The sequence below is a fragment of the Ursus arctos genome, unplaced genomic scaffold (genome assembly GCF_023065955.2).
Source record: "Ursus arctos isolate Adak ecotype North America unplaced genomic scaffold, UrsArc2.0 scaffold_1, whole genome shotgun sequence".
NCBI classification, from domain to species: domain Eukaryota; kingdom Metazoa; phylum Chordata; class Mammalia; order Carnivora; family Ursidae; genus Ursus; species Ursus arctos.
Genome location: NW_026622763.1, coordinates 46,104,508 through 46,176,596, shown reverse-complemented (window position 1 = coordinate 46,176,596; position 72,089 = coordinate 46,104,508). Strand labels below are relative to the sequence as shown.

At 37.2% G+C, this 72,089-nt stretch overlaps 1 protein-coding gene across 1 annotated transcript; it reads left to right on the top strand.

Annotated features, from left to right (window-relative positions):
* Nucleotides 1–17,672: 17,672 nt before the first annotated feature.
* Nucleotides 17,673–63,086, top strand: GALNT3 (polypeptide N-acetylgalactosaminyltransferase 3). Its single transcript, XM_026492639.3, has 11 exons — nt 17,673–17,970; nt 39,246–39,866; nt 43,764–43,936; nt 48,209–48,358; nt 50,225–50,459; nt 50,944–51,061; nt 52,557–52,757; nt 55,412–55,543; nt 55,752–55,853; nt 60,298–60,450; nt 61,333–63,086. The coding sequence occupies exons 2-11, from the start codon at nt 39,355–39,357 to the stop codon at nt 61,453–61,455; spliced, it is 1,899 nt and encodes a 632-aa protein (XP_026348424.1). The 5' UTR covers nt 17,673–17,970; nt 39,246–39,354; the 3' UTR covers nt 61,456–63,086.
* Nucleotides 63,087–72,089: the final 9,003 nt, after the last annotated feature.

The window sequence follows — 72,089 nt, the reverse complement described above, 5'->3', positions numbered from 1 at the left end:
CCTAAGTCCTATATGTAAGGAAAGGACTAGACACAATTCCAGTCTTTAAGAATTTTACATTCTAAATGATTAGGGCATTTAAACAGACCCTTTTTTGCTCCCTACCAAATATCTGTTCCCCCACTTTCTTCACTGAGAATTTATAGTTCTGTTTGAAATGTCAATATACCCATCCCTGGGCAATGTCTCACAATAATCTAAATCATGAAAATCTTGCTTCCTGCTCTCCCAGCCTTCTTTGAAACTTGTGGTGGTCCTAAGATGTCAGAAGTTGCTCAGGGGCTTCTGGGAAAGCTTTTGCCTTTCTTTTTTTTTTTTTTTTTTAAGATTTTATTTATTTATTCGACAGAGATAGAGAGCCAGCGAGAGAGGGAACACAAGCAGGGGGAGTGGGAGAGGAAGAAGCAGGCTCCCAGCAGAGGAGCCTGATGTGGGGCTCGATCCCATAACGCCGGGATCACGCCCTGAGCCGAAGGCAGACGCCCAACCACTATGCCACCCAGGCGCCCCAGCTTTTGCCTTTCTGACAAAAAGCGACAGAAGTAGCTGAGAGCCCCTCCCTCCATAGTATCTTAGCTCGAGCATGCATGTGTTGCTGGCCAGGGGCCCTGAGATGGTAACCAGTGGGAAGGAAAACCAACATGCTAATGACAGTGGGGCAGAAAAATAACTGTTACTGATTATATTACTGAGTAAACCAAAGGCAGCAACCACCTACTTCTAGACTTGTTATGTGAGAAAACAAACCTCTGTTTGTTTTTTCTTCCAAGTCTTTATTTAAATTCTAGTTAGTTAACGTACAGTGTAATATTGGTTTCAAGAGAATTTAGTGATCCAAAACTTGCATATAACACTTAGTGCTCATCATAACAAGTGCCCTCCTAATCCCCATCAGCCATTTAGCCCGGCCCCTCACCCATCTCCCTCCATCAACCCTGTTTGTTCTCTATTGTTAAGAGTTTCTTATGATTTGCTTCCCTCACTCTTTTTCCCTTCCCATATATTCATCTGTTTTATTTCCTAAATTCCACATATAAGCGAAATCATATGGTATTTATCTTTATCTGACTGACTTATTTCACTTAGCCTAATACACTCTAGCTTCATCCACATCATTGCATACAGTAAGATTCCATTATTTTTGATGGCTGAGTAATATATGTATATATACCACACCTTCTTTATCCATTCATCAGTTGATGGACACTTGGGCTCTTTCCATAGTTAGGCTATTGTTGATAATGCTGCTATAAACATCAGGGTGCATGTACCCCCTTGAAACAGGATTTTTGTATCCTTTGGGTAAATACCTAGCACTGCGATTGCTGGGTCATTGGGTAGTTCTATTTCTAACTTTCTAAGGAATCTCCATTCTGTTTTCCAGAGAGGCTGCACCAGTTTTCATTCCCACCAACAACATAAGAGGCTTCCCCTTTCTCTGCATCCTTACCAACATCTGTTGTTTCCTGTGCTATTAGTTTTAGCCATTCTCACAGGTATGAGATGGTATCTCATCACGGTTTTGACTTCTCTCTCTCTGATGATGAGTAATGTTGAGCATCTTTTCATGTGTCTGTGAGCCATCTGGATGTCCTCTTTGCAAAAATGTCTATTCATGTTTTCTGCCCATTTCCTAACTGAGTTATTTGTTTCTTGGGTGTTGAGTTTGGTAGTTCTTTATGGATTTTGGCTACTAGCCCTTTATCAGACATGCCATTTGCAAATACCCTCTCCCGTTCCGTAGGCTGCCTTTTAGTTTTGTTGATTGTTTTCTTCACTGTGTAGCTTTTTATCTTGATGAAGTCCCCATAGTTCACTTTTGCTTTTGTTTCCCTCTCTTCCAGCTATGTGTCTAGTAAGAAATTGCCATAGCCAGGGTCAAAGAGGTTGCTGCCTGTGTTCTCCTCTAGGATTTTGATGGTTTCTCACATTTAGGTCTTTCATCGTTTTGAATTCATTTTTGTGTATGGTGTAAGAAAGTGGTCCAGGTTCATTCTTCTGCATGTTGCTGTCCAGTTTTCCAGAAAATAAACTTCTATTTGTTAAGTCACTGCTAGTCAGATTTTTTTCCCATAAATCGTAGCCAAACACATTCTTAATAGATAAGAGATAAAAACATAATATATAGTAGAATTTCTGTTGCTGTGAAATTTCAGAACAAGTAAACACTGGAGTGAAATATCGCTGGTATGATAACAATGAGGAGCTCTTTCTGTCATAACAATACAATTTATTTGAGCAAATAAAATCTTCATTATTTAGAATATTCTTAAAGTAGATATAGTAGAGAACATAAAACTTTGTTTTAATCCTGAAAGGAGAAAGAAAAATATAATATATATGATTTCAAAGCATTAACAAAGAATGCTAAATGTATATGGATATCTGATAATGACAGAAAATTATTTGGAAGAAATATTTTAGAGTAAATATTAGTTATGTGATGTTGGCAATTAACACACCGTTTTACCAGTTGTATCCACATTTGTCAACATCAGGTATTGAACGGTTTAAAGGAAACTAAACATTAGCGTATTTAAATTCTTTTTTAAAGTTTGGTCACCATCTGGTTTCTTATTTCTAACTAATCCTCGCTCACCACTACCTACCATTTTGTGTCTCCACGTGGATTACATTGTTTTGCAGTGCTTACCTTAAACTGCAATGTTCTATTGAGACGCTGTTATCCTAGAATAAATTCAGTAATCTTCTTTAGTTTTTCATTTTCAAAAACCTCTGAGTTTTATGTTCTTAAGCCTATGAAAACTTTTAATACAAGCAGATCTTACCACAAAATTTTTTTCATAAAGGTGATTGATTATAGTTGGGCAATTAGCTTATATGCCTTTCCTGTGGACCTCTTTTGAAACTGGCTTTCCCATATTTGTGATACTTATCTGGTCACTACAAAATTCTCCAACTCAAACAGAACCTTGTGATTTGCTATATTTAGAGGAAGTAGAGTCAAATTCAGAAGTTCCAAAGACATCCCTTCAACGTGGGTATCTATTTAGTCCTAGGAGCAGTTTGTGTTGTGCCAGGAACCAACCTGTAAAAAGTAACCTTTGTCTTTTTGGGATTTATCCCACAGAGTTCTGACATGGAATAATAGGCCTTAAATGTTCAAATAGCAATTTTAATAGTGATTGAGATGAATTTTGTAAATCACCTGTGCTAGAAACTACTATCAAGAAAATGTTTTGAAGGTCTATAAACATAATCAGTGAAGTTCAAATTCATTATGTACTCTATTTAAATAGGAAAAGGTCATTATTTAATACTATCTTAGAACAAATTTTAATAGAATCTCAAATTATTCTAAAGCAAAATGTTTATTTCTGAAAAAAAATCAGAGAAAATAAACCAAATCATGGAAGTTCTTTTCTACAGAGTTTTTGTGCCTATTCTGTGCACAATCATCACTTTAACACTGGTGATGAAGATTGGCCTCTTTCTCTGCCATCAGCCTGTAAGAGTGATGAGGACAGGGAATGGACTGGCCTTGCTCAGCCCAGCATCTAGCACAGTGCCTGGCACATACTGACACCCCATAAATATTTGATGAATGGTCTCACTCTGTACCTCAAAACCTTCAGTGGCTCCCCTTTGTCTAATAATTTAACACAAATTCTTCATCCCTGGCATCCAGGTCTTCTTTGTACGTAATCTGTCCTATCTCAACCAGGTTGAAATAGAACATAGAGCTTTTGGCTCCAGGGCATGCTTTGTGCAAAATCCTGACTTTCCCTTTTACCCTCCTCAAAAGATTCATATCACCTGCTTTACAAAGAAAGACTCTTCATGTCCCTCTAGCCAAAAGAACTTCTTTCCTTCATGTATCAGCACAGTATGTTTTATATGGCACTTGTCACATTTTGCTTTTGATGACATGTGTTTGTGTTTTATTCTTACCCTCCATCTACACTGTAAACTTCTTGGGGAGAGGGACTGTAAATGAGTCCTTGTATTACTCCCCATAGCACGATGTACACAATAGTCATTTCATTCACACGTAAGTGTATATACCCGGTTTTTGGACCATCAGAATTCTTAGATGTGATAAGGAAGCTACCAATAGAAAACCCATACTATTATTTAGAATTGCATGGTGTGATTAAGGACACAAGCTTCTGTATCAGCCTGCATGGGCTGAATCCTCATTTTGCTGCACAATAGCTTTCTAGTCTGGAGTAATTTACATAATCTTCTAAATCTCACTTTCCTCGTCTATAACGTGGTAATACTGTGACCGACCTCATAGAGCTTTTGTGCAAATTAAATGAAATAAGGTATGTAAAATGCTTAGTACACATAATAAGCATTCATTAACATTCACTCTTTTTTTGAAAAAAAGATTAATGTATTTATTTGAGAGAGGAGAGAGACTATGTGTGTGGGCATGGTGGGGAGAGATAAAGGGAGAGGAAGGGAGAGAGCCAGAGTCCCAAGCAGACTCCTAGCAGAGTGTGGAGCCTGCCTCGGGGCTTCACCTCAGGACCCTGAGGTCACAAGCTGACCTGAAACCAAGAGCCAGATGCTTGACTGACTGGGCCACCTGGGCGCCCCTCGTTAATATTCACTCTTAATATCATTATTATTTGAGCTTAAGATGTTTGAGTTTTTAGTGGCTGATACATTTGCTTTGCAATATTGGATTATAGATTAGAAAGCATCTTTGCACTGAGTAACCCTCTATCAATGAAACAATAACAATGAGCAAATAATTTAGGGACCATATATTTTTTTCTTGGCTATCTTAGAAAATTTCTGCAATTCTCCATTTAACTTTTAGCAGAGACCTGTGATATATTTCTTACCATAGTATTTAATGCCAATAATTCCTCATGAGGTTAATAGCAATGATTTCTTATAATTAACTCAAGTTACTCATTTAGTATTTACAAAACATTATCAGTGAATGCACTACCCTACTGGAATGAACACATCATGAAATATCTAAGCCACTGTGCCACTAATTGCAAGATAAGATTTTATAGCTTTCTGGTCCTAGTGCAAAAGATCATCAGGGTACACACACTAATCAGTTGAACACATGAGCTGGGAGGATACCACTCAAGGAACTTTCAAGATAATATCATCATCTGCTTGGCTCTAATTTAAATAATTTGGAATTCTTACAGCATTAGGAAGCTTTGAAAAGTAGGATGTTTACACAAAGGCAGTTAAAAAAAACCCCTTTTTTGGCATTTTACAAAATGTTTCTTCTGAAGAACAACACATTTTTATAGGCCTACACTGATTAAAGAAATCTTATTAGATATAAATGAGAAGCATGTGCTTCTGGTGGTATTGTACCCAGAGGATTTTAGTTAAGTAAAGTCTAAAGTTTTAGAGTATTTGAAATATACCCAGTTGGGCAGTTAATGAACCCCCTTCAACTTAAAGTGGAGGATTGTTACAAGAGAAAATAAAATTTAAAAAAATACAAAAAAATTATGGAGGAGACGAAAAGACATTGAAATCTTTTCCAGTATTCCCATTCTGATGATTTTTAGGAGTTATAGCTAAAGAAGAGCAGCTTTCCCTTCATCCCTGAAATTGGTTTCTTGCATAACACATTATTCTGAATGTCAGCAATCAGCCCTTGGACTTCTTTAGAAGACCAAAGACCAAGATTGAGAATGGAGCAAATGTCTATTTCGGTCCTAGAAATGAAGACATCAGTAGTGTAATGGGAGGCAAGTGAAAGATAAATACATTTGTTTTTCCATCTGTTAAGACATAACTAAAACATTCTTCCAATTTTTTCGTTAATATTTTGTTTCCTGGCAACAAATAACAAAAATTCCCAATCAACCACATCTTTCACAATTCTTGGTTCTTTGAAAAAGCAGCACTAGTACTATTATTTATATTTCTAGTATATAAAATTATTTTCAGAAAAGAAATATTTCAAAAAGAGTAACATATAATTATATGTCTGTATATATATATATGTATGTCTATATATATACATATATAGATACACATATATGGTATAGTTCAGTAAAGGAGCATGTCATCAAAACCATAAGGATGTGTTATATAACTATAACCACTCTGGAAAATAACTGGGCATTATCTGGTAAATTTGCTATAACCTAGCAATTTCACTCTTAGGTATTTATCCAAGAGAAGCTCTTTCACGTGTAACACAAGGCAAGCATAAGAATGTTCTTAACAGTATTGTTTGTAATCTCTTTCTCTCTCATACATGCACCTGGAAAATTTTCAAATGTTGATCAAGAGCAGAATGGATAAAACCAATACAGTGTGAAATTAAATAGTAACAGCTACATGGGAAAACATGTATAGATCCCATCTAAATAGTGAGCAAAAAAAATCAAGTAGCAGAATTTTATACATACATTCCTATATATATACATTTCTATAATATATAAAATGTAAAAATGTTCCAGGGACACCTGGGTGGCTGAGTTGGTTAAGCATCTGGCTCTGGATTTCAGCTCAGGTCATGATCTCAGGGTCATGGGATCAAGTGCTCAGTGCAGAGTCTGCTTCAGATTCTTTCCCTCTCCCTCTGCCCCTACCCTACTCACCTGAAACTAATGTAACACTGTAGGTTAATCATATTTCAATTAAAAAAGAAAGGAACTGACCTAGGGGGAAAAATGTACACAATTAACCAGTAGTTTGTCTAGGCATACAAATATGTGTGGCAAACTCTAAAGAAAAGCAAAGGAACGATTAATACAAAATTCAAAGTTAGGAAAGGGTAGGATCCAAGGGGGTCCCACAGAAGGTATCAGAATAATATTCTTTCTCTTTAAGTAGGTGGTACGTATACAGTTGTTTGTTGCATTATCATTCTTTGTATATTATACGTATTTAATAAATGTTCTTTTGAAACTGCTAAGTAAGTATTTGGTAAAAACAATAAAAAGCAAAGACTGCTGTACAACCATTACCATTATTATATTTAAGAAAAATATTTTGAAAATATAATTTTCAGTCCTTTATAACTCATCTACTTGTGCGTAGTCTGGGACATTATTTTCTGATTTTTGTGAGATTATGATAGGTTTAATTGCTATTTTAAAAAATGGCAAAACTAGTCGGTCCAGTTCATTATGGCCTGTGATGTTACCAAAGTCAAATTCCATAAAACAAATTGACAGGCTGTCTCAGATCTTTCGTGTTTGACAATCTTGAGAAATGAAGAGTTATTTTAAAAACTCTCTCATTGAGATGTTGTAAGACATACTTAATGCACGATGATTCTTACTTTAGTCTACCTTTTCACTGATAGCTTTATATTATATGCTCTAGAATGATTTCTTTAGTACAGCCCACACACTGCAATTCCATACATCTGCCTATTGTGTTTATATGGGCTCTAATACAATTAAATTACACAACTCACAATTCCATTTTTTATATTAATGAATTTTATTGTATCTTCTCAATTCACATTTTTGCTTCTGTCAAGAGATTGATTTAATTAAGGATTATTGGCTCAAAATTCTTCACAAGTGTTTCACTTTCAACTGAAGTTTGTGTATCACTTAAAAGTAAGAGAGACTTATATTTTTATGTCAAAATATCAATTCAGAATATTTTATTTACATTTTTCTAGTTATAACTAGATGGTCAAAATTACACTGTTAAAGAGTACAAAGCATTACTTCAGAGGATTTTATGTTTTTAAATATAACATTACCAGTTATTAAACAATTATACCAGAATTTTAACCACTTTGAGGGGAATCTTTGTTAAAGTTTTACTTGAAGTGTCCAAATGAACAACTCGTGTATCTGTTGCTGAATTGTGGAAGGAGCTGAGATGCCCTTCAACAGATGACTGGATTAAGAAGATGTGTTTGATATATACAATAGAATATTACTCAGCCATCAAAAAGAATGATTTCATAACATTTGCAGCAACATGGACAGGACTGGAGGAGATACATAACATTTGCAGCAACATGGACAGGACTGGAGGAGATAATGCTAAGTGAAATAAGTCAAGCAGAGAAAGACAATTATCATATGGTTTCACTCATTTATGGAACATAAGAAGTAGGAAGATTGATAGGAGAAGAAAGGGAAGAAGAAAGGGGGGGTAAAGAGAAGGGGGAATGAACCATCAGGGACTATGGACTCTGGGAAACAAACTGAGGGCTTCAGAGGGGAGGGGGGTGGGGGAATGGGATAGGCCAGTGATGGGTATTAAGGAGGGCACGTATTGCTTGGTGCACTGGGTGTTATACGCAAGTAATGAATTATGGAACTTCACATCAAAAACTAGGGATGTACTGTATGGTGACTAACATAATAAAAAATTATTATTAAAAAAATACAAATAAAATGGAAAACTGTATTAAGATAGCTTTGGGCCCTCTTTTATCCTCCTGTGTTACCTAGAGATTCCTGTGATCCTCAGTGTTCTGATTGTAGAAATTGGTGTATTTGTTTTTTGGTATGACATTGTTTCATAGCATCTTATATTTAAAGGAATCTCTATATGAAACAAAATTAACAATGTTGGATTTAACGTATTTGAAGATATTGTAAGATATATATGTGGGAAAAAAAGTATATTACTTAACTCTTCCATATGTTATCATTTACAAATGAAATAGAAACTGTGAAAGTAGAATTTGTCAATGAATGCCTTAAAGAGAAGCTGAAGATACAAAATCATTCACCCTTGGAAACAGGGCAAAATAATCTTATAACTTTATGACATGACGGGCTTCACAGAGCATGGGTTTTGGGTCTGACAGACCTGCTTTCTCAGTCCAACTCAGCCATGCATCTTTGACTTTGAGATCCTCTTGAGGTCTCCTCACCCAAGAGATTATACAGGGGTTTTGTGGAGGCTAAATGAGATAATGTAGGGAGAATTGCTGGGACAAAGTGAGTACCCAGTAAACGTTCTCCCTGCCCCACATCCCAGCTCAAAGCAGGAAGTAAAATTTTCTCAGTACAAGAACATAAAGCCATCTCAACAGATAATAAGCAACTTCCTTTTCATCCAAAGCTCTCACCAGTGTTTTTTTGTGACATAAACCACAGACCTCAGGATGCCTGCCCCACCGTCTCCTTCCACTCATTTCATACATGTTCCCCAACCACCATTCTCCTTTACTTTTGAGGTTTGGAACAAGAGAACGGTTGTCTCAGGGAATTAAAAAAAAAAAAAGACGGGAAAAAAAACAACTTACAATGGAGGGAAGGAATGGAACTAAAAAGGAATGTGCATCACCATCATTAGAGAAAGCTTATACAGGACATGAATTGTGAATACATACTTCCTATACAAAAAGGCAATACCATCATGCAGTTTTGTAAGGTAAGAGACCAAAGGAAATCCTACTGAGGTTGACCATTCAACATAGATTTCTTTTGCATCAATTCTGTGCTTATACCTATGGAAGGCCTTGTAGTGGGTGCTAGTTTCTGAAGACAGAATCAGATATGTAGGTAGTAAGGAGGGCATGTATTGCATGGAGCACTGGGTGTTATATGCAAGTAATGAATCATGGAACACTACATCAAAAACTAAGGATGTACTGTATGGTGACTAACATAACATAAAAAATTATTATTAAAAAAACAACAAAAAAGAATCAGATATATAAGAAACTATATAAGTTTAATTTCTCTTTCAAACCCCTATCACACCCAGCAGTAATGACTGTCAGTAAGTCTGGGGCTTCCCCTGTTTCATGAAGACCACAACGGCATTCTATAGGTTCTTCCTAGGATATTCCAAGGGATGGGATGGGAGTCAGAAAACGTACGTGTGTGAGACAACTGGCATTAGGCCATCACAGGTATTCAGGCTGTCATCTGCTGATACTACATCCTGGTCCCAATGCACCTTTTAGTCATGGTGAGCATTTCGTTTTTGCTATGTGTTATTGCAGAAAATTTAAGTTTTCCCAGCTCTCCGTCCTTCATCTAAAACAAGGATTGGCAATTTTTTTTTCTATCAAAGGCCAGAAATAAGTATCTTGGGCTTTACAGACCACACGGTTTCTGTCACAACCACTCAACTCTGCCTTGATAGCATCAAAGCAGCCACAGAAAATAAGTAAAGGAGTGGGCATGCCTCCCTTCTGATAAAATTTAATTTACAAAAACATCCAGATCTAAATCATTCTCTCCTGCATTGGGAAACACTTTGGGGGCTCTGAATCTTCCTGGGGCACAACAGGCCTTGGGGCTGTCCAATACCCCATTTAGAAATGTTTTCCATTCTTACCATTCTTCAACTTTGGGCAAGAAATAAACCCTGGGGTCTTACTGTGCTCCAGGGTACTTCTTTTTTGTTCTCAGAGTCCCCTCATGGCCTGTTTCTTAGGGTCAAGTGTGCATTCCTGCACATTCTCTTCTATGAATGGTGGCCCAAGTAGTTACGCAATATGGCATTCCTACATGGTGATGTTCCAGAGCTTCTGCTCAGGCATGCTGCGAATGCCCCATATCTCCAATCCCCCCTGACTCTCTTCTCTCTAGCCATTCTGCACAAATTTTATCAAGATTTGGGGTAGAGATAGAAAGCTGATTCAGACTGAGCACATATTCTTTAAAATATATGGTTTATAGCACATATTTTGTGCAGAGTCATTCAAGGCTTAGACTTTCAAAATTCTAAAAAATCCAATCTTTTGCATCTCAAAACCTTTCTCTGGAGAGTACAGAGGGTGCACAAATGTGAAAGGTGCTTATGTTCTTGTTCTTGTTGAGATAAAAAGTTTAAATGAAATAGTTAAGTAAATTTTTAAAAAATTCCTCCTTAACTTAGTGCCTTAAAACAGCAACGAATTAATATTTCTCATGGTTTTGTGGTTGACCAGGTGGTCCTTCTGCTGGTATTTGCCTGGGATCAGTCACAAAGTTGCATTTAGCTGGTGGTTGGCTGGGGTCTAAGCTCAGCTTGAACATCTGGGACAGCTGGGCCTCTGTCTCTACATGGTCTTTCAATCCAGGCTTCTTCATAGCATGGCAACATTCTAAGAGAGGAGAAGCAGAGGGTAAAAAAATCACTTAAAGCGTAGCTTTGGAAGTGATATAACATCACTTCTACTGTATTCTATTGGTCAATGTAAGTGGCACAGACACTCCAGATACAAAGGGTGAGGAAACAGATTTCACCTGATTGGACACCAGGTTGTTATGCTGTGCCCTGCATAAAAGTATCCTGCCAAAGGGCAAGTAGGGTTGACGTGCATCCTGGGTTCCATTCAGCCCACTGGATGCCCTGGAGTAGTTTGCATCTACTTCGAGGAAGGGGTCATCCACTTGCGAGCCATGTACTCATGGACTCTCTCTGCTCATGGATGGCATTTTCTAATTCACACAGAACCCTATTTAGGCTAGTAGAGGTCCTGCTAGATATCATCCTACTGTGAATCAAATACACTATCTCGATGAATGCTAAGATCTTTACACAGAGTTTAGCTAATCATTCCAAAGCTGTACAGAGTTTGCTGGGGGGTGGGGAGGGGAGAAGGAAAGAAACCAGATGTTATTCCTCATTTACCTCCTCTCCCTATTGACTCCCAGGAGGGAACCCACATTACCTGGCCTTGGGAGGTTGTGTCCCCAGAGGTTCTCCTTAAGCCTTGAGAGGATGTCCCACATGGGTGATTCCTCTGCCCTCTACTCTTCTCCTCCTCTGTCATTTCTAAACCATTTAACCTCTTTCTATAATATCTCCATTCCCACTCCCCTTTTCTCTATTATTCACCAACTGCTCCAATTGAAATAAACAAACTTCCTTCCCTAACAGTGATCTTTTTCCCCTAGCAGTGATTTTTTTTGTGTGCAGCCCCAAATGTCAGTTGCATGTCAGGAATCCCTGTACCTGAAGCTTTGCAGAAGTGAGGAATGCACTGTGGTGCATTGTTTTCGGCTCAGGTCGTGATCTAGGGTAGTGGGATCAAGCCCCGAGTCGGGCTCCACAGTCAGCTGGGAGTCTTCTGGAGATTCTCTCCCTTTCCCCTTACTCATGTGCAGTGCACATGCATGCTCTCTCTCTCTCTCAAATTTAAAAAAAAAGGAGTAGAGAAGGAGGTATGATGATGAGATACAATCTTGGGCAGCAAATTACTTTTCTGTTAATAAATCAAAAATCAAAGATTTAACTAAGGGGCACCTGGGTGGCTTAGTCAGTTAAGCTCCTGACTCTTGATTTCAGCTCAGGTCATGATCTCAGGGTCATGAGATCAAGCCCGGCATCAGGCTCCACACTCAGCCAGGAGTCTGCTTGAGATTCTCTTCCCCTCCCTCTGCCTCTCCACCTGCTCTCTCTCTCTCTCTCTCAAATAAATAAATAAATATTTTTAAAAAATCAAAGACACTGAAAAAATATAATTTCTTTTAAAATCCCCTTTTCTAATATGCATGAAAAATCAATATTTCTCTCTTTAGTCACAATGATGCTATTTCTTTTGGTCTAATACCTTAGAGCTATTATGCTAAAAGAACATCCCTATCTTCTATGACTTGAGTAATTTAACAAATTATCATAACTTGTTTGGCAACAAATGATATCATGTCCAGGTAGAGTCTCTCCACAATTCTCCCTTTTTGCTACTGGAGTAAGGAGAGGGGGGCAAGGACCAAGGAAGGAGGGAAGTTTACTTCATGCCACTGCACTGAAATTAAGAAATACCAAGGTGATTTGGGCTGGTCCACAAGGTTCCATAGGAGACTCGGGCCTTCAGTGGGCCTGAAGGGGATTTGGAGAAGTGAAGAGAGACATGCAGATTTTCAGACGTGGGAAGCTGAGTGTGCTATGATCAGGAGAAGGTAAGAGATCTTACTTTTCCATATTAAGGGCACACTCTACTTTCCTATTTCTAAAATGATTTTTTAAAAATATTTATTTACTTAAGTAATCTCTATACCCAATGTGGGGCTGGAACTCATGACCCCAAGATCAAGAGTCTCACGTTCTTCCAACTAAGCCAGCTAGACATCCTTCTGATAAGGTTTTAATTTTAATAAGCATGCTTTACATAAAGTTTTGGTAACTAGGATTAATGTTTTTACAAATAGGAAGTGCTAAATCACTAACGTATTTTCTATGATTTGTTTTTGTGATGTGATTATTCTAAATCATCATTGCTTTAGGATCTTGGGTGGCTGATACAAAGTGGCTTAACAAAGTCAGAAGAAAAGCAGTGTAAATGTGAGAAGATAGTGAGCACTAAAGAATGTGAGCACACGGCACTGTTTGCAATAGCAATATTTGAAAACAACCTTCATTGTCCAATAAGTGACCGATTAAATACATTCATACAAAAAGAAACCATGCAATAATTAAAAACAATGCTGTAAAAAAGTGAATTCATTGACATGGAAAGATATGTTAAGTAGAAAACTCTAGCTGCAAAACAAGATCCCAATATGACCTAGTTTTTATTTTAAAAACATGTCTCTGTCTCCTTCTATATCTTCCATTCCACTCTCCCTAGTTTTTCAAAAGTATCTGGAGAGATAAACAGTAGAAACAGGTCTGGCAGTTAGCACTGATTCATCTACATGGGAGGAATTAGGGTGTTTCCAACGGGTTCCTTCTAGTTTATCTGTATTTTCTGATTTTTCTAAAATAAATATGAATTGACTTATAATTTAAAAAGCCATTTTACAGAAAAAAAGAGATCAATCTAGGAAAGGGTGAGTCAGGGACACCTAGAGTACGTATCTGAGGTCAACATCATGCAGGACTATCACTATCTTTTCCCAGAAGAAATCCTTTGATGCCACCGTCAGAATTTAAAGCTAGCTAGATTGAATATTAGCCTGACTCAGCATGGTATTTCTTTTTGCTCTTATGCTAATGCTTAAAAGCTTGAAACTCTGCACTCCATCCATTTCATCAAATATTTATTGAGCACCTACTATGCGCCAAGCATTAAGGATACAAGATTAACAAGACATAGTTCTGTTGCATTTTAAGTCAATAAGTGTACTCATAGAAAATCTGTACCTCTTTTAAAGTCCCAGATGGTTGTTCTGTTGATATTCTTAAGGAGGGGAAAAAACCCTCATAAGCAATCTTCATACAAGACACTGTCCAAAAAAGTTCATACTAAAAATAATCTATTCATGTTTTTACTGTTTTAACTCTTACAATATTTTAAACACAATGTAGCATTATGCCGAATAGTTTAAAAAAAAATACCCACATATTTGTGGCTCTTCACTATGATACCAACACTATTCTCCTTTTAAATCAATAGCCTTTCAATTCTTTTAGTAGAAATTATTTCAATCTGTTTAGTCTTTGAGCCAAACTCTCAATTTGACTTTGAGATCTGACTGGAGACTCCAGTTTCCATATAAGGCAAAGTTGTTTTTAAAGGCTAAGCCAGGCAGGCAGTATGTCCAAGCTAAAGTTGCTAAGCCCTGGGTAATCAACAATTAAACAATTAACAAACTAAAAACATTTAAATGTGCACTTACTGAATCTGAATATTTTACTAGTTACATTATATATTATAATTAATTTTATAATTAAAATTTCTATCTCAGTTAAGTAATTCTTATTCCTTCATCTTTGTTTTCCATTAATTGCTATTCCTATATCCAGAAGATTTTTTTTGCATGACCATTATCTTACCATGGAATTTACATGAATCAGTGTGTAAAGGAACTTGGTGATCACCATGTACCAGTATTTTATTTTGAGGAAGAGGAAATTTCAGCCCAGAAGTAAAGCAACTTGTAGGAGTATAAGTTGCCTTGCATAGTGCTTTTTGAAACATCAGTACATGATAACTGATAGCTATTGTTATTAGATGCTTGTCCCTCCAATTCTTAGTCCATTACTCTTACTTGCCTTAGATTATTTCTCCATACTATTTGGTTAAACCATTCTTTGGACTTGTATTCTGCATAAGACATTATGCATAATGTTTTTGTCATGGTATTTAATGGATCAATTTATTAATTTAACAAATATTTATTGAGTACCTACTAAGTATTAGATACTGGTCTTGGCATTAATTTAAATGTTAACGAAAATTATTAAACAGTGAGTATTATTTTAAATCTATACAAATAAGCATTTTTATGGCTAGTTCTCTCTCTCTGTCCTTCCCCCCCCCCCGTGTGTAGATAAATATGTTTCTTCTTTCCTGTGTGAAATCCTCTTAATTTTTTATTTTAACTGCCATTACATGCCAAACATACAGTATTGAAATAAGCTTGTTTCTGAGAAGCTTACACTGCCTACACTAAGTCTCCTGGGTTTTATTTTATAAAGAAATACTAATTTCCCAATTATAACACAAATTCTTTATTTCATAATCTTGAATAGGATGATACTTTCAAAAATTCTTTATCTCATTGGATTTAGGGCATTAAAGATTGCAGCATAATACTTTTCTTCTGGGCCTGCAGCATTTTGATTTTATTGTTAAGTAAAAAAGTTTTATTAATTTTAAGACTTTGCTTTCAGAATGAAACAAAATATTGCATATAATGCTGGTAGGTATGCCAGACCCGAAAATACTATTTTCCTTGTTTAAATTATCTGTCTCTATTGTAAAACTGGCAGTCAATTTTTAGTAACTTCTGATTTTTATATTTTTTCTGTTCTTTTTTCACCCCTCATGCAGCATTTTGATCCTATTTTCTTGCTCTCTTTTTTAGGTCTGCCCTAGCTTCTTTTTCCAGCTATTATTTGACTTTACGGGTCTTACTGTCAATGAATCTCAGTCCTTGGATTCCAAATTGCTATTCTATATCCATTTGCTCTGTTTTGCTCTTGTCAGCGAAAATTGTTGTTCTTTGCCTAGTGGGACCTCAAACCTCTGATAATCTTTGGCTCTTGCCTCATTCAGAGATGGGTAATGCAAGACAAGGGATACAGACTCTGTGGTTATACATTCAGGATCTCTCCCAAATTTCCCAAAGACTGAGACTCTAATCTCCATCTACAGGCAAACAACAAAGAAAGTTGCAGAACCTCAAAAAAAGGGGTGGGGGAGGTGGATTTGTGTAGGTAGTATTTTCAGCTCTGGACCTAAGGACAAATATTATCAAGTTAGTATGGTCATACATATAAGTAGCTCCTGAACTTTTTGCAGGGGAGAGAGAGAAAGCTTAAAAATTGTTTGTAGGTAGTGATATTAAAATGTCACAAACACAAAAAGGTTCCATGATGCTTGCAAAATAACTACAATACAAACAACTAACCAAAGTTTTATATCTGATTCATAGACGGGGTATGAAATAGTACTGTGGATGGGGTCACCTGGGTGGCTCAGTCAGTTAAGTGTCTGACTTCGGCTCAGGTCATGATCTCAGAGTACTGGGATGGAGCCCTGCATCAGGCTCCCTGCTCAGCACAAGTCTGCTTATCCCTCTCCCTCTGCCTCTCCCCTCCACTTGTGCTCTCTCTCTCTCTCTCTGTCTCTCTCTCTCAAATAAATAAATAAAATCTTTTAAAAAAAGGAATAGTACTGTGGATGCTAAAACCAATGTCAGACTAGCCAAGTTCTAAAGTTACACCTATTGATACTATACTAACCATATTTCTAAATTTTAATTTTAGGTCACACATAGCACTAATATACCAATAAATAGAAACCATACGTGTATGTGTCAAAATGCAGGAGGAAGACCACAGCTAAACTTTATAGAAAAACCTACCACCACGTAATTAAGCATGCTACAAAAACATTTTAGGCTATTTTTCTATTTATATTCCTATGTACATTGAAGATAGAGCCAAATAGTGAATGAGTTTATGGGACGGTATAAAGGTCATTTTTAAGTCCTGCTTTTGGGTGTGTCAATGTTTTGTCATAACAGCAGAAGGAAGGTTGAAACAAAGTTGTAAATATCATAAAAGGAAAAAAATACTGTTGAAAAAATTCTGTCTTTAAAAACAGTGGCAAACCCCCCTGTCTCCCTAGAGTCTGCATTGTCACCCTCCCAATAGATGGTGAGCTTTCAAGCAAACCTCTCCAGGAAGCCAGTATCTTTCTAAACAAGGACAGCAGGTTTCTCTCTATTGTCGCTGCTTTCTCTCTCGCCTGGGAATTGGTTTGCCTTTCGACAGCAACCCAGGAAGGGGTGGTGCGCCCCAAGTTAGCATGTCTCTGCCAAATACCAGAGGCTCTTCTTTGGAGGAGGGAGGCTCCTCCTTTGGACGTGAGGCGCCCCTACCAGAGCGCGCGCTTACAGAAACGGAAACCACTAGCTGTGCCTAAGTGAGTCAAGTGATGAAATCAAGACTAGCACATGGGAAGGAAGCTCACCCAATAGCTCACGAACCTAACTGGTGACAGAAGCTGCTGAACCTTGCTCGAGGAAACCATACGAGCCAACAGTTGCAGCCGTCATGAGGTGGTTCTCGGGGGCACTGGGTCCCCCAGGCTCCGGGCAGTGCAGCCCTTCATTTTGGCGAACCGTAGAGAAGGGAAGAAGTGTGTGAGGGAAATATAGACCTTCTGGTTCCCCAAGGACCCAGACTGAGTTCTGGTTACAAGGTGACCACTGCCACCAGGTCAGGGCAGGACTCCTCGAATGTAGACGGGCGGAGGCGTGCCTCGCTTGGAGAACTAGCCTCACGTCCGCGGCGAGAGAAGGGGCGCGGCGGCTGCGCTCCGCCCGGACGGCGCCCCCACCCAGCGCGCGCGGCGCTGGGTCCTCACCTGGAGCGCTCAGGTAGGGCTTGGGCGGGGCAGGAGGCTGGCGCGCAGGCGCGGGACGGGGGCCTCGCCCCTGCCGACGTCGCAGGCTGGAGCTCACCTGGGAGACTCCAAGAGGAAGCGGAGCCTCGGTTCGGCCTCTCCTGGCAACGCAGGAGGCCCAGCGGGAAGGCAGGAGGCGGCGGCGGCGGAGGAGGAGCTGGACTGAGCGGCAACTGTAGCGACAGCAACCAGAGGCGCCGCCGCCGCCACCACCTGCACCTGGCGCCCGGCCCAAGTCCAGCGCCCGCCCGGCCGCTGCTTCCCGCCGCCCTGCCGTGCCCACCCGCCAGGTAAGCGGGCGGGCCGGCGCTCGGGCCAGGGGCGGGGGACCAGTAGACCCTGGGCAGCGTCGGAGGGGGCGGTGGGACGGACTCGGAGGTTCACGTGGTAGGGAGAGGGGTACGGTCCCAGTAGCCGGTTGGAGGTGGTCTCGAGAGCAGTGTTTCAGTTGCCCCTCCCGAGACGCCGAAAGGGGCGCCCGAGGCCGGGGCAGGTGGCGCTCCGGGGGTAGCCCAGTCGCCCCTGGCAGCCTCTGTAGGAAGGCTCCCGAGGAGCCGGACCCAGGCAGAAGTCCTGGTGGTCCGCAGCTTGACCCTGGAAGAGTCTCAGAGTGGGGGTCTGAGGGACTGGGCTAGCCGCGAGACGGCCGCGTTTCCACGCGTGCTAACAGGTTGCTGGGCTCCTCTTGTCCCTGTACGGGGACGGAGGGGTGGGGTGGGGGGGGGAACAAGTCCGCGACGGGAAAGGGCATGGCTTTGCCCGGCAACTTTCCCAGCCGGACCCCAGACAGTCCTAGGCTGGAAACCGCGGCCGCCCGAGCCATTTAAATGGTTTCCGAGTGGTTTGGAAAGCGCTCTGTGGTCGGGACGCGGACATCCCTCTCTCTCTCCCTCTCTCTGGTCTCTACACTTTTCCGGGTGCACTCCCTAAGCCAGAGCTGCGCCCACTTTCCGGTTTTTTCGAGAAGAGTTATTTTCTTCGTGGCAGGAAGAAATCCAACTGCCACTCACTAACCGCACACCATCTCGTTAAAGGACCTGTTGACTTAAAGACCTGTATATCGTGGCTCTGGTTTGCCTGTGGCATATGACTCAAAGGTTCAGAAAAACTTTGTTTCAGGATCCTGCCACGACTGAACCTGGGTGTGCCAGGCCCAAATTCCTTTCCCTGCCTAATTAGGCTTTTCTGAAGCTTAAGAATTGAGGGTGAAACTGGTGCTTACCTTAGCCTTTTATTTCCTTCTCGAAACTCATCAAAAACACTTCACTTCAAACTCATCAAATAACTATTTCTGTTTTTAGAACCCCATAGAGTTAACAGAAAATGTTATTAAGCCAGTGTAACTTGCTATAAAAGTTATACTACATAATGAAGACATTTACATTCAAATTCCATGGCTAAAAAATAAGAAAGTTGCTGCATTTTCATTTGAGAATTTCTGGTTGTGAGAAAATCTGTTGCTTCTTTTACTGTATACATTTTCTTTCAGTCTGTGGCTAAAAGACATGAAGTTAAAGTCATACACTACAATTAGAATTCTTTTTTTTTTTTTTTTAAGATTTTATTTATTTATTTGACAGAGATAGAGACAGCCAGTGACAGAGGGAACACAAGCAGGGGGAGTCGGAGAGGAAGAGCAGGCTCCCAGCAGAGGAGCCTGATGTGGGGCTCGATCCCATAACGCTGGGATCACGCCCTGAGCCGAAGGCAGACGCTTAACCGCTGTGCCACCCAGGCGCCCCTACAATTAGAATTCTTTAAATTTAACTTTTACTTTTAATATCTGAAGTCTAGCATACATATTAGTTTAAACATTCTGAACAGTTTATTTGTACCAAGCATCTTTCTTTTTAATATCGCTTTAACTATAGCATTTTTACATAGAGATTTCTAATAATAAATGGCAATTCCAGTGCCCACATTTGTTTACTTCTATATTTGCTGATTTTTAAAAATATATTTTTAATTTCACACTTAACAAAATGCCTTAGGCAAATCCTATAGTTTGCTGTTGTTGTTTTTTTAAAATGATATTTATTTTGTTATATTAGTCACCATACAGTACATCCCCAGTTCTTGTTGCAATGTTCCATGATTCATTACTTGCATATAACACCCAGTGCACCATGCTATATGTGCCCTCCTTAATACACATCACTGGCCTATCCCAATCCCCCACCCCCTCCCCTCTGAAGCCCTCAGTTTGTTTCCCACAGTCTCATGGTTCATTCCCCCTTCTGTTTACCCCCGCTTCATTCTTCCTTCCTTCTCCTACTGATCTCCCTGCTATTTCTTATGTTCCATAAATGAGTGAAACCATATGATAATTGTCTTTCTCTGCTTGACTTATTTCACTTAGCATAATCTCCTCCAGTCCTGTCCATGTTACTGCAAATGTTGAGAACTCATTCTTTCTGACGGCTGAGTAATATTCCATTGTAGATATGGACCACAGCTTCTTAATTCAGTCATCTGTTGAAGGGCATCTCGGCTCCTTCCACGATTTAGCTATTGTAGACATTGCTGCTATGAACATTGGAGTGCATATGGCCCTTCTCTTCACTACGTCTGTATCTTTGGGGTAAATACCCAGTAGTGCAATGGCTGGATCATAGGGTAGCTCTATTTTTAACTTTTTAAGGGACCTCCACACTGTTTTCCAAAGCAGCTGCACCAACTTACATTTCCACCAACAGTGTAAGAGAGATCCCCTTTCTCCACATCCTCTCCAACATTTGTTGTTTCCTATCTTGTCCATTTTTGCCATTCTAACTGGTGTAAGGTGGTACCTCAAGGTGTTTTTTTTTTTTTAATTTTTTTTATTATATTATGTTAGTCACCATACAGTACATCCCTGGATTTTGATATAAAGTTTGGTGATTCATTAATTGCGTATAACACCCAATGCACCATGCAATACGTGCCCTCCTTACTACCCATCACCAGCCTATCCCATTCCCCCACCCCCCTCCCCTCTGAAGCCCTCATGTTGTTATTTTTATTAAGTTTTTTGTTTAAATTCAATTTAATTAACATATACTGTATTATTAGTTTCAGAGGTAGAGTTCAGTGATTCATCAGTTGTACAGAACACCCAGTGCTCATTCCATCAAGTGCCCTCCTTAATGTCCATCACCCAGTTACCCCATCTCCCCACCTCTCCCCTCCAAGAACCCTCAGTTTGTTTCCCATAGTCAGGAGCCTCCCTCTCTCATTTTTGTTTTATTTTTTTAATTTATTATTATTTTTTTAACATTCATTTAAAGGTAATAAGTCAACCACACACACAGGACATAATTATTAATGATGTTTTCAACCAATGCTTTCTGCTTTTGTCAAAAGAGCGTGGCCGGCCCTCCTAATCTTATCTCCATACAGAGAAATACATATGCTAAATACCATTTAAAAATTAGAAGTAGGTGTTGTTCCTCAAGTTTAGAGTATTAATTAAAACTTCATTGATGATTGAGCCAGATGTTATTAGATTATCTTTACTCTTAAGGAAGAAATGTAACATGTTTGCATTAGCTAGAGTAACAGTGTGCCTCAGTTAAACTATCTGTAAAATAGAAAAAAAATAATACTTCCCTAGATTAAGGTAATGAGGCCTTAAATCAGGAAACTCCTCTTGTCCTCTCATTATCAGAATCCCCTTCTCACTTTGGATATTCAGTCAATCCATACAGTTTGTAATAAACCAAAGCTGAGAGAGATATTTTAACTTCAGTTCACCCAGCAAGTTAGTGGTAGACATGGCATTATTATTACCAGAGACTTGACTCAAGGTTCATGTTATCTTTTCACCACCCTTAATCCCGTTTATCATACGATGTTTATCTCTTTGTCTTTCATATGGTCTGGAAGGCCTTTATGAGTACAGAATAGTCAGTTGTTCTTTGTCCAGCTCTGATTTACCCTAATTTGTCCAGATGATGCCTGACTCCATGAGAATGAGTGAGTATATCATTCTTTTACTGTGGATCACATGTGTGTTAAAGATGCCATGTGGATTGAGATGTTTAATCCTTCCTTGGTATTTCAGAGCCACAGTTAATTTTTTGAGTCAACACGGACAACATAATTTAGTCTTCTGATCTTTTATTGTATTGGCTTAAAATATATTTTATGAGGCAGCAACCCAGGGTCATCCCTCCATTGGCAACACTCAAGATTTTTGGCTGGCAAGCACACTTCTTCAACATTAGTATTTTTAAAACTTCTTTTTGGACTGCAATCCTCAATAAGAAATGTATTCTATGCTTCAGTGCAGTACACTCTGTGTGTGTGTGTGTGTGTGTGTGTGTAACAAGTCTCACAAAACAAAACAATATTTAACCTTACCCAGGTGGATTTTCTCTGTTATTTTAAAAATACTGGTCTCAACACACTGGATTGATTTTTATGACCACAAATGGGCTAGAACCTACAATGCAAATAATGGCATCCAATTGAATTTGCATTTTTAAGTCTGATTTTTCTATTAGAGTACTGTGTCATATGCACACACATATTTAAAAGAAAGAAAACCAAACTGTACATTTTTAAAAATATACAATTAACTCTAATCTGCATTAAACATTTAGGGCTTGAGACTCTAGGACCTGATGCTAGACTAACTCTCTCAAACATAGGAACTGCATGAAACTTCACTGTACATTATTGTATTTTAAATGGATCCTTCAACATAGTGTAGTATGTCTGGGGACAGGAAAAACCAGAAAGGTTTTTCTGAGGGGATTTTGATGGTAACAATTATCAAGTGAAAGTTTGAGAGAGAAAAATAATTCTGTCCAGCTCTGTTCTAAGTTCTAAATTTTATGGTTTGCTAATAGTGCTAGATGGGATGTTAAAAAAATAATTAGAGTAAACATAAGCCAGTTTATTGTTGGTTTGTAGTCTGTTAACATTTTATATATTTTTTTCTTTTGCTATGAAACAGATATAAGAGACAAATTCTAGGAATCAGACTCCTAGCCCCTAAAAAGACGAGATTGAGAGATTGGATGAGGTCCCTAAGTGACCTGTAGGGATAAAGGCTTGGAAACTCTGATCGATTGATTAATTAAACCTTTCATAGAAGCTTTTAATTTTAACTCCTAATAGAAGGAATTTTTCTCCAAAAGAAAATTAGTATATTTAATATTTTGCAAATGATCAATACCCAAATCGTCTTGAGAACATATTCAGTTCTCGGGTTCATAAAGTGTAGAAATGCATTTGTTATGACATCTTTTATGGTTAGAAAATCTGATTGAGAAGGACATATTTTCAATCACCTAATTATGCATCTAGTTAATATCAGAATAATTCATTTTCTATAATTTGGGTAATTTTAACACAATTAATGTACTGCTAATAGCAACATTGAATTCAAATCAATGCCAGCAATGGCAAGAGACCAAAATGCATAAATTTATGTGGTAAAGCAGAGACAAGTAGGACTCTGAATTCTAGGTCATTAGTGACTATTGACAGATGGAGTTCCTTGAGTCATTCTCTGAGTTGGGCTTATATTTTTGGCACCAAGTAGAGAATATTTCCCCGAGTATACATTTTCCCTATAATTGTTTTAGTTTCAAACTGCCCCAACTAGTTTGTTCAGCTATCCCATTGCCCGCTGGACATCTTTAAGATGTCATAATTATCTGAGATTATACCTGAGTAAACCAGAAGATTCATCCCATCAAAGACAAAAACAAAAACAACCTGTTTTACTTCCTATATTTTATTTATGAGTGTTACTACATTTAACATTTGTTATCCACAATAACAAAACCAAAAAAAAAGAAATCCCTGAAAACCAAAATGTTTTTGGTAACTCATTTGTCAACAAAACTTGAACTCAATTTGCAACAAAACCTAAATGCACTGTCAGGAAGCTATTTATCATCTATTGCACTTGATGGGATGTGTCTTGCTGCAGATACACTGCTACATTTGATTACCTGATACTGTTCCAGGCACTGCTGGGGATACAGTGTTATATCGGGTATGTAAACCATATCTCCTTTCTAACATCCAAAATATTCTGAATTTTTTAAAAAAATATTCTGAATTTTGAGACATATTTGGCTCCAGGGATTTTGGAGGATGGCTTATGGATCTGTACCACTATCCAGCTGTCATGGCAGAAATCCAGAGGTCATTTTTTTACTCTCTTTTCTTAACTTCCATGACTATCAGATCACTGAATCTGCCCTTCTTTTCCCCACAAATTCTTCTACTTCTGCTCTAGTTCAGGGTCTCATCAACTCTTAACTGGGGTACCATATCCACCTGCTACCTGATATCTTAGCAGATGGTGTTAAGCTTAAATTCATCCTCAGCGGAACCCCTCAGCTGATGATCTCTAAAAATGTAAACGCAAATTTCTCTCTCCTCTGCTTAAATCTTTTAATAAGATAGCTCAGGATAGCTCAGGATAGAACCCGTGGTCCTTAAAATGGTCCCACAGAATCTGACCCTTGCTTAACTATGCAATTGTACTCCATAAACCAAAATTTTATTTTCCTACAACAGATTTCACAGTTTTTTCCTGTCTGCTTTTCTCTTGTTACTCCCCCCTGCTGAGGTACCTTCCTTTTATCTTTACCTCTATAACTCTTTCTGGTTCTTAAGACTCACTTGAGTTCTCACCTCACTTAGGAAACTATATCCCTTCACACACACACCTCCACATACACATGAGCTGGGGGGAGATGTCCCATGCATACTTCTATCATGCACTTTACGTGTATGATTTAATATAGTCTGCTTTTGTGCCCGTGTGTATACACACACACCCCCACACACCCCTTTAGATGTTTGCAAAACGTGGAATATTTCTCTTTCCTCTAAGCCTACTGTGAAGTAAAAATATTAGGGTAAAAGTGGCACAGGGAGGGGAGAGGCATCGGGCAGGCAGTATATTTGCTTTTTTTCTGGGCAGCAGCCACAGAAATTGAAGAGTTAGGAAACCTGTTTCATGTACTTAATTAGTCTATTGAATTTAGATTTTTGCTATTTCCATCTTATTTCTTTGAATTCTATATTATTTTTGTGCCTTTTAGTTTTGTTCCAAGACCTGGGTTTTACAGTTTAGAGGCAAAGAGTTAACTTTGTGATTGAAATGTCTTATAGTTTTTGTTTATGAATGTTTTACAGCTGAGTATATTGCTATTGGTGAGGAGTTAAGGGGGATTATATGGTTACTTAAATCATATAATCAGACTAAACCAAAAAAAAAAAAAGGCATTCTGTCAGTTTCACCTCTTCAAATCTATCTACTTTTCTCCATTCCTGTCACTACCATCATCTCTTGCCTGGATTTTTGCAAATGCCTCCCTATTGATTATCTGAATTCTTCCTGGCTGGTTCCCCGTGCTATACCAAGAGGGATATTTTCAAAACATTGAAAAATTGCTTAAAGCCCTTCATTACTTTAGGATAAGGCAAACTCCTTGACTCAGCCTTAAGGCCTGGCACGATTTAGCTCCTGTGTGGTGTGCACACCTCTGTCATGTTACTCTCTGTTCCAGCTCTGCTAGCCTTTTTTTATTACCGTGTTCCTCCTGCCTCTGTCTTTTCAAGTGTCATCGTCCCTGCCTGGAATTCTCTTTCCTCCTCTTTTGGCCTATCTAGCTAAAACTCATCCTTCAGATTCCAGTTTGAGCTCCCCCTTTCCAGCACTAAGTAGAATTTTTCACCAGTCTTCCCCTCCCCCACCTCCACCACAACTATGGATTAAAGTGAAGACTGTAGTCTCAAGAAATAAAGTCTGATTTAATACCTGGGAGTGTTAACTTTGTGAGTTTTCTCACAAAGGGAACAGACTTTAATATGTGGCTCATGTTTTTAAAATTAGATTTTAGTTATTAATGTCTTTATATTTTTATTAAGTAACAGAAGTTAATATTTGTTGTCTTAATAAGTATTAGCTCTTGTTTACTATTTTACTACTGAGCACTTATGTGCCAGGCATATTTTAAGCAACTTACATGAATTAAACATTTAATCTTCAAAGCCACTCAATGAGGTGCATGCTATTTTTCTATTTTAGAGACAGGAAAATTGAGAGATTAAGTAATTTGCCTCTGTCTACGAGGCCAGTAAAATGTCAGAGCCAGTATTCAAATCCAAGCTGTCTGATTCCAAATCCTGTACTTATATGTAAATAAAATTAGAATTATTAAAAGGCTCACAACAGCAAGAGCAACAAAAATCCAGTCAACTCTTTTTTTTTTTTTTAATTTAACTTATTGTGGAGATAAAACTGATGCTTTAATGTGCAGAGTTACAGGCTATCATTCTACTAGCATACTAGCATATCTGTGGGATCCCCAGGATCCCAGTGTTGGGCTCCCTGCTCAGCGGGGAGTCTGCTTCTCTCTTTCCCTCTGCCTCCCCCCTCCTGCTCTCTCACTCATTCTCTCAAATAAATAAATCTTTTAAAAACATTAAGAATAAAAAATAAAATCCAGTCAACTCTCATCTCCCCTGGTCCTGCTGCCTCCAGGCAACAACTTTAACCTCTTTTAGGTGTTTCTTCCAGTATTTGCCTTTTGCAATCATATTTGTATACTGCTATTTCTTAATTTATCAATATTTGATATTATCTACTGATTTCCCATTAAAGTAGATAAATATTTAGCTCTTTTACACACATAACCCTTGCTCTCCCTTCTTCCGCCTCCTGCTATAATTCTCACATTTTAGTATTTACTTACGATTATTATGTACATATTGTTTACTGCTGAGCCACGAAAGCGTACTGTGAGTCGAAGTAAAAAATTTTTTTAACCATGGAGTTAATAATTAATTCATTTAAGAAAAAGATAGCTTAGTTTTTCCACCTATCAATTTCTATTTTTACATACTCCCACATCTTTTCAGTGTGATTTTTCCACATAATCACACTGATTTATTGGTTTCTTCTGAAGCTCTCTGTCCTCTTGTTCCAATTTGGATTGTTGCTTTCTAGACCTGTTCCACAGCAGTTGTTCGGGATTTTTCTTTACTGACATTTCTGATGGAGTCCCTATTTCTTAGATACAGATGATTTTGTTATTTATTTACTTTCTTGTGTAGATGGAATACATTCCCCAGTAGCTTCTTGAGAAATGATGAATGGAATTAAGAAATTTGAGATATTACCTGTCAGAAGATCTTTATTCTACCTTCAGTTTTTTTTCTACCTCATTTTTTAAGTAGTTCACAGGGCCCAAAATTTTTAAAAAGTAAAGAGGTGTGTATGATAAGTTTTCCTTTCACTGTTGCCCCTTACACCTGGTTTTCCTCCCTATGAGCAAACAATGTTCTCTTTATATATATATATATGTGTGTGTGCGTGTGTATGTACATATATATACATATATATATATAATAATATATGTAAGTTGCATACATAAAAATGCAAATGAATTTTGTTTCTTTTTTTAACTTATTGTGGAGATAACCTCATATCAGCATATAAAGTACCTTGTTTGTTTTTAACCTGGCATAATATTCCATCATATGACCCAATCATAATTTATTTATCTGTTATAATTTATTTTCCTACTGGTAGAGTTGTTGGTCCTTCTAGCATTTTGATGTTAAAATGATGCTTTAATGTGCACAGTTACAGGTTATCATTCTATTAGCATATCTGTGGGATAAATTTCTAGAAGTTATCCTTACACCTGATTGATACATTGATGAGGCGAATAGTATGACACCTTGCAGGTTTGATAATTTAGAGTCCGATGAATAGGGTAAAGGGTAAAAGGACACCTGGTACTAAATACCTGATGGCAGAGTGGGTCCTTCTGGGGGACAGTTAATAGTACGGAGAGGACTTCTGATGCAAATTATTATTTTCTTTGTTTTATTTGAGCTTTTTGACCATGACTTGTTTTTTCAGATGTGACCCATCTTTTTGAACTGATTGATACTTGTTGCTGTCATTACCTCGGTCTCTCTCATACGCTTACCCTCTATCATGACCTCTGTTGCATTCATGGCCTCTTGCCCTATTATGTGAGCTCCAGGTCTTCCTCTGCAGATAATCTAGAACAGAGAGCGCTCATTAGCTGGTCTTTTTCAGCAAGTCAAGAACCCATCTTTACACACTTAACCATTTAACCACCTTCCCAACCTCCACATCGATTCATTTACTGAATTCAGCTAACCCTAACCTCCAGATCTCTTCCCAAGCCTTCACACCCCTTCTATTCAATCTCTCACCTGGATTACTTTTAATAGTCTCCAAATCACCTTCAATCTCCTTTCTGGCTTGCCCCCCACCAAAAAAAAAAAAAAAAAAAAAACCAGGGAAGAAAAAGAAAAAGAAATCCATATTCATCCCAGCTTCAAGAGTAACCATTTTGAATTTCAGTTGTGGGATTAGGTCATCACCTTACTTAAAATCCTTCAGGCCCTCTCCCCTTTGCCTAGAGAATTAAGTACAAATCCCATGGAATTAGGTACCCATCCCTTCTCTATATGGAGCTTGGCATTCAGCATTCCCCTAGGCCTCACTGTGTGGTAATTGTCTGTGTATGGTCCCGAGGAAAATTATCCTGTTTGAGGTTGGTTTTGAGAGAATTAAAGTTTAGTCTGACACTGGTTTATTTCTAAATGAAACAAAGACATTTTCATTCTTTCCCCATGAGGGGTGGGTGATGCAGGAATTTCAGATGATGACTAGGTAAGTGGGGGGATATTGAGTGTTTCAAAATAGGTGCAAATATAGCCTAATCTTAAAGGCAGATGTTGCTTTTATGCCTGTTTTTTAAATGATATTATGGATTTGTGAAGGACTATTTGGTTCTTTTACATCTGAGAATGTGGAAGCTAATGGAGACTGGGTAAGTACAGGGAAATATATAAATGTTCACGTTGAAGCCTTTTTGGATTTCTAGACCAGGAGTTGGCAAACTACAGCCTTTGGACCAAATTCTGTCTACCACCTGTTTTTTGTAAACAAAATTTTATTGGAACTAGCTGTGCCCATTTGTGTGTGTATTGTGTATGACTGATTTTGCACAACAAGAATGGAGTTGAGTAGTTGTAATAGAGACCATAAGTCCACAAAGTAAAACATATTTACTATTCAGCCCTTAATAGAAAGTTTGCTGACCCTTTTTCTGGAGAGGAATGGAAGCTGAGAGGTGGAGGATGAGTACCATTGAGTTGTAGATAAGCCTGTAGAAAGGTGAGTGCGAAGTGATAGCAGTTGAGCAGCAAGCAGTCCTACTCACTTGCTCCCCCATTCCTCTATCCCTGAATATTCTGAGGCCTCAAAAGGGAGAATGAGTGGATAGAAATTGTCTACTACTTGTGACTTTTGGGACTCCTTCATAAAAGGAATGTTCACTAAACTTGTTGTATGTAACCTGCATGCCCCTCCTCCAACTATATTCCATGACAAGGCCCAGTACACTCTCCCTTTACTAAGATATTGAGAAAAACAGTAGTGAGGGAAGCCCCTGCATGAGTGGGGAAAAAAAAAAAAAGTCTGTGATTGCTCTCCTCTGTAGTCCATTAAGATTGGCTCCTTGGTTTCAGTGGAGATGATGGGATTCCATAGTAGCAGAAGACAAGTGGTAGCATTTAATCACCAAAGACAAAGAAGGGATATAAATAATAATGGAAATCGGGGACAGAGATGTAATCAGAAGGCATTGTTTTGCAAATAGAATGAATGAAATAGATGGGCAATACCACAGTATCACTTTGTGTAAATACCAGAAAAAACTCCAGGCCTGTGGCAAAAACACTGACTTTAGCTGCCAAGGTTGAGCCGCATTACCTCTCACCCAGTTTCCAAATGTTAAGTCAATTCACAGGCCCAGAGCCCTTTGATTGAAGTTGAGGCTTAGTCTTGAGGAAGGCTGCACAATTGCTTCAAGCATACACCATGGATCTTCCTCAACAGCCTTCTCCAGAGGGACATGTAGCCATGCTCTGGGGAAAAGAAAATACTCAGACCTTTCATACTAATTCCCAGGAAGCCAAAATACCATTTGTGGTCCTCTAGTCATAATGGGGAATTGTAGTAGTTAAGTAATAGATGGCGTCTTTGCTCAAGTCTGACTCACAGAGGGCCCAGGTGTCAGCAGATATGTCCTGTGCTAATTTCCCCATTTCTTAATGTATAATTGGAGAGTCATAGATTGAGGACCATTGTATAGGAGAGCTAACTGGAAGACCTTAGAATTTCTCCTCCTTCAAAGATAATAGATCAGAAATAATACTGTATCCCCAAGGGAATTGTTGAGATCAGTGCCACCATCAAAGATTTGAAATAAGACTTGAGATATCTATCACATTTCATTTAACTCACTTATTTGGCCTGTGCAGAAGTTGGATGAATCTTAGAGAATGAATGGACTATTGTCAACTTAATCCTTGGATGATTCCAAATGTGCTTGCCGTCCCAAATGTGGTATCTTTACTTGAAACAATCAACACAGTCTCTGGCGTTTGGTATGTAGCTATTGACTTGGTTAATTGCTTTTTCTCCATATCAATTTACAAGGACCACCGTAGGCAATTTGCTTTTATCTAGCATAGCCAGGGCCAGGTCAACTCTCCTGTCCTAGAAATCTTAATTATCCCAACAACCCACAAAAATATCACATTGAGGGGCGCCTGGATGGCTCAGTCCTTAAGCATCTGCCTTTGGCTCACGGCGTGATCTCGGTGTTCTGGGATCAGGCCCGCATCGGGCTCCTCTGCAGGAAGCCTGCTTCTTCCTCTCCCACTCCCTCTGCTTGTGTTCCCTCTCTTGCTGGCTGTCTCTCTGTCTCTCTCAAATAAATAATAAAAATAAAAATCTTAAAAAAAAATCACATTGATTTACTATATTGATAATATTATGTTGATTGTATCTGATGAGCAGAAAGTAGCAAGTACTTTAGATGTCTTTGTGAAGTATACGAGAATCGGAGGGTAATTGGACCCACAAAAATTTGGGAGCACTTCAGTAACATTTCTGGGCATTCAGTTTTCACTATACTTAATAAACCCTTATTTTTGGAGACAACATTTTCTTCTCTCCTTCCCATTTTATTTTTTTAAACAAATTACATTGAAGTTGTTAGATATTAAGTTTATAATTTAGTCTTTAGGTAATAAAATATTAGGTGGGATCGTGACAGAATTTGAAGAGTAATTTACATTGTCACAGTAATGGATACAATGGCTGTTGGCACTCTGCACCTCATTTTGAGGTTTCCTCTTCACTTGTAAGCAGGATGCTTGCATCTAGTTAGGTGGAATATAGAGTTATTTTGTTATTGCACAGGAGTTCAAATGTGTGAGAAAGTGTGTGCATACGGAAACTGAGTAGTCAAAAGGGTAGACTATGCTGTTACCAATTTATTGTCTCTCGGTTCCAAATTTATTCTCTTCTGCTTTGTAATAATGGAGCAGGGCCCTGTAAATATTTCTCCTTTGCTGACTGGCATTGATGTTAAGCCTTGTCATTAGAGGGCACTGGAGGGACACTGACAGTAGAAGGTGCTTCCCTTCCTGGTTTCGGGGTAGCTTCCTGGTTAGGCTCTTTCTGGGCATACTTTTTCTCTACTTCTCAGCCTCCACATTGTTTTCTCCAGTGTTAAGTAATTTCATGGTGCATCTTTCTCTAGAGCTGGCACATCCTTGCCCCCTGCACTTTCTCCAGAGCTTGACGTGGGCAGCAGTGTTGTACCCTGGAGTCAAAGACATCATGGACCTGTTCCCTAGCCTAGGTCACCACTCCCCACACTCTCTGTTTAGCCCCACACATGTGCACACTGGGGGCCTCACAAAACTGGGTTGCTAGGGAGCCTGCTGCCCAAATTTCATCCCAGGCACCAGGCTGGCGCCATATTGGCCCAGGCTATCCATGAAAGTACACCAGACTCCTGTAAAGGACAGCTTCTTAACTCCAGGCACCATCAGCACCCAGAAGCCAGCAGTTATCCTCAGCACTAGCAAGTTCCAGGGTGTGACACTGCCCTATGAATGGCTTCTTCTGGGACTCCAGAGGGCAGATTTTTTTGGCAGGTCTCACTAGTGAGACACCTCTGTCACTTTTCCACCACCAGGGAGCCAACACTGTGCTCTCTCTGTAGAGATCTCTGGATCTCAGCGCTGGTGTGGGGAGGGCTCTTCCTTGGGCCTTCCTCTCAGCCTTGTGGGTAGTGGTTGCCCCTTAAATCTACTACTGTATTATTTAGAATTTTCTTTTCCTCACTAACCAATTCCCTGTTACTGCAGTCCTTTCTTAATAATAGATTAAACTTTCCTTTTTCAAATCACTGTGTAGTTTCTGTCTCCTTACTAATCTAAGAGCCTTCAGTTGTGTTTACAAGATAAATATACAGACAAATCTTTTAAAATATAGTACTTCTGCCCAGAGGAAGTACTAGTTAAGTAGGTAGTCTGTGGGACCACTCAAATCACTCCTCAAAATTTCTCTACTGTCTAGTGTGCCATAAACTATCAGTCTGTATCTTCTACAGCTCCAGTCATTCACAGTAGCTGAAGAGTATGTGAGCTCCCCTTTACCATCACCCTACCCTCTCCCCAAAGGGTATTATAGTTCCATAATAACTTGTTTGCTCCAAACTGTAAAGATAGAATCAGCTGGTCCACAAATCAAGATCCTGTTTATAACCTTTCACCTTCAATGATAATAATGCTGATGGAGATGCTTACCTGACCAGGTTTCGCTGCGACGTTGGATGTTTGACCACACGCCTTTCATTATTAAATCCTGTGCGTCTAAGTTGTTGGAGGTCAACTCTGTCACTAGGCTATTTGTCACGTAACCCGCAGATACTACTGTTCTGAAAGTCATCCTACTCTATGACAATTACATGCAGTTAGTTGTCTGCTGATGGCAGTTTCCAGCCAGCCAGAGCAACTCTACTTTGTCTTTAGTGGGGGTCCTTGGGGTATTTCTGCCTGCTCCTCCTGTGACACAGCGTGTAGTCATCTCAGTGCACTTTGCTTTGCATTCAGTGTTTGTCACCTGTCATACATCTACAAGTCACTTCCTGCTCAGAAGAATGCAGGCAAGGATGTGGACATAGACTTCAACATAATCAAAACTAACAAACCACAATAGCAAGTCACCGTGAAATTTGATTTTACCAATGAATACAAGCAGAAATGACTTCCTGCCACTCCTCCCTTTCCTAACCAGCAGATGAGAGCACTTAATAAAATTTCTGCCTGAGCACATAAGGTTTATTATTAGGGCAAGTTTGTTGTTGTTGTTGTTGTTGAATTTGATTAGGAAATCTAGATGATAATGTGTGGCAACAATCCAATATGTATCAATTTTGCAATGGTATACTTTTCTTAATCTACAATCTACGCTACATTTTAGGTATATAGTTTTGTAATGTTTTGCTTTTTGTGATTACCCTTAACTCTTTATAGCATGCTTTAATTCATGCAGTAGCAAGCAGGTTTCATATACCAATTAGGCTTTGTGCCAGTTAAAATTACCTGGAACCAGACCTTAAATCCCTGGGGTTGTAAAGATTTATTGTCACGAATATAGGAACAAGAAATGGAAAGGACCACTTTCCTCTTATTTTATTAAACGTTACTTTGATGTGCAGTTATGAAATGTTCTGCTTTACAAAATTACTTCAATTGGAATTTTTAAATTAACAACTAATGTTTTTGCAATGTGTCCTTTTCCACCTGGAAGGGACAACAGAGACTAAAGATGGATCTTATCTTGATCTTTTCCCATTTGAATCCATTTAGAAAACATCCTCGGGTGATGCACTGTCACACTAGAGTTTGAGAAACCGTAGTCTACATAACTGGTAGCCACGGCTTTGTGGATAATTTTAATTTGTGGTATTTCAATTCTTTCTGTTCAGAGAGAAACATATTTTCCCCCCTGAGAATAATCCATTGATTTTGACCCAGTCTCACAGACTGTTAGAATTATGCATATTGTTTTAGCCTTTTAAAATATCATTTTGCGGATATTTTTATTTATTATTAATGCTCTCTTGTAATTTCTACATATAAACTAGCATATAGATTGATATTCTTTAAGACCAGAGGCCTCTGAATTTTAATTTTTTTCTAATTTTAGACACTTATACCTTAGAATTTAGAAGGTCTTTGAATTTAAATTAATTTTTTCTTGTTTTAAAAAACAATTTCCTGGTATTCCTATCTCCTGTGAATCTGATGTTTTATAATTAGCAAATGACCATTTTAGATAGGGGTATTTAAAGGTTTAGAAGAAGTACAATAAGAACAAGACCTTCATCTGCTAGTCGTTTCTATATCCTGAATTTGCTGTTGTGCTGATTTTTTGTTTTTTCATCTCTGAAACTTCTAAGTATTAATAATTGGAAGTTGATTCTAGGAGAAATTTGTTTTGTTTCACTGTTTTTACATAGATCTTCAAATTTGGTAAATAGTGAGGTCTAGGAACATGATGTTATTCCTAGGAATGGGAATTAAGAATCCTGATTTTCTTTATTATGTCGGATTATGTGTTTTATTGTTCAGAGTCTGGGTTTTCCATCTTTATAATGGGAATAAAATATTTTAAAAATGATTTTCAACACTGTAATTTGCAATAAAACCCCAGTGCCTCATTTATATCAGCATTAATCTCTAAGCCTTTTCAGGAAACTTTGGGTCATTAGTGCTTTGGATTTCATCTAATCTCTCCAAGTCAAAGTAACTTTAGCTCACAGGCACCTGGGTGGCTCAGTCGTTAAGCATCTGCCTTTGGCTCAGGTCATGATCCTAGCTTTCTGGGGTTGAGCCCCGCATTGCATCGGGCTCCCTGCTCAGCGGGAAGCCTGTATCTCCCTCTCCCACTCCCCCTGCTTGTGTTCCCTCTCTCACTGCCTCTCTCTGTGTCAAATAAATAAAATCTAAAAAAAAAAAACCAATAACCTTAGCTCATTTCATATCAAGAATCTATTTTGAAAAACCTGTCTTTGGAGTATTAGAAATTAGTTGTGTGGTTGCCTTTGGATAAAGTCAGTCCTTTTCTTATCAGGTGCTAGTTTTGATTTGCCTAAAGTCTTGTGACCTAGACCAGTGATTCTTAGCACCTGCTGCCCTTTAGAATTATCTGGAGAGCCTAAAATAACAACAAAAATGGGCCGATGTATGCCCTGCCCCTCGGACAATTAAATCAAACTCTCTAGAGGGGAAGCCTAAAGCACTCTTTTTAAAGAGCTTTCTGCTAATGTGTATCCAGAGTTGAAGACCACTGATAGAGATGCTTAATGCTGAGTGTAATTTTCATTAATGGAAGCCCGATATTGCATATTAGCAGCAAAGGACAGAAAAGTCATATAAAAATCCCTGGGAGATTTATGTTGGAATCTTCAAGTGATCAGCAATTGATAAAGAAGAATCTGAAATAATCTGAAAAGAGAAAAGCCTCCTATTTCTACATTAGTAGACTGCTATGAAAGGTCTCAATCTGTTAATCCTCCATTGTTAAATCCACGATCTCATCCTCAATCTTTATTTCTAAAAATATGCTCTGAAAACAGTTGTGTGTTCTTTTTTCCTTCCCTTTTTAACTCATTTGTTCAGAAAACCTTACCTGATATGAAGCTATGTGTAGTTCTTTCCGTAGGTTTTCCCCTTATCTCCTTACATGTAGAATATCAATTCTTTTTTTAAAGATTTATTTATTTATTTTAGAGAGAGCGCACACACGAGCAGTGTTAGGGGCAGGGGGAGAGGGAGAGAGAGAGTCCTCCCGCAGACTCCGTGCTGAGTGCGAAGCCTGACTGGCCTCAATCCCAGGACCCCAAGATCACAACCTGAGCCGAAATCAAGTCAGCCGCCTCACTGATTGAGCCACCCAGGCGCCCCTAGAGTATCAATTTTTGACCCTTAAAGATCTTATTTCAGATAACTTCAGTTAAAAGCTTAGTAATTTAGATCAAATTTGAACACAGTTAGGAGAATGCTACCCTTCCACTTAAATGAATGGCATTGGCCAAGCCCCTTAATCTGTTTGAGTCTCAGTGTTTGCCATTAAAATGGGAATGACTTCACAAGATCGTTGGAGGACTAAAGGAGAACCTGTGTAATGTTCAAGTATCAGGGACCTAATCAACATTTAACAAAAATGAATTATTGTTTTATTATTTCTAATAATAAATGAAATCTTGGTCCTTCTTCTTTCCTTTTCTAGTCGGCAAATCTTTATTGGGTGTTCACTGTGTCACACATATTCTGGTAAGTGCCAGAAAAACAACCATGAATAAGGGAGACACTATTTTTGTCCTTCATGAGTTTTCCTTGACCCCCTCATTGGAGACATCCTAAACTAAAACCTATTAATTGAGGGACTTCCTTAGATAGAGACACACACACACACACACACACACACACACACACACACACACACAATGATAGGATTATTTGCCCTATTGATGAAGAACTTCTCTGGTTTCTAATTTATTCTTAAAAAAGAACTTTCTTCCAACTACCTCATTAATCCCATCCTTTTTTCTCATTCCCTGCCCTACCCACAAATATGATTTCTGGCATATAATGTCTTGGGAAAACCATCACTGTTACATAAGTACCTACTTCTGTCATCTCCTTTACTCTATACTTTCCCCAGACCCTTTCTTGGTTTATGTGTGGTTAAAACATCCTAACGAGACCAGTTCATTCCTCCTCAAATTCCTAATCTAGTTTACACCTGGCTGCTCAGGAGATCTAGTATCACTAGCAGCACTGGGGAAGGGAGTTTTTGGTGGTTGACTCGGGCAGGAAGGAGGGTGAACATAGGTTGATTTACATCTAATTATCGAACTTAAAGGTGATCAGGTAGTATTTCATAGGTGACTATTATCCTATGAAGCCTCAGGTTTTGCCTGTTCTTATCTTCCTAGAACCTCTTAGATCAGGTTGTTGCCCTATTAGTCTGAATGTACCCTAGATCCTAAGCTCTAGATCTTGGAGACAAGACTGTATATAATTAGTGTAGTGGATTCTCTGCCAAGGGTCATTCCTGGTCCTGCACCAAAGCCCATTGGACTAGGTCTAGTGCAGTTTACTTTTAAAGATGACCCAACTGCCAAAGAATTAACATCTCTCAAGTGTAAATGGCAAGTTGTAAAATCTATATCCGCTTGACATGGATACTTTATCTGTTAACCTGTTTTCCCTTGACCATCCTCTATTTTGTTTTCATATTCCCCCTGATCTTTCTTTCCGGTTTATCCTTTTTCCTCCCACCCCTTAAATGTAGCTATTTCTCTGCCCTCTTCACTGTATATACTGTAGGTGAACCCTTCTGTACCCCCAAACTGACTCCCACATTTTTATCTCTAGCACAGAGCTTTTCCCTGATTTTCAGTCCTATATATCTTTTTGCTCATGAGAACTCACCTTGGAAGTCCTATCAGCATCTCAAATTTGTCTCCCAAACTGGACGAATTATCTAATTCCCACTCCAAGTCTACCCTTCCTTCCTATATTCTCTGCCGTTGTTAATCACTTCAGCCATCCACCCTCCGTTCTTCCCTTTCTCTCACCAAGTCCTATCTGATTCTACTTCCTGGACTCCTGAATTAGTCCTCTCCATCCTTCCTACCTTCCTCATTTCTTATTCATCAACATTACTGGTGCTGAGGAACCTGTGATTTGTCTAAAACATAAATATGGTTATGATTCTTCCTTAAAATTATCCATTTCCTTCCACTCAGAACAAAATTGGTGGATTCCAGACTCACTTTGTGTGCTGGTCTGTAAGTGACCTCCCAGCGTCTCCCTCCTGCTATTTCCTATCTGTGTCTTCCACTTCTGTGGTACTCAAGCTCTGCGCACGTCTTGTCTTGCTCTTATGTCTTTGCGTCTGCCATTCTCTCTCTCTCTTCTCTCTTGTCCATCTGCCTAAAAATTGCTTATCTTTCAAGATTCTGCTCACCAGTGTTATCTTTGGGAAAATATCCCTAACGTTTCTCCTTACCTCCCATATTGCTTTCATAGTCTTCCATCTTAGCACATGTCACACTGTTTTGTGGTTGCATGTTGACATGCCATGTTTCATACTAGTCTCTGCTCCTTGAAAGTGAGAGCTATCTTTAATTTGGTAGCCAGAACCTAGAACAAAATCTGATACATAAGAAATTACACAGCAACAATTGTGTGGTTCTGAAACAATTTATCTTATGTCTTCAAATAATGTAAAAAGCTTACCAGGTCATTTTAATTCTTACATGAGGCTCTTAAAGCAACCAAAATTCAGAAATATTGAAATATCATTTTTATGAGCAATATACATTATAACTGAGTTATCTTTTGAAGACAAAGCGTCTATTCCATACATGCATGTATATATACATACATATATCTTTCCAAATAGAGGTAGTATATAGAACTAACTATTCAAGTTCTGCCTATTTATTTAACTTAAAATGTCTTACTAAAGGCCAGAGAATCCATCTTAGAACTTGGCTTTTTAATTTTAAATTTAGCAATATCTTTGGAAGAGAAACTGAATAAAGTGTCAAACATAGTTTTCACTTCTATAAATTAAATTTGACTTAAAATATGTTTAGGATTTAGGGAGAAAGTCATTTTCCTTCCCCTTTGCCCCTGCAAATTTGATTGAGTGTAATGGTACATGGTATATAATTATATACTGAAACCCCTCATATTACCTTTTGTAAAACATCATCATAAAGAAAACCCTCACTGTGACTCAGGCTGTCATCAATGTTCTTTTTTCTTTCCTTTCTTTCACTTCTGGTGGCCCATATTAGAGTTTAATAAACATGTTGCTCTGTTCTTGGGGTCAACTGCAAGCAGTGTTTTATTAAACCAAATACTGCTTTTGTAACTCAATGATCTCTCTTGCCTCTTTAGAGTCACTTCAAGTAAAGCTTAGTGCCATCTTCTTTTTGCTGTTAGATTTTGTATTTGTGTGAGCTACTGAAAATAGCTTTGGTATAACAACGCAATAGATGCTCTTATTTTTCTAGTCTATTTCATAGGTTCTGTCAGGATTCACAAGTATTATCAGGTGAACAAATTTGAGAGCATGCCAGTTTAGGTGTTTTTGAAGCTGTTTTATAATCTTAACTGATTCAGTTGGAGTAGAGGTTCCTAAGTTGAGGGCAAATTCCATAAAATAAAAGCCACTATTTTAGATGTATGCCTGACAGTACCTGACAGTATACAAATATACTTTTGTTTTCTTGTGGATTTCCCCCTTTCTTTATAATCAATTCAATGAAGTCCTTTGGCCCCTTGGTCATTGAGTTAAGATACCTTTTTAAAAATAAATTTGTTTATAAAAATAATTGTATGCCTATCATATAGTAGATATTAGCTACAGTTTACAAGGTATTTTTTTTTTTACAGTAGAGAAATCCCTAACATTTTATCACCTCAATAGATTATAGCTAATTATAGCAATGTGTTCTTCCAAAAGTGTAATTTTCTTGAGGGCAAGATATCTTTGTGTTTTTTGTTAACCATCAAAGTACATTGTTGATAGCTTACGTTTTGTTGTTGGTTGAATGAATGAATGGAGCCATGCCTATAGGAATGAATAGGTACTAATGCCATTTATCATTTCTGTTTATAGGTATTACCATTTAATGAAATCTTCTTGCCAGCAAATCTATGATAAAAAATATAAGTAACAGAGGAAACTATAACTGTTATTTTTCAAGTGGCAAGCTTTTAATGTCAGAATGACTCACGTAAAGCGACTAGTAAAATTACATCTTAAAAGACATTATCATAAAAAGTTCTGGAAGCTTGGTGCAGTAATTTTTTTCTTTATAATATTTTTGATTTTAATGCAAAGAGAAGTAAGCGTTCAATATTCCAAAGAGGAATCAAGGATGGAAAGAAATATAAACAAAAACAAGATGTTTGATTTAATGTTAGAAGCTGTAAACAATATTAAAGATGCAATGCCAAAAATGCAAATAGGAGCACCTGTTAGGCAAAACATTGATGCTGGTGAGAGACCCTGTTTGCAAGGATATTATACAGCAGCAGAACTGAAACCGGTTCTTGACCGCCCACCTCAGGATTCCAATGCACCTGGTGCTTCTGGTAAAGCATTCAAGACAAACAATTTAAGTGTTGAAGAGCAGAAGGAAAAAGAACGTGGAGAAGCAAAACACTGTTTTAATGCTTTTGCAAGTGACAGGATTTCTTTACACCGAGATCTTGGACCAGACACTCGACCTCCTGAGTATGTTGAAGAATATTCGTTGTTTACTGTTTAACATTAGGATTTCTGGGGAGGGGCATTAACTAAAGAATGTGCTTGTGCTTCAGCCACGCTGAGGTAAAATACCAGCAATTGCTGTTTAATTTGTTTAATTATGTTTTTGCTTATTATTGAGGCTATCCATATCTGTGCTTGATGAGGCATTGCAGATGTGAAAAGTTGTTACCTTACAAATTGGAAAACTAAATTTTAGATCTGACTTGTGTAGAACCACAAAGAAATCCTTTATTCTTAAATGCTTTAGATTTCTAATCTATTAAGTAGGGAATATGGGGTCGTTTTTATGGGAAATGTGGGAGGCAGAAGAGCTGTTTCAGTTCCTCTGTGTATTGCTATAGAATAAATAGAAATGTTTTAAAAAGTGCCAAGACTTTGAAGCTATTAGATAAGAATATTATATGAATTAAGTCACAGAACTTTGTGGCTTCTTTCAGTACTGTGATTGTATTTCACAATGCCCTGTAACCTTTTGTAACCTTCCTTTAAAGGAACAATATTGTTAAATTGCTAATTCAATTATTTTTTTTCTCACTATAGTTTTGTTGAGTATCATATGCATATAATTGTCTCCCTTTAGCTTCTGAGAGGCCAACATTGTTTCTTATGTCACTCTGTTTACATATTATCTGAAGTACACAGCATTTTTACTCTGGTTTCCCTCCAGATCTTACTATGCTCTCCTTAGTTAACCATTTTGTTGTCTTTGAGGTAGTGTTCAAATGCTCTATTTGACTTCAAATAGCTAAAATAAATTCTACCACTCTAAAACCACCTGTTGATTTGTTGAAAGTGTAAGATAGACAAAATACAGCAAGCGATGCCTACATATTTGCTTTCTGGTTATGATAGAATTATATTAGGAAGTGAACCTGAAGAAAATAACTTTTATAGACTTAAGTCTGTGGCTTCACTCATATTCCTCTACATTTATGATCATGAATACCTGTTCTAGCTATGAATCCCTCAGTATTGAAGTTGGGTAGATTAGACTTCTGTCTCTGTTCTAATCTGTGTGATTCAAGGTTAAGGTGCTCATCATTTTTAAATGAATGTGTGAAGAAACAAATGAATGTCTATAAAATATTCTACCTTTTTAACAGGGCACAGAATAGTTCCTTTCTTATGTTAATAGTTAAAATGCAGTATTGTATTTGACTGATCTGGGGAGAGCTCTTGACTGAAAAGCTATCCACATCACAAATCAAGAAGCATAATTTTTATTCTTTGACATGACAGTCAATGTCAGCTCAAGATGTTTCCCCCCCCCCAATATAGCATTAAGGAGCTATGATAATATTCACTAATGAAATTATTGTAAGTGAAAAACAACTAAGCACTCAAAAAACCTTTTTTGGATAGGAATTGGATACCTAGAACTTTGAAGAATTGGTGAAGATTAAACACTTTCTTACTTTAAATTTAACCTGTATCAGCAATGAACACATTTTCTGAAGAATTGCTGATCTTTTCCATGCTCATTAAAAATATAGATCCAGGGTCTCCCAAAGGCAGATGTTCATGTAATCGATAATTTAAGCTCATATCTATTTGCCAAATTTTACAAAAGTTTGGGAATATGCAGTCAGTTTGGCAAATTATTTGATTTCACTACTTTAAATGATATGTGAAAAAATTTCTAAAGCAGAAGTTTAACATGCTTTTTTATTGTTTTAGAATAATTGGGGTTTATGAAATCATACTGTGAAATTTTATTATCACTTGCATTAATGATATAACGCCTTTACTTGGTATTAGTAGCAGTTAAGCAGATAAATCCTAGCTTAAACCGAGGGAAAGCCTTATAAGATTAAAGTGATCATATTTTATTTATGTGAATTTTTGTAAGGTTTTATATTTAAAATTTCAAAACCTTTTTGTAATTCTCAATTAATATATTAATTAGCCACAGGACAAATAAATGTAGGGGAAATTTTTTTTAATCCCCAAACTCCCTCCCCAAAATGCTTATAAGACAATTAAGTCACAAGGTTTTGCTTTTTTAAAAAAAGGAAAATAGCATGGAGTTTTTAATAATTTTTACTTTTAATTTGTGTTGGCTTGTAAACCTTTATTCTTAAAAATACAAGCTTATAGTTAGTCATTTATTTCTGTGTTAATTTTGAGTCAAGGGTAATTATGAATAGGTAGTTTCTGTTTGGACTTTATTTCTAATTGGGAGTTTATCCAAAATTCAATCTAAAATAAATCATATGCTTTCATCTGTCACTGAGGATGAATGCGATTATTTGCTTCTGACTATGCATATATATTTGAAATCATGAAGGCAGGAGAGAGCAAAATCACTTTCCCTCATAACCTTCCTCTCCTTTTCTTACTCAGCAGTGTTGGCACACTCTGTTAATACTTTACCCTCAATCTAATTCCTTTTTTATCACTACAAATATTCCACCCTAAAGACCTCTTCTCAGGAAAGGATCTGAAGCACGTTCATACTGAGGTATGGCCATGAGAGTGATTAATGAGAGTTTGTAGGATCTCTCTCTTAGGGTGGCTTTCCTAGGCCTCTGGTATCATACTGGGGGCTCTGGTTTCCCCATTGACCCTCACAGAGCATTTGAAGTGTGCTAGGCTCTTATCTCCGTATGTGAATGATTTACTTCCTTATCTTTGGGTTTGAACAGCACTGTTTGATTGTTCACACACTGTATTTGTAGTGCCTTTTGACTGTGTGGGAGGATTTTATACTCTGTCGTCTAAAATTGTACAACCATTTATGATTTTTAAGTGAACTTAAAGATATTTATTTATCTTTACCATAGACCACACATATTTTGTGTCCCAGGGTCACTCTGTTTGGTTTTGCAGTGGTCCGAAGACTTCTACTATACGTTGTTATCTTTTGATCTTCGCCTCAAGTCAGTAGGCAAGGGACTGTGGTCAGCTTCAGTCTCAAAGGCTGGAGACCATACAGATCCACCCACACCCAACAGCTTCATATGAAGATTATTTTCTTTGAGGAAGACGTTATTATAAAAGTGAATTCAAGATCAATTTGTGACTAATGTGTTCAACTAATGAGTAGTACCATTAATCAGTCAAAAACTACTTACGGTGTCTCTCCTCGTGCCCATTAATGTTTCATAAGGCAACGGGATCACAGGACTTTTAACACGGATTTAGGATTTTTAGTTAAAATTCTTAAGTATTTAGTATTTTAAAATGCTAGGTCTTATTTAAATAAACTATGGATCAGATTATTGGAGCAAAATCTTTAACACAGCGTGGCATATGGTAGCAACTTCATAAGTCTTGCTGAATCATGAGCATCATAAAAAACAGATTTTATGGTAAGCCATTTTTTCCCTTTTGGTTCAAGTATAGATTAAATTGATTTTAAAAACTTGAAAAGAATTACATACTTAGGAAAATAAGAATCTCTGCAAAGATGAATATTCATTTAATAAAGTTGCACTGTTTAAAAAATTGCCAAGTAATAAGAAAAATGGATGATTTCTAGAAGGAAGGAGAAAAACTTGGTTATTATTTGAACAATTACAAGTATTTGCCATTTTTACAGGTTGTCTCACTTGTAGGTTTTTTTTCACTTTTTAAAATGTTATTTGTGTTTTAGAACTATATTGTTGAGAAAACTTGCAATAGCATATTTTAATGCTTGGTGTGTTATCTGTATCAGTGGACATGATCTCTGTGTAAAAAAAAGTTGTTGTGATTTATTTATATTTACATAGCATTAAGATCTACTTACATAGAAAAAATTTGTCCACTATTGTTCCAATGGTGATAAAGGTTAAATAATGATAATTTTAGTAATGACATAGCTGTGAAATAAAGTAATAAAATTCATAATTGTTCTTCTACTTCTTTGACTTCTTCTAGATGTATTGAACAAAAATTTAAGCGCTGTCCTCCCCTGCCTACCACCAGTGTCATAATAGTTTTTCATAATGAAGCCTGGTCCACGCTGCTTAGAACTGTCCACAGTGTGCTTTATTCTTCCCCCGCCATACTGCTGAAGGAAATCATCTTGGTGGATGATGCTAGTGTGGATGGTAAGAAAGCACATGCAAATTCGATTGTTTCCCACGTAAATCCATGTGATGTTGTCCAAAGTCTGTTTTATTTTATTGTACTCTCTGTGTGCCACCTCAGAACTTGAATATAATACCTTGAATGGTAGGTATGATGGATGAAAGTAGACCCTAAGGGTGTCCAATGTCTAAATATTTTAGAGTTCAGAAATGTATGAAGTGCCATGATTCATAACTTTGAAGTACTCAATGTAAGACTTTTATTGTAAGGCATAATGGTTAAGAATACAAACTTGAGCCTTGACTCAGGCTGCCTTGGTTTGAATCCCACTCTGGTCCTAACCAGCTGTGTAACTAGGGCAAATTCCTTAATCCCTCTATGCCTCAGTTTCTTTCTCTGTAAAATGGGGAAAATGCCATATTTCATCAAATTTATTGTATAATGCATCGTTAGTTTATTTCCACTTGAATAAAACCCCCCACAGCCAATTAAACAAAGATGCCATTGATTATAAGTATCCAATTGGGCAGCTTAAAATTGAGGAAATACATAAGTAGCGCATAACTGCTAGGGTTCTTTTGAAGATTAGATGAGTTAATATAAATAATACATTAATTAATAATATAAATGAATAGTTAAAAATCATTGCAGAATCACTACATTCTGTTTTATTTTGGCTACTAAATATTCCAATATTGTTTACAAAGTTAGCTAAAGTCTTTAATGCATTTATACTTAAAATTATAAGTCAATTGTCAGTTACTAAATTATACATTTTAAATTGGAATCACAAGGCCAATCAGACAAATACCCTAAGTTGTTAAATTTTCAAACATTACAAGTATTTTAAATACCAGTCAGATACAGATTATTTCAATGATCACAAAATTTATTCCTGAACGAGTTGAGTTTGGATCCAAATTCTTCAAGGTCAGATTCCAACTCCAATACTAACTAGCTGTTTCCTCATCTATAAAATGTGGATAGTAACACTCTTTCATCAAAATCCAAAGCAACACCTATTTTAAGATAAACCATTACTTTATGTACTATGAAAAAAGAAAAAAAAGATACTGCTTATTAAGTGACATGTCATCAATAACAAGATTTATCCAGACTTAAGAAATGATAATATGTGACTAAAGCACAAAATTATTAACCTGGCTTATTTAATTATTTCTACATACAATCCTAAATATTTCTATAATTTCAAAATATCATGAGTGAACTGAGATTATTTTTTGAAGTTACATTAACATCTAGGTGCAATAAGGTTGCTTATCACCAGAGATTTTTGACGTGGATGTGAAACCTATTCACCAAATGGGCAAGTTTTATAATTCGAGTCACCTCCTTAGGGGACCTAGGGGATCTGCATACAGATCTCTGACTTGAATTTCTAGTCCTCTTACCCAGGTTATATCACCACTTAATTATAATCAACTAATTTATTTACTGCTTAAAATGATCTGAATTTTTTCTGATTCTTTCTACTTTGTCTGAAGTCCATAGAGTTTTAAGTGACATTTGCTTAAGTTCTGCATGTCTCTCATAGGTTTTGTTGTGTAAAAAAAAAAAAAAAAAAAAAAAAAATCCTGCTTTGGTTTTGTGAGCTTTCTTCTCAGATGATTTTTTATTTTTTTCAAGCAGTGAGAAATTAGGGCCACAGTAAGGCTACTTGTAGTAAGACTTCAGTTAAAGGTGACTTCTATTATTGTGCAAATAAAATTAATAGACTTAAGAAAATCGGAAAGAAAAGTGGTGGCCCTGGGTGGCTCAGTTGGCTAAGCCTCTGCCTTCAGGTCTGGTCATGATCCCAGGGTCCTGGGAAGAGTCCTGCATCCGGCTCCCAGTTCAATGTGGAGTCTGCTTCTCCCACTGCCCCTCCCCCTGCTCGTGCTCTCTCTCTCTCTCTCTCAAATAAATAAAATCTATTTTAAAAACTAAATTGATATCCAATTATAATCTTCCTATTTCATTTTAATTTTTCTACTTCTCTCTTCATCAGTCTAAATAAACATGTTTATCTAATTATATCCATGTCAGAAATTGATTTTGAAATCCGACATTTTCATATAATATTATTAGCTCATTTCTTTTACCTTCAGAACTTTATTTTTGATGATCGTGGTGGACTAGATGCATTTTATTTAACCGTTCACCTTCATTCACTCCACAGTGTTAGTATATATCCCACTGTAATGAATATCCTTGTGTTTGATATTGTCCTCCATTTGAATTGTATCTTTGGGTAAGTTAAACTGCTTGTTCAAAGGGTCTGGATATTTTTATAATTCCTTATAACAATTAATAATAAACTTGCAACAGTTTTCTTGGTGAGGGATATCTTTGTATACTAATGTAATTAACTTGTCTTATTGAATAAATGGTCTATCTAATGAGTACCCACTGTGGAAAATGTGTCTCTAGTCACTGTAAAGGAGTATGTGAAGTAGAAACTATAGTCCCTGATTTCAATTGGTTTAGGGAAAAGCAGCAAAAATATGAGGATAATCAAGTGAAGAGATAGGTAAGTCCCAATGATAGTAAAACTAAAGATAATCAACATTTTCAGAGTGTGGCCATGTGGGAAGCCCTGTCTTAAATGCTTTATTTGTTTAGCAATCTTTTGTTTTATCCTCCCAGCAATGCTGTGAGCATGTTATTATCCCCATCTTAGATATAAATTGAGATACAGGTAAAATAAAATAACTAAAGTCACGCAGCTAAAAGTAATTGGTGCTATAAATAGATAAACCCAGGCAATCTGATTTCACAGTTATGTGCTCTTAACCTCACAAAAAGATGGGTACAGATGGGGACTGAATTTAGGGGCCAAATAAAAATTTACAGGAAGTTCAAAAGTTGTGGGTAAATAAAAAATTCCTTAACGGATCAAACAGTGGGACAGTTTACTGAAGGAATATGTAGTGACTCCATTAAAAAAAAGAAAAAGAAAAAAATCAATCCCCATAAGGCGTTCGAAAAGTTTTTATATAATATTCTATTTTACAAGTCAAGTCTATGGTGAAAACAGGAATATCCATGATTTATATTTAAAGACAAATTACAATCCTGCTTGTCTTTCAGAGAATTAATTCTGAGGTACTTAGAAGGTATTAAAAAGTTAGTCTATTACTCTGTGGAAACAATGTTTAGATTTATTTTCCACAGAAGTTGTTCCTGGACTCTCACCTCCTTTATGAATGTTTAAGCTTTGAACAAGCAACTCATTTATCTGTACCACTGGAGAATAGAAAAAAAAAAACAAAACAGGACCATATCTAATCACAGATAAAGTCATCTGTACTTGCTTCTCATATCTGGCAGAAGCAAACATCTACCCTAGCACATATATTGATGTTCTCAGCATTCCCAGATCTTTTTAAGGCTGTACTATGGGCCTAAGAAGGCCACCTGAGGAGCTATATTATATACTCGACAAAGACTCATGAATTTAATAGTGAAAAAGCAGACTTAAGAAGTTGTTTCAAGATATAAACAACACCTAACTGATATGATTAATGTGTTTTCTTTTACCTACTGTTTTAACTCTTATCATGTCTCTCATCCAAATTGGAATGTTGAATATCTTAAATTATATACCCATTAATCAGAGTTAGCCCGTTTTTAGCTTCATTCCTCACTTACATGCTCCTTTCTTCTGTCATATTTTTACCAGAAAAAAGTTGTGTGTCAGGGGACTCTAGAGCTTTCAAAAATTTTATGCTGACTCTTTGTAAAAATATTTCCAAACTGCTGTAGCCTTGGACTTTCCTATTTGCCATTTTCCTCAATGTTTTGGTTTTAAATTATTTTCATCACTCCCTAAGTATCAGAGAATCCTTTTGATACTTGTCATTTTACTTTAAATTTCCAGATTTAAATCCCAATTTTAAAAAGTGTCAAATATGTTTTTGGCCAAGTTCAGTTTCCCTCATTCCCTTAGCTGATATTCTTAGACCCCTAAAAGTGTCTTTTTAATCCTGTGGTCTACTCCGTTTGAAGTCGCTGCTTTCCCCCAAATATATTTATTGATATTGCATGTACAGGATTAGTCTGTGTTATAACGTTTTGTGTTACAGTAGTTTAGAAGTTAAGATTTGCATATATAGCTATTTTTTTCATTAAAGAGCTAAAGATACAATTTTCATCTTAATGGAAGAATGTGTGCAGCTGTTAAGATGACGAATGTGGAGATATCATTGCTCTGTGGTTTCTTTATTAGCTTTAGTGTGTTATATGAGAATATAAACTTAGGAGGAATTAATCCTGATATTTTTTTCTTACAGAGTACTTACATGATAAACTAGAAGAATATATAAAACAATTTTCTATAGTAAAAATAGTCAGACAAAGAGAGAGAAAAGGTCTGATCACTGCAAGGTTGCTAGGAGCAACAGTTGCAACAGCCGAAACGCTCACATTTTTAGATGCTCACTGTAAGTATATATGTATAGACATAGTTGTAACATTTTCCCTCTGCTTCCCTCTAATTTAAAAAGTGAAGAAGCCTTTTCTTTAAATGACTAATTGTATTTTCTTTAACATCATTTTCAACTGGTGATTATAGCAATGACAGCCGAAGCAGATTACAGCTTGAGTAGGAACCTCCTTTAACTTACATGGAGTTCTTACCTCCTCTGTGTTTTAGGCTCCTCAACTCCAGTATCCTTCAGTGACCAACTTCCCCAGCAAGTTATCCTTGCCTGGACTTTTTTTCAGATGCTCTTTCTGTCAAAAAAAAAAAAAGTGTTTTTCCTTATTATTGTTGATTCTTACAGTTTAAAATAAGTCAAAGTTTTAAGTGCAATCAATTCTATCTTTAAACTTTTTCCTGGTCCTGATACTTTGAATTTTTGTATTTGAGTTCTTTTTTCAAAGATTTGCACACTGTTCTTGTGGTACCCCCTTCCAATTTTTTCTGGCATTTTTTTTCTATGAATATTGTCAATTTTTGTTTGTTTTATTGCTACTGTTTTTTTCCCCCTTTCATTTGTAATGGTTTTGTTCTCCAGTGTCAATGATTTTAAATAAAGTGTGTAGCATAGAACATTTAGCATTTTTAGAGTCCGTGTTTAAAGGGCATGTTAGGGATTACTAAAATGTCGCTTAGTCCCTCAGCTGTAAATTTAGTGGGTTATACTCTTTGTATGAGTATTTAGTTTTGAATTGAATTGGCTAGCCCTTAGATTATGCTTGACCTGGCAAATGGTTTTGGTTATGCACGTGTTGTTACAGAGGGCTTTGGGATCTGCTTGAGTCTCTTTAGAGCTGTCATATCTAGTACTCTCTTTATACCTGGCTCTTAAAGGAAGAGAAGTCTGAAGGTAATCCAAGAGAGGTGTTTTAAACAGGAAATGGTTCATTCTCCTATATTTGCTCTCCTGGTCCAAAATTACAATTATGTCAGACTGGGCATTCTTCCTCTCAGGTGAATGTATCTGATGGATCTCCTTGATGCCAAGTGGTCCTCCTAATAACTGCCAAACTCTGCCTGATGGGGAGACCTGGGTAGGACTGAATCTCCCGAATTCTGTGTGTTAAGTGAGCCTGGCCAGGCCCAGACTTTTTTATCACATTCCTTTGCCCCCACTTTCCAGTAGGGCTGGGGCAGTTTGAATGGTTTTTCTGCAACTGCTGAAATCAAAATATTCTGATTCCTTGACTTACTTTCTTCTAAGATGCAGTCAGAGAAATGAGGATTTTGATTACTACATCTTATTCAGGGAGACAAGTTTATGGAAATCAGAACACTTCTGGGGTTAGATGGCACGGATCAGCAAAAAGTTACCTTTGGGGGGTGCCTGGATGGCTCAGTCTGTTGAGCGTCTGCCTTCGGCTCGGGTCAAGATCCCAGAGTCCTGGGATTGAGTCCCACATCAGGCTTCCTGCTCAGCAGGGAGTCTGCTTCTCCCTTTGCCCCTCACCCCGGTCATGCTCTCTCTCTCTCTCACTCTCTCTGCCTTTCTCTCAAATAAATAAATTTAAAAAAAGTTACCTTTGACTCATAGCCTGTTTCAGAGGGAAACATATCATCTGAAAGTTAAATACTCCAGCGTCATTTTACTTCCTAAGGTTAAAAAAAAAAAATCATCTTCTGTCAAACTTTCCTAACTATGCTGAATCTTGCTTCACCCTTTTCACTCTACCCTCATCTCACCATAAGAAACCTTGAAGAAATCTCCTCAATGTTAAATAATCAAAACACAATTGACTCTTACTCATTTCTCTAAACTGTCTCCAAAAAACAAAAGAGAAAACCCTCAGTGTTTTCATTGGATTGATTAGAATTATGTTCCTTCTAGGTGAGTGTTTCTATGGCTGGTTAGAACCTTTGTTGGCCAGAATAGCTGAGAACCACACGGCCGTGGTGAGTCCGGATATTGCATCCATAGATCTAAACACGTTTGAATTCAACAAACCTTCTCCTTATGGAAGTAATCACAACCGTGGAAACTTTGACTGGAGTCTTTCATTCGGCTGGGAATCACTTCCTGATCATGAGAGGCAAAGAAGGAAAGATGAAACCTACCCAATTAAGTAAGATGATTGCTCTCAAAGTCTTACATACAGTTCAGTTATTTAAATACGAACGCACTCTTTGCTTTTTACAGTTTTTGCCTCCAAGGTAATTCACACTCATGAAATAAAGAACACACACATTCTATGTAGGGAATAGAAAGCCATTTATGTATATACTTACTTATGCATGATACTACCGAGTCGGAAGTAGAAGTGAGGTTTTTTGTCTTCCTCGTAATCATTGCTTCAGAATCTTCAGGCTTGGTTAGAAGACACTTCATAATTTTGTTCTGCTGGGAAAGGGTATTTAAACTACTTCCCTTTGCCCCTGCAAAACTTGACTCTGAAGATAACATTCTTAGTTTTTATTAATCTATGTAAAACCTTTGAAATTGTGATCTCTCTTTAATTTGTTTGGGGATTTGATTCAGTTGCTTTTTAAATAAGTTCTTTTTTCTTATTTAATTTTTATAACAAAGTTTGACAATGGATTATTTTTCAGAACACCCACTTTTGCAGGAGGCCTTTTTTCCATATCAAAAGAATATTTTGAATATATTGGAACTTATGATGAAGAAATGGAAATCTGGGGAGGTGAAAATATAGAAATGTCTTTCAGAGTAAGTTTATAAATATAGTACATATTAAACAATAAAATACACATTTTATTCTAATTGATACAGGTTATCATAGATGTATGCAGTCTTTACTTTTTGTGCTTCCTAAAATTTAATTGCTAGAAATTTTAGAATAAAGGTATTTCTTTTAAAATGTAACTTAATATATTTACTTTTGCTGCCAATGTAACAAGAGGAACTGGTTAAACGCCTGTGTCCCGCCAATAGCACCAATTAATGCACTTGTAGCTACTGAATTCCAGCCAAGATAAATATAATTCAATCTAGTGCTTCAGGAAATGAGTTGATTATCAAGGGAGTCAGAATGGAAAAACATTTATGTATAATTTTAAAAAGACATTAACTCTTTGCATTAAATGAGCTCTTGTTTTCCTATGCGTATTAAAAGTTAATATGAGAAACAAAGCAAAAACTTTGGATGATCTCCACATATACTTATTTGATTTCATGAGTTCATTTTCTGCAATGACTCTGTCATTCACTTTTCATCTTTTAGACTGGAATGTAGTGGGAAAAGAACTGAACGAGGAGTTAGAAGATTTAAGTTTTAGCCCTGGCTCCATCACATAATGGCAGTGATGATCTTAGCCAAATTTGACCTGCTCAAGCAAGGGGTCTTTTTTTATTCATTTAAGTATTCCCAACCCCGAACACATGTTAGATTTCAGGCACAATTTGTTGAATTAAAAATACCACTGAGTTTTCTCATTTGTTTAAAAAAAGAGAGAGACTATGACCTCTTGCCCTAATACTAGCACAGACTATTAAACATGTCTTCATTTTAGATTTTTTGCTTAGTGACTATTTATGGCAGAACTGATTGCCAAGATGTTTAAGTGAGTAGGTATTGATTTAATAATTTTCCATTTTATTTAGAGTTAATGCAAATAAGTTTTTTGACCCTCTATCTCTAAATAGGTATGAGGTTTTTTTTTATAGTGACCAACTACTTCACGAGATTGTACTTGGGTATTATGTGGAATTGTTTTCTTAATTACAAAATTGAATATATGGGGGGTAAATAGAGTCTGACTTACTCCAAGACTGCTAGTTCCTGCCATAGAAGAGAGAATCTTTGGTTCAGGTGAAGTGGCCATGTAACTTGTATAAGAAGATAGAAGTCAAATACGAAAGAGCCTTTGGTCTTTGGTATATATTAGAGAGCTTGCATAATTGTTTGCAAAAAAAGAAATGTGGGGCTTTGTTTTTATGAAAAGATCTGGAAATGAAAGATCACTATTTTGTTAAATTACTTTCTGAAAACATGCCTTTGTTCTTTAGTTTTTGTACTATTTCATTAAATTGTTTTTTATATTTAAGAATTTAAGTTGAACTGACAGGGGACAGAGACTATTTGTGGTTGTAATAAATTTCTTTTCTATATTTTGTTTTTATTAGTATCTTAAAGATGAACTTAAAAGCAACACTTTGGTTTTTTAAATATACTGTAAATTAAACAAATATCATTAATTATCAGGTATGGCAATGTGGTGGGCAGTTGGAGATTATGCCTTGCTCTGTTGTTGGACATGTTTTTCGCAGCAAAAGCCCTCATACCTTTCCAAAAGGCACTCAGGTGATTGCTCGCAACCAAGTTCGCCTTGCAGAAGTCTGGATGGATGAATACAAGGAAATATTTTATAGGAGAAACACAGATGCAGCAAAAATAGTTAAACAAGTAAGTTAGAGCTAAACAGTTAAATTACAATAAGAATCCACACCAAATTCTCATATTCTTTTACTTATTTGAGTCAGTTCAAGGACAAAAAATTGTAAAAAATAATTTTTGAAGTTGGTTTTTTTAACTCAAATATATAATTTATTGATGCCAGTTTTTCCTCTCTTTAAGGAAAAATCAAGTAAACTAGTTTTTTAAAAAATTAGGCATTCCACTTGATGTTACTCTTTAAATATGGAAGATGTTTAGTTTTTGTAACTGCCTTGGTTCAGGATTTTCCTCAAAGTAAGATTAAGTGGAACCATTTTTAACTGGTTTTAGGTGATACGATTAACACCTAAAGAGAGGTGCTAAGTGGCATTTTGAACTGGGGATGGAGACAGTGTCAGAATGTGGCAGGAAAATAAACCAGGAATATCAAGTCTTTTTTTTTTTTAATTTTTAAAAAATATTTTATTTATTTATTTGAGAGACAGAGACAGAGAAAGAGCATGAGCAAAGGGGAGAGGCAGAGGGAGAAGCAGACTCCCTGCTGAGCAGGGAGCTTGATGCAGGGCTTGATCCCCGGATCCCTGAGAGCATGACCTGAGCCAAAGGCAGACACTTAACCATCTGAGCCACCCAGGCACCCCAAGGCTTTTTTTTATTTCAAGTTCTGGTTCCACTGCTTGCTGGAGGGGTTACCTTGGCAAAGCCCCTTTGAGACTGTAGAATGGGATGACACTTCATAGGGTGGTTGAGAGGTTGGCCCAACATGGGGTGTGTGTTCAGCCAACCTTCTCCCTGCTTCCTGGGCTTGAGAGGTGAAATACTTGCCTATCTACCGGAGTATTTATGAAATAAAGAAGTACGGGGGCTCCTGGATGGCTTAGTCGTTAAGCGTCTGCATTTGGCTCAGGTCATGATCCCAGGGTCCTGGGATCGAGCCCCGCATCAGGCTTCCTGCTAGGCAGGAACCGTGCTTCTCCCGCTCCCTCTGCCCCTGCTTGTGTTCCCTCCCTTGCTCGCTGTCTTTCTCTCTGTCAAATAAATAAATAAAAATCTTAAAAAAAAAAAAAAAGTACGTGTTCACGAATGTATGGCACTGTTGTTACGGACCTGTCACAGATAAAAGCTCTTTCGAATTGTGACGCTTAATACATTGGCCATGAGGTCCAACAGGTTCAATATTGTTTGTGCTGAATGAACTAGATATTCTAGGAGTAGGGCTTCAGTGAATGGCGCCTAACTCTTTGTAAGAAACAGTGCTGATTTTCAGGGGGTATATATTGAGATTAAAGGGCATCAACATTCTGACTGTTAAAACAAAAGGTCTGGTTACCTCTTTCCAGCATTTCTTTGGTCTCCAGTGTCTCCCTGTAACATGTTAGTAAGATGCAAAGTCAGAGCAGTACTGGATTTGATCACTATCTTTCTATCTAAGGTCACCAGGACAAATTGGGCAGACTGTGTCCTGCACACGGGGACTTGGCTAAGCAGGGAGAGGGCTGCTAACTGCAGCTTCTACTCCCTTGTCACCAACAAAGGGGCAAGCGAGCCAGTAAACCCTTCTTTTTACCACAGGGCAAACAGATCTTGTGATAAAATGCGTAAGTTAGCCAGAAGTCCTTTAGAGCTTTACACTTCTTGCTAAAACCCCTGGATTCAAGACAGTGATGTTGGCAGAGAAAATATTTACCTTAATTGAAATGGTAAGCTTGAGTGTTTAAACTTTTTATTTATCTAGGTACCAAATATAATTTTTCTTTAAAATTTTGCCTATAGACCAAATACCTTTTCAGTTTAATAGTGTTCTTCAAAAAAGTTTTTCTTAGTCTTTTTAAAATAAAGGGAAATAAAATGCAATTGATTAAAAACTTGCCTTTTTCTACTGATACATTGTTTTTGTTAAGGAGTAAGTAACACCCTTAAAACTAGAAAAAAAAATATGCCTGATTGTGTTGTCTTTTGTAGTCTTGACTAGAGAAGATATAAATTACATTGTATTAGCAACTCTTTCTTTTCTTTCTTTCTTTCTTTCTTTCTTTCTTTCTTTAATTTTTTTGAAAAAGAGAGAGAGTGCGGGGGGGGGGAGCGAGGGGGAGAGGGAGAATATATATAAAATATATAGAAAGTTTAAATACTTATGCTTATCATTTCAGTTACGGTAAATATTTTCTCTGCCAGCTTCAATCAGTGCAGAGCCCAAGGTGGAGCTTGATCCCACGGCCCTGAGATCATGACGTGAGCTAAAATCAAGAGTCATGCTTAACTGTCTGAGCCACCCAGGTGCTCCAGCAACTGTTTATACCTGCTTCCTCACACCTCACTTCACAGATCATTTTTGGCTGTAAAATTAGGATCAATTTTGGATTCTCCCACTACCATTTCTCTAGAGATCTTTGCCCCAGTAAGGGAGGTTTGGTAGCCCAAAGAAAGAATAAAATAGCAATATGTCCGCATCCACAGTGGTAACTTGATTCTCTTTCAAGGCAGAAACAAGCAGGGGGGCGTACTTGTTGCCTGAATAAAAGGTGAATGCAGTTAAATTGCATCTTGCATTTTGGCCCAGAGTTCTTTTTAAGACCCAAATATAAATACAAATCATAGCATTTGAACGCCTTTATCAGTGCTGTTTTGATTAAGCATTCTTTCTACTTCTCATCTTTCTCCAGAAATCATTTGGTGATCTTTCAAAAAGATTCGAAATAAAGCATCGCCTTCAATGTAAAAATTTTACATGGTATCTGAACACTATTTATCCAGAAGCATATGTGCCAGACCTTAATCCTGTTATATCTGGATATGTGAGTATTTTCCTGCTCCTTTTTACTTGGTATATGTCTCGCCACAAACATTTACGTGGTTCGGGGAAAATTGCTGGAATACTTTCTGGTTTATGGCTTTTGAGATTTTACATTACTACTTATTAATACTGCTTCCTGAAGTTAATTGAAAAAAAAATATCAACCACATAGATTAAATTTTTTTTATAACTTGACAATTTTCCTTTAGATTAAAAGCATTGGTCAGCCTCTGTGTCTGGATGTTGGAGAAAATAATCAAGGAGGCAAACCGTTAATTTTGTACACGTGTCATGGACTCGGGGGAAACCAGGTGAGCCCTGCATTAAAAGTCCTCTCTTCTGGACTGACACAAACACAAGTAGGTTGTCAGAAGTCCCAGACCAGCTTTGTATTCAAGTAAATGGCTGTTTAAAATGTTTTAGGTTAAGTTTGGCAATTAATATTAAAGTTGCTGAGTACTTGATATTGACTTTCATTCTGGCTCTGAAGACCCTTTGAAGTGGCTCACCCACTCAATAGAAAGGCAAATGAGAAAATAATAGAATAAAGCCATTTGAAATTAAAAAACGGGACCTTCTATGTGGATCTTTGATGTTGGAGGACTACTGGCAAGGTGATTTTGCAAAATTATACATAAAGGCTGTATTTACTTAACTGCATTCAATAGCAAATTATATTAAGTGTTAATACCAAAAGAGCAGTATTAGGAGTTATCTTTGCGGGTCACGGTATCTTTTCAATATGCTGTTAAATAAGGGCATGTTCTTGATTATCCTTCACTGATGATGTATCTGCTTGTTACCACTCTTTGACTGTTTCAACAATCAAGACTCAAATGTCAATGTCACTATTTGGCCTACTATGGGTACAGAACTTATGAAAATATCATTTCTAATATTTAGCTTCCTTGCCTTGCCTTTTACAAGTTAAGAACTCCTGGGAAGATTGGACTCTCTCATTTGTTCATTCAACAAATTTACTGAGTGACCCCTGCATGCCAGATGGATATTCTGCTGAGTTCAAGCACTTTAGATCCTAACTCCTTCAGGAAATCTACATTTCAAAGCCAGTGGTTACAGTCAGCATGACAGGGTCTGGGCTAAAGCATTCAGAGTGCCTCAAGATAGGGTCTGGGCTAAAGCATTCAGAGTGCTTCAAGAGTATGAAGGAGGGCGTCTACATGAATTAGACTGGGTGCCCATACATTTTCCTCGGAAAGAGGTCATTTGAAAACATTTTCGGGAAAGGTGCACAGGAGTTAAGTGAGGTGGCTGGTGGGAATGAGAACAGGATGAGAAGATTATGAAGAGGGGGGTACAAAGGAGAGGAGCCGATATGTCTTTTTTCTGTGAATTGCAGGTATTTTAATAGAGAATCCAAGGTGTATGTGGAGGATTTTTGCAATATTAAATGTGATGTTCCTATTTTAACAGGATGGAACTTTGGTGATGTCAGTTTTAAGAAGAAAGAGTCTCCTCTTTCTATCTCCTGGTCTGTCCTCTTCCATGTTTCTTCCTAGTCATTAGCCTCAGCTTAATCTAGTTCCAATCCCTGCTCATCCAAATGAACCAGTCTACTGAGGATAGGTGACGCAGATGCCCAGAAGCCATAGCTAGTGAACAGGATCCCTCACTGGGGGACTAAGGTACAATTCTGAAATGGGATGGAGATACACACACACAGGTATATACACATGCATATATAGCTATATACCTAGATACATACATCTCTACATATATGCATGTGTGTGTGTATACACATACATATATATTTTAAAATTTCCTTCTATATGTTAGAAAAAAATAATTATATAAATAATCACATTCTTTTGGAAATAACACTGGACTATGCTAGTTAAAATTAAGTTTTTGGACAATGAGAAATTTTTTGTCATTTGTAAAAATCTTATCCCTAAATATAAATATTTACAGATTTTTCTCAGGCTTCCTCTAGCATGACATTTATTTTATCATAACAGTTGAAAATATCTTATATGTCATTTTATATGTTTTTCTCTAGTCATTGCCATAAAGATGTTTTTATAGTCTTGTCTCTAAAATAATTTGTAAATTATAAATACAATATAGCTGTCTTTTAAAAATTCCCTTGGGAATGAAGAAGTAGTTCCCATATTCTTTCAATAAATATTTGTTTGGCGCCTATAATGTCACTTGCACTGTTACAGTAGTGAAAAAGGCAAAATCTCTACCTTGTGGAGCTTGTGTTCTTGAAGGAGAACGAAAAAAATATGTAATTTTGGGCATAAAGAAAAATGAAGCAGGGTAGGTGGATAATATGAACATGGAGAGTGGGAGAGAGGTTTGTGTTCGGAGGTTCAGGAAGACCTCTTTGAGAAGGCGACCTTGGAGCAGAGGCCTAAAGGAGTTGGAGAGGAACGGTGTTCCAGGAGAGGAGCATCCTGGCAGAGGGGTGCAAGGATAGAGGCCAGTGGCAGGTCAGTGGAGCAGTCAGAAAGCCAGTGTGGCTGCAGCAGAGTGCTCTAGGAAGACAAGGCGGGAGACAAGATCAGAGACATCAGTAAGAGGCCAGGTCATAGAAGGCTTTGCAGGCCTCCCCTAGGAACTTGGATTTAATTCTCAGTGTGATAGAAACCATCTGAGGGATTTGAGCAGGAGAATAGTATTTCCCAGTTTATATTTTAAGAAAATGACTCTGATTTCTAGCACTGTAATACAGCCATCGATTTTGTTTTGGTTTATTTCCTTTAAATTTTTTTTCAGTCAAGCACTGCATTTAAACTGCTTTGCAAATTTTAGTTCCTTGAGTACTAAACGTTTTTGAGATATCATACAACTTGACCATTTCTTTATTGCTCCCTTTTACTGTTTTGACCAGATAATATTTGTGTAACATAAAACTCCATTGTAACAGTATTTGTATATGCCAAGTAACAGTAATATTTTGATAATGTGATTATATTGACCGATATACTGGTGCAGTGCAGTGCGAGTCATTATGGCTTTGCAACACTGAATGCTTTGCTTCTCTGCCTTCCTATTCCAGAGTATTTGTCCTGGTTCTAGATTATGTCTCTCTATTGTTCCCAGCTAGCTAATTATATATTCTTTTTGGTTGCCTAAGTATCTTCAACTATTTCATATTCCTTATAACTTGCCTTTTAATGATTTTTTTAAAAAAAAATAATGTGGGTGAAGTAAAATACTGGACAGACTTTCCTACAAAATGCTGTTTTCATGATCTACACTCATTTTCATTCAATGTCTCCATCTGAAGAACTATGAGTTATATAAATGATGGATATATTTGTGGAAGGAGCTAAATTAAGCATGAGGCCAAGACCAGGGGAACTCAAGATTAATTCAGCTAATGTTTGTGGAGTGCCTACTCTAATACACACAAAGGGTTTAGAACAGCCCCTGCTTAGCACATAATAAGGGCTCAATAAATATTAGTGCTAAGACTAATTATTTCATTATTGAAAATCCATTATGTTCACTTATTTTATCTTTGGAATGTCAACATTATGGAATATTTGATTTGTAATGGATGTTATTACTAGATACGCTGCCTGACTTTGGTCTATGGTGAAGCCAGCTAGCTACACACACAATTCCAATAGAGTGCTGTAAAAGTTATTTCTGATGTACTATAGGAACCCTGAAAAGGTGTAATTTTGTTCAGTGGGAGAAGCTCAGGGAAACTAAAGAAGCAAAGTAACATTTGAATTGGCTTTTCAAGGATAAAAAGGAATTAGCTAGGTGGGGAAGGATCCAGAAGGATATTTCAGGCAGAGCACAGTAAAGGAGTCTTAGACTTATGGATGCATGTATTCTACATTGGTTAAATTGTGTGAAAAGAGCATGGTGTACAGTTCGGGCAGTGGGTGATGTAAGATTGAAAAAGGAAGAGTTCATGTACTAGTTAAGGAGTGTGAATGTCCTCTTGGCAACAGTAGCGACTCACTCAAGTAAGGGAGGGAGGACATCGAATCAGTGTTATGAAAGACTAACTGGCAGCAGAGTGAGATTGCAGGTAGCTGGAATGTATTACAGTAGAGATTCTGAGTGCTGGAGTAAGAGAAGTGAGGTACAGAGCAAAGTGCAATGGTGACATGTGGGAGGGAAATTCAGTAGAACTAAGGGGCTAATTAACTGGACATATGGAGAGAGAGAAACATTAATCCTAGTAATAACACCTAAGATGAATTAAAAGCTTATCATGTACCAGTTATTGTTCTGAGTCTCTTATATCTATTAGCCCTTTTATCCTCATAACCCTCTGGGGTAGGAAAACTATTAAATTACCCATTTTACAGGCAGGGAAACTGAGACATGGAGATTACCTCATTTCCTGTTCCTAGTGTGAACAAAAATGCCACGAATTGAGATGAATAAGAGAGAAGGAACACTTGTGGAGAGGAAGAGGCAGTTACTGTGCCTCTTGCTAGAAGTTTCCAGGTCCTTTTCTGCGGCGTACGTATCCTAGCTAACTTCCATTCCACCTGATAACTTCCCATTTCTGAATGGGAGGAAGACAGTACCTTCTTACATAACTACCTGCTGCTGACAGGCTGGAAAAGAGTTACAGCATCTTCTGTCGTAAAAGCTCAGCTTATATTTCTAATACCTGTTTTTATCGTATTATTTTGTTGAGTGACTTCATTATTCAGTGAATTGCTGATTTTTTAAAAATTATAATTATTGGACCATTATTTTGCAGCTGAGGATACAGGGTGAGGATACAGGTCAGTAATAGCATTCTTCTTTTCACAGTATTTTGAATACTCGGCTCAACATGAAATTCGGCATAACATCCAGAGGGAATTATGTCTTCATGCTGCTCAAGGTCTTGTTCAGCTGAGAGCGTGTGCCTACAAAGGTCACAGGACAGTGGCCAGTGGAGAACAGATATGGGAGATCCAGAAGGTACCTCAGTGCAATTAATTCACCCCTTTCTGTAATTATTTTGATTAGCTCTAATTGCTTATCTGGGAAAATGCATGAACCATAGCATCTTATTGTTATCCATCAGAATTTCTCTGTCTTTGCTAACTTTGTTCTCGTGTACATCTACCGATTTGAGGAGATAATGTATCTATGAATTATATGCTCTTAGAAACTAGTTGCTTAATGAAAGCCTGATTTATATAGATCAACACTTTTGTGAATTATTAATAATAGTTGCTCATATTTGTCTTTTTAGAGTTTCTTACAGTGCTTCTGGCAACAGTCACATTTTTTTTTTTTATCATGGTAGGGAGAAAAAAAATCATTATCTTTTTCTCACCTACAGTGATTCATTTCTCCTGTTTTAGTACTTTTTTTTTAAATGAATTTAGAATTGAGAGAATACATAAAAGATCTTTTCTGTTTTTAAATATACGTGTTAAGGCTTAGCTGGAACATAGCAATTCTCACCTAAAAAATGTTTTGTGCCCTACTGGAACAGTAAAGGACTGATTTTTATTACTTATACTTTTTTAAAAGAGTTTGTCACTTATGAATATACCAATGGAATGGTTCTTATTTGAAAACTTGATTCAGACCTTACTCTCTATACATCTCTTTATTTATATAATACCTCCGTGAATTAAACAGTAGTGGCATAAATGGTATTGTTTACACCGGAAACCAACAAGATTTTATCAGACAAGTCTGATCTGAGAAAGACTGAAAGATAAGAACTGTGTACATTTGGTGGGTGAGTCTCCTTTAGCTTCGATGAGACCATAATGTAGTTTTCCCGATATTCATCAGTTAACCATGAGCCTTGAAGTTTAATTTCTGTTGTGTTTCCTTTTATTCTAGGATCAACTTCTATATAATCCATTCTTAAAAATGTGCCTTTCAGCAAATGGAGAGCATCCAAGCTTGGTGTCATGCAATCCATCAGATCCACTCCAAAAATGGATTTTTAGCCAAAATGATTAAGTGTTCCTTAAAATTAAGGAGTTGAAAAAGGAGATATTCTTTCTCACAAAACTGTGACTAGGCATACACTGTAGTTTTTGAAAATTATGCAAAAGCAGCTAATTGTAACTTATTCCAAGTGCATTTTTCTTATTTATATCTTAAAATGTCTATGTAGCACTGCTACAGAAATCTTTTAAGTTTCCGTTTCAAAGCACAATAACTAATAATACCAAAGACTATTTTGAAATGTCCAGATGTAGGGGAAGAGATGTTTACAGTATGATGAAAATAATTTTCTAAGTAAAGTGATATTTGTGTGTTTTGTACACTTAAAGATATGCATAGCTACATTCACACACTCACAATTTAAAATATTTCTTCTAGTTTTCTGGGGGGAGGGAGAAAGATTTGATACCATATTTTTTTAACTACATAGAAATGGATCAATGAAGGTCAAGCATTGGCCTTTGTGTACAAACCAGGAAATTTTTATAGATCTAGAATTTATTATATAAAAATACAAGTAAACTTTTTTGCCTTTTATTTACTATCTGTCATACGTTTCCTTAAACATGAAATTAAATGAATAAGGAGAATATTTTTAACACTTCAATATCTTGGCAAATTTTAAAGTATTTTTTAGTCTGAAACCCACTTGACTTAAAGCACTTAAATCTTGCTTAAAAGATAGTTCTTAAATAACTATACTGTGTGTTTTCCCAAAGCAACTAAAAAAAAAAAAACTATAAAGTACTATCTGTTGAAAAGGTGTTTTTTTCCTTTCTGCTAGTCCTTTCTTCTTACCAAAATTCACTAATCTTGAATGTTTGAGAAATTGAATTTCAAATGCAGAATACTTGAGTCATTTAAAAGCTAGATTTTATTTGTTACTGATTCAATTTAGATTGTCTTTGTAAAGAATTTTTTTCATCAAAAAAACCTATGTGGAAAACACAATAAAATGAATCCTTATCACTGTTGTAATTATTTGATTTAAATTTCTTTCCTCTTTTGGATAAAAGATATAATTCATATTAGATGTGGGGAGCATGAATTTATACTTGGTTTAGGTACCTATTGTAGAGCCATCAGATACTTAAGGAATACTCAAGTATTTCGTGGTAATGGCATAAAAAATGGGGAGTGGAGAACATTCTATGTTAGATATTTTGAAAATTTTGTACTAATTTCTGATATTCTTTGAGCATCTGATAGAGTAATTTTTAAAAAATGTGGTGCCTACATAGATTTAACACTTTTCTTTTTGGTCCATTTTATATAGAGAGCTCTTGTGTTCTTATAAGAAGTGAAGTATGATTGGCTTCATATTTTACATGTTGCTGAGCCTCAGTTGTACAAAGGAAAATATTTTTAAATTATTGGTCCCATCACCTCATTGTTGTAACTTTGAATTTGCATTAAAAGACTCGCATTCTTGGGGACTTGGGGTGCCTGGCTGGTCCGTTAGGTGACTGACTCTCGGTTTCTGCTCGGGTCCTGATCTTGGGGTTGTGATCTCCGGTTGTGAGGTTGAGCCCAGCATTGAGCTCCAGTGTCAGGCTCTGCACTCAGTGCAGAGTCTGCTGCAGATTCTTTCCCTTCCTTCTCTCTTCCCCTCTGCTCCTCCCCAACTCGCATGCCCTCTTTCTCTCAAATGAATAAATGAAATCTTTAAAAAAAAAAAAAAAAAGACCTGCATTCTTTAATTTATTACAATGCCAACATTTATTTCAATTCAACTAACATTTATTGTATGTCTAACTCGTGCCCAAAGTTATGGCAGGCAGAATGAGTCTTATATTGCCTTTGAGCTTAGATCTTATGGAGCAGAAAGACAAATAATTTTGTAATAATAGGGGCACCTGAGTGGCTCAGTCAGCTAAGCATCTGCCTTTGGCTCAGGTCATGATCCCAAGGGCCTGGGATCCAGCCCCAGGTCGGGCTCCCTGCTAAGTGGGGAGTCTACTTCTTCCTCTCCCTCTGTCCCCCCCCCACACTTGTGCTCTCTCTCGCTTTCTCGCAAATAAATCTCTAAAAAACATTATTTTTGAAATAGCATAGTAACATTATGATTTCTATTTCATGATATGACAGCTTATTCATATTTGGTATTTCTTTAATAAGTAAAGATATTTTTATTACTATAGCTAAATATTAATATGTACTGTGAAATATACACTGATGCCCACTCACATGCACCATTTCTGTTTCTCCAGCTGTTACTGTAGAGAAAACATCCAGGAGCAAATACTGCTCTTAGAGTTCATTATATCTCACAACAAATCCTCAAAGATGTTTTGTAAATGAAAATGTATAAAGCATATTTTTAAAAAAATTCAAGTGCCCTCTGTGTATTAGGCATGTGTTCTCATGTCAAGACTCAACCAAAATCTATATAGATTAGTTGGTTTTCTTATGGCTGTATTAAATGTATTAAATGTATTAAATGCAAAGGTAGAGTCCTTCTTACCTGATTTGGGAGCCTCAGGCTGTTGTTCACGTGTCCTATAACTCATTTCATTAGGGATTTACCCTTCCAGATAGAGGTAGTATCTTTTACGTCTGAGTTTTGAAACAATGCTAACAGGAATCTATTTATGGAGTCTGGTTGCCATCTACCTGAGAGATTTGAATATACATAAGTGTGAAATTGTGGATCTCTTGCTCAATTTCAAGTGACCATGGCAAATGGTCTAATTGCTTCACAAGACCTGGCATGTTGCCTTCATTCCAGAGGACTAAGCCCTGAGAACTCTAGATTGGTAAGCTACACTGCCAAACCTGCTAGGGTTAACCTGATGGGTGGTTCACTTAGAACCAGATGTGACTAGCCACGAGAGAAAATACATAATATACTAAAATTACAACCAGTAATGACAAACTTTTAAGTCCCTATATTGCCAGATAATTGGCCTTACCATTAGACAACTTAATTAAATACTATGTAAGCCATCAAAATATAATGTAGAGGGAGCTGTTGTTTTTGAGAAAACTAAGTTGAATGCCTTGGGATAACAACAAAAAAAAGTCATTTTTCTAAAAATCCTAAGTTATGTGTGGATGAGAACTATACAAGAAAAAACATATCTCAGAAGATTCTGCACTCGAATTGCTTCCAATTTACTTTTAAAACAAAACAAAGGATCTTCAGACAATGCATTTTTAGTGTGGTTTGTGCAGGAAAGATGTTGCGTAATTCTCATAAACCAATTCATACTCAAAAGGCCTTGGCCTTTCAATGGAATGTTTGTGAAGAAATTAATATACATACAATGTAGGAATGAATGTGTGTGTTTTAAGTTAAAAGTATTGGAAACATATCTTCCTTTTATGGCTTTCTATTTTAACTACATTTTTCAAATTATCAGCCGCTTATCAGTCCAGCTGCATTGGAGAAGAGCTTTTTCTGCACACACGTGTAGTCACTATTGCTCTTCAATATTCAACAATATTTAGGAAATGTCGTTTGTGTTTTTGTGATTGTAGTAGGCATCAGGGACTAATGATACACAAAGTTGTCCTTCAAGGAGTTTACGGTCTAGTAATGATTGACAATGATACTTTGGAAAGAAATAATGCATGATGAGTCAACACGTCCAGCCTACAGTGAGTCCATAGCCAGGAACGAGAAGAGAAAAAACAGTGCCTTGTATTTTAGAGGTAAATAGCTGGAGTAATACTTCTTAAACTTTATTGTGAACACTGATCTTATTAAAATGCAGATCCGGATTCATTACGTCTGGGTAGAGCCTAGGGTTTTGTACTTTTTTTTTTTTTTTTAATTCTGTATTTCTGGTAAGCTCTTAGATGAGGCCAAGGCTGCTGGTCCTGAAACTATACTTTGAGTAGAAAGGCTACTCATGGAACCAATGCCTAGGATTCCTTGAGATCATCACAGTGACTTCCATTATGCTTTACATCCGTGATTACTTCAGGCATCACCATAAAACAGTGCCCTCTGTTATCCTCTGTTGCCATTGTTCTCTGGCAATTCCCACATCTTGGCCATTCCCTAGCTCCATCAATTCTCCCACCTTGTCCATCGCCTTCTACTCTGCCAGCTTCTACTCCTGTTCTTTGATCAAAAAACTCCCTTGTGTCAACAGCCTGATCTCTGAAAGTTCTTTTGTCTGTCTTGCCTTAACTTAAGCTGGACATCAATGGATACTTCTTATTCCTATCTAAGCATTGTTGTTTTTCGTTTTCTAACATTCTTCTTGGGCTTCAAACTGAGGATTTGAAGTAGGTGTGTCCTTTCTACAAAAATGCCCCATGAAGACCATGCCATGTGGATATATTATCCTCCACCTTTTCTAGCTGTTGTCAGCTACACATCTATAGGTCATTTCTCTTGATTCATTCCCTCCACTCATTAAATACTTCAGTTCTTGTTTAACTTTCCTTCCCCCTACTTCTATCATGCTCATGGGTGACTTCAATGTCCATGCAAATGACTCCAGCATCTGTGCTCCAATCACTTGATTACCATATTTCCTTCCCTCAGCCACACCCTCTCTTGGCATCACTAGTAACCATTTCTTCACTGACAGATTGATCATTCATAAACTCTCTGACAACCACCTCCTGTCCTAGCTCATTCATACGAGTTCTTCCTTTTAAAAAACTTTTCCCTACCTCTTTGAGACCTCCAAACTATTGATCTTGTTATTCACTATCAACCACTCTAGTCCACACCTAGCTGCTGAGGCAGAATGGTTTCAGTTTTTCATCATCATAATAATAATTCTCTACCACTCTCAATTCACATGTTCTGTTCTCCATCATCATTACTTGAAAAATTCCCGATCCTGGATAAATCCAAGTATTTACAAAATATTTGCATCCTCTACCCCTGTATCCTAACAGTTTTCATCCTGGGATGACACCTTCACCATCATCATTCTGGAAATACATCTCTCTCTCTCTCTCTCTGTCATGTTAGTCTCCAGTCTCTGAATTCTATGCCTTCCTCCTCTGCAGTTTGCTTCCTCATTTTGGAGTATACCATGTGGTAACTTTCTGGGGGAAGGGTTCAGGATGCATACTTTTTTTTTGAGAACTTTATATCTGAAAATACCCTTATTCTACCCTCACATTTAATAGGTTGCCTGAGTATAGATTTCTTGGCTGGGAATCATTTCTTTAATTGATATTTTGAAGATATTGATCCATTTTCTTCTAAATTCCCACATTGAAAAATCAATGAATTTTTGATTTTTGATCCTTTGTTAGTGATCTTATTTTTTCTCTCCGAAAACTTACAAGTCTTCTATTTGCTCTAATGTTCTGAAACTTCATATTGAGAGTTAACATTGCTTTACATTTTTCTGTGCTCCTTAAATACTCATGCCTTTCAATTCTGAGAAATTTTCTAAATATTTCTTAATTTTATCTTTTATATTATTAGTTTCTTTCTGGAAATCTTATTATATCAGACCTCTAATATATTGATCTTCTAATATATTTGGAAGGGAATTTTGCTCACTTTACCCCATGTCTTTGCCTATTCTATTTTCTAGGAGGTAGTCTTTTTTTTTTTAAGATTTTATTTATTTATTTATTTATTTATTTATTTATTTATTTGACATAGAGGGAGATAGCCGGCGAGAGAGGGAACACAAGCAGGGGGAGTGGGAGAGGAAGAAGCAGGCTCCCAGCGCGGAGCATGGAGCCCGATGTGGGGCTTGATCCCAGGACTCTGGGATCACGCCCTGAGCCGAAGGCAGACACTTAATGATTGAGCCACCCAGGCGCCCCACTCTAGGAGGTATTCTTGATCTATTATTCTAAGCCTTCTATTAAGTTTTTAAATTTCTATAATTTGTAATTCCCATGAGCACATTCTTATTCTCTGAATGCTTCTTGCATAAGATTTCGTTATACTATATGAATGCAATTTTTTCCTTTATCTTTGTAGGAATATTAATGATAGATTTTTTTTTAATTTTAAAGTTTTCATCTATTTGCATGGACTGTTTCCTTTGACCTGCAGTATTTTTCCTATTTGTTTTACTCTCTGCATTTCATAATGCATATTTTCCTCAAATGTCTGGTGATTCTTGCCTGTTTATCTTCAACAGAGGAGTTTTGAATGCTTATTGGAAATGTCTGTAGTGTGGGGAGGACTTGTTGACTGTGGTCTGTCTTGTAGGGTGACTTGATGGGCCCATTTTACTGGGAAACAAAATGACTAGTCAGATTCACAGAGAAGAATCTTCCAATCACTTTTCTGGAGGATGGAAACCTAACTGCCACTGAGAGAAGAAGGCTTTCGATATGAGACTCCTGTCCTCAACTGCGCTTGATGTTCCCTGTCTAGAGGCCCTCTTGTTGTTCACTCTCCAGTGAGTGACTCTCTAGGTTTCTTCTTGGGTATCAGAGAGCATCTAGGGATCAGACTGGTGAAGCTGTAGCTAGTTCTCCTCTCCCAACTCCATTTTCTCCCTCACTTCCACAGGCACCTGGTACCACCAGGTCTTGACCCTTTAAGTGGTCGTGCAGTACAAAATGGATGGATTACTGCCTTGCTTGCTCCACTACTAGCTTGGGATGAACCTTTCTTCATTCTGTTGGCATTCACTACTAACTGATTTGTTTTTCAAACTCCAAAATTTTGTCTTTGAACCTCCCCTGCTCTTTCTTCCTATGGATTTGTGAATTTTTGTTTCATCTTAATTGTCATTTTCATGGAATTTTGGAAGGGAACAGAAGAAAATGAGGGTCTAATCTGGCATTCGGAATAAAAACAAAAACAAAACCCTCCATTCATTCTTCAGTAACCTCCAATTTATCTTCTGTCACTAACAACTTCCAAGTTGCCAAATCCAATATTTCTTTTTCCGTCCCCAAATAGCTGAGCTCTGCAGCATCTGAAGTGATTGACTACAGCCTCATTTCTGGAATTTTGGAAACTGTCTCCTCTCTGGGCTTCTATGGCACCACAAGCTTCCATCTCCAGTCCTATTGCTTCAAACCATCATATCTCACATGGACCAACATGGTCTCTTAACTAATTTCCCTGCTTTTTTCTCATTCCATTAGCTGATTTTTTTTTCCCACAGCAACTAAAGTTTGCTCATTAAATAAAAAACACATTGCCCTCTTGCCATTATAATCTTCCAAGGGTTTCTAGTTTTCTTAGACTAAAAATCGTGCTCCTGGCTTCAGCCTACAACACCCTAGATGATGCACTTCTTGCCTATTTCTCCTGCCTCGTCTATGACCGCTTTTCTCTGGCTCATTGTGCTCCAGACACAGCAGTTGTCTCTTCTATTCGTCTTATATGTCAAGGTTGTTCCTGCTTCAGAGCCTATGTCTTCTTTGTTTGGATGCTCTTCATCACAGTATGTTTATGTTTCAGGTTTCAGCTCAATGACATTCTTAGAAGAGCCCACCCTTTATAAGTAACTCAGTCACTACTGCAGTACCCTGTGTTTTTCCTTGATTAAATTTACCAATACCTGAAATTTGTCTTATTTTATGTGTGAACTTGTCTTTTGTCTCCACTAAAATGGAATCTTCATGAGGGCAAGGTAAGGAGCAATGAGATTCGTGTCATATTAAAATTTAGGTAATTCGGTATACTTATACATGAAACAACTCTGCATTTTTCAAGAATACTCATATTAAATGCAGAATGTGTAGCAATGGGAAAGGCTATGAGCATAGGAATGAAAGATGAACAGCAAAAATGGGGAAAAAAGAGAACAACATAAAAAAAGGATTTTGCTTGGACTGATGAAGATAGATCCAACTTAAAAAAAAATTAATGGAAAAAATTCTCTGAGTTTATGTATTATTTCTTCCAAAGGTGTTTTACAGAGTCATAGATTTATTTATAAAATCTTGTAGTATAAGAATAATGGAACCAGAACATAAAAATACTAATTCAGGGGCGCTTGGGTGGCACAGCGGTTAAGCGTCTGCCTTCGGCTCAGGGCGTGATCCCGGCGTTATGGGATCGAGCCCCACATCAGGCTCCTCCGCTATGAGCCTGCTTCTTCCTCTCCCACTCCCCCTGCTTGTGTTCCCTCTCTCGCTGGCTGTCTCTATCTCTGTCGAATAAATAAATAAAATCTTAAAAAAAAATACTAATTCATATAGCAAAAAGTAAATCCACAAAACTCTTTATCTAAAGAGTTTATGTAGCTGGAAATTTTGAGTAGATATAAAGTAGACTTAGTATATTCATGGCTGATAAATTCAGAATTGATAAGGAAAGGTAGGATGCTGAGCATGTCTTGAAGCTCTTAGTGAGACACAGAAGAAAACAGCGTCTTCCTAAACACATCTCTTGAGTGCTACAGACAGACAGAAAACTCCCTTGAATGTCAGCTATGTGAGCATTTGTTTCTACTTCACAATTTTTTTTTTAGCTTTAAGGTTTTCCTTTAGAATCTCAGTCATCCACTGTGTAAATTATTATGGGAGAAGTCTAATTTTTTGCCAGGGGATATTTTGAAAGCGTCTCCTCTTTTAAAACATAACATTAATTGTGAAAAATACTTTGGAAGTATGAATTGAACTCAAGATGTTGAATTATTGGAAGTAATTTAAAAAATTGTTTTAAAAGACCAACTAACTTCTACTTATTTGTAAAATCTCTGGGAACTGGAAGGAGCATAATTCCTGCTGTTATTCTATATTAGAGTGTTTCTATTATTTTATTTTTCCAAGAGGGTCCTATTGCCGGCAATAAAAATTAACTGGATGATTTTGGTGAAAAAGGAATTTTTTGAAAGGGTATTGAGTGGCTTATAGAATCATTTGGAACACTGGAGAAAAGGCTAGAAAAAAGGGCAGGAGGAAGCAGAGCACATAGCTTTAAAGTGAACATTAAGCGGTAGAACTCATCTGGTGAGGACACTGCTCCCGCTGTCACCGAACACCAGATGAATGGTTCGCACCTTATTTCCCCTGGCGGTGGCATTGCCCACCACTGACACCGGCTAATGGATGCCCCCCTGCTGCCGGAGCTGTGACTGTGTCCTCGAAGCTGCTGCCGCTGCTGCTGCCAGAATGAATCCCCGCAGCCGGCTTTTTCTCAGCAGCTCCCACATCAACTCCAGCTGGATACAGATGGACCGAGCCTGTGTCTGGCTTTGGGGCTTCTGCAGAGAGGGCAGACATTTCACAGATGTAGGAAAGGAGTTCAGATGCCAGGAAGCTAAAAAAAAAAAAAAAACGCAAATGACTTTAGTACAAATCCTAGGATTTGTAAACTATAACATGATTTGCATTCTTTCCTTACTATCTTTTCCTTTAAAGTGTAAAGCAAACGCCTTTAAATGGCTCTGCATATAGTATATATGAACGTGCTTCCACTTAAACCATCATCTTGTGAACATTCTCACTGGTTTTTGCCTCTCAGGTCAAAATGTTTTTAATTTCTGTACTACACAGAGTTAGATACCACATTCATGTTTTCTTACAGCAACAAGTTTTAGTTTACGCTAGAAAATTGTTTATCAAGATGTAATTTATATACAATAAATTGCACAAATCTTAAGGGTTTGGTTTGATGAGTTTTGACTTACAGATATCCTTGTAATCACCACTCAAAACTAGATATGGAATCTTTCCATCACACCAGAAAGTGCCCTTGTGTCTCCTTCCACTCAAACTTTCAACCCAGGAAACGACCACTTTCTGATTTCTATCTGCATGAATTCATTGATTTTTTTTCCACTTTATATAAATAGGATCACACCTTGTATATCCTTTTGTATCTGTTTCTTGTTCATCATAGTATTTTTGAGATCCATCCATGAAGTTTTGTGTGTCTGTTCATTGCTGAGTAATATTCCATGTATGGATACACCACAATTTGTTTAGTCATCGTTTACTGATGGAGATTTGAGTTCCAAATTTTGGGCTCCTTTGAATGGGAGTGCTATAAACACTCAAGTATAAGGCTTTCTGGAAAGGTATGGTTTTACTTCTCTTAAATAGACACCTAGGAATGGATTTATAGAATTGATGAGTGTTTGAAAGATACTGCCCGATGTGTTTTTTTTTTTAATCGTTGTAGTATTTTATATTTCCCCCAGCAGCACGTGAGAGTTCCCAATGGCCCTGCATCCTCACCAACATTTGGGGTTTTCAGTCTCAGATTTTAGGCATTCTAGTGTGTGTGTTGAATGGTATCTTACGGTGGTTTTTATTCCTATTTCCTGATGAGTAATGACCATCTTTTCATGTCCATATTGGACAGTCATACATCTTTTTTGTAAAGGGTTTTAACTTTCTGTGCATTTTATTGGGTAAATTATTACTGATTTGTAAAAGATCTTTACATATTATGAATACAAGCCCTTTGTTAGACATGTACAACTATTTTCTTACAGTCTGAAGTTTGTTTATTTTCTTAATGATGCGTTTTAAGGTATAGAACTCCTTATTTTTGATGAAGTGTAATTTATCACATTTTATTTTATGTTTAAATGCTTTTTACGTACTGAGAAATCTTTGCCTGTTCAAAGGATGTGAAGCTATATTTCTATATTTCTCCTAAACACTTCACTCTTCTAGATTTTGTTTTGGGTGAATCTCGAAATAATTCTTATCTTGATATTATTTTTGGAGTGACATGGAGGTCAAGGTTTATTTAATTTTCCATAAAGACATCTAGTTGTTCCAATGCCATTTGTGAT

Bases quoted from the DNA above. Each gene is read 5' to 3' on its own strand.
- GALNT3 (XM_026492639.3), top strand. From the start codon at position 39,355: ATGACTCACGTAAAGCGACTAGTAAAATTACATCTTAAAAGACATTAT. The intron at 43,937-48,208 runs GTAAGAAAGCAC...TTTTTCTTACAG, and splicing joins GGATGATGCTAGTGTGGATG to AGTACTTACATGATAAACTA. The intron at 55,854-60,297 runs GTGAGCCCTGCA...TTCTTTTCACAG, and splicing joins ATGGACTCGGGGGAAACCAG to TATTTTGAATACTCGGCTCA.